At 37.0% G+C, this 72,089-nt stretch overlaps 1 long non-coding RNA gene across 1 annotated transcript; it reads right to left on the bottom strand.

The window, feature by feature from the left end:
• Positions 1-13,348: 13,348 nt before the first annotated feature.
• LOC131519766 (uncharacterized) lies at positions 13,349-54,867 on the bottom strand. Its single transcript, XR_009265783.1, has 4 exons — positions 54,832-54,867; positions 15,757-15,908; positions 13,956-14,086; positions 13,349-13,627 (listed from the first exon to the last, which is right to left on the bottom strand). It is a non-coding gene; the product is annotated as an uncharacterized LOC131519766 (long non-coding RNA).
• Between the last annotated feature and the right edge of the window lie 17,222 nt (positions 54,868-72,089).

The raw sequence follows: 72,089 nt of genomic DNA on the forward strand, positions 1-72,089 counted from the left end.
TCCCTCCCTGATGTCACCGTTTGTTGGAAGAATAGAATAATGTGCAGCTGTGGCTCCATCAGGTTGACTGGCAAGTGATTTCAGAGCTTCATCCTAATTAGATCAATAAAAGCTAATCCCTATGAGAGTATAAATAAGGCTTGCCAATTACACACTTAATTTAGAGAGAAGTAGTACTATTTTCAGTAAGTGGGACTGTTGCGACTGTTCCACTGCTCTCCTCCAACATTTATTCCCCTGGATCATTGAGCCGCAGATGTAACCTTAGAAATGTGATGGGGGCAGGGTGTGGTGGGTGTAGAAGGAGGAATCACTGGTTGAAACTTAGGGCTGCTTTGAGGCTTATGCATTGATTCAAGTAGAGAAAAAAAAATAGCTTTGCAAAAGGTCATATGATCGTAAAATGATCGCTCTACAAGCTCCTGTAAATGGTAGAAACTGTAAGACAATTTAAGTATCTATGTTGAAGTGGCTTAAGATCATTTCGCTTGACCATGTGTCTAAAAGGTCAAGAAGTAGCCCAGCACAGCAATCTGAGAGCTGCGACCCTGTTACATAGATAGCACTCCAGTCAATCCTCCATCATCGGTAATAATGAAACAGCCTTTGCCCTGAACCACTTTAACTGTCTGCAAGGGGAATGTGTGTCCAGCACCAACAGAGCCAACAAAGTCACTTTCTATCGACCGGGAATTGATTTGGTCCTTTGTTTTATCCTCCATGCAGAATCACCAATTACAACATGGCTAGGTCATTGCCATCAGGGATGGATGCACATTACCTACTCTTCCACAGTAGATGAAAACCAATGAAGAAACCTGTGTTTTTTGTTCTGACAAAATACACCAATCGGGGGTTTTAATACTTGATTTGCCGCTTTGCAGACGTGCAATTATTTTAAAATTGATCTTGGTTTTCCGGTCCACTGAATCTTGCTTTCAATATTTATTTTAAAGTAAAATGATAGAAATATATCTAAGTCCTTAACATTGTATTTGTGCACGGTACGTGTGTACATTGGGCTTACAAAGGTGCATGCGTCCGAGACACTATGGAGTGAAATGTCATTTAAAAAGCTGTCTGTGAGCCTATATTTTAATTACAGTTAGGTACGATAACATTTACATGTACTCAACAAAATGGAAGCCTACATTTTCACTGTACACAAGGCAATGATCACAATCTGTATTATATAGGTCTCGGGTTAGTTTTCCGTCTGAGGTTTAAAATCACAGTGATGACTCATCACTACCTACGGTTGCGCTCATTTCTGTATCCGTTCGGGCCCTCAGAACATCTCTCTCTGTTCCTGCTCAACACAGTGTAGCTTCACAGCAGACCTCGTCAGTGTACTGTCGGAGAAACGTAATCAGTTTCTTTCTATTTAGGACAATAGGCAGCCAAGGAGCACTCCTTCAATTTCACAGAAAAAAGTTAATAGGACATTCATCTTGGATTCACATTTTATATAACTTTCATACCCAAGATCGTACATGCACTTTAAGGAAATCCGTCAAACTCAAACATATTACCTGTCCTTGGAGAAATAAAAAAGTAATTATATTATATTATATTATATTATATTATATTATATTATATTAATTATTGGATATATTTCCTAGGTAACCTGGAGCAAAAAATGCCCAGATAACATTTGGAATTCTATTTACCTTGCAGAGTTATGCAGAGAAATCATGACACGGGTGCTGTGCATATCTTACTAGTTTCACGAAAGTCATACTCTCCTTCAGACTGAAGAGAACCCAGAACCGGGGAGGAGAGTAGCGAAATATTCTCCCGCTCACGCAAGAGCAGGACTAAGCATGAGATCAAGTCTTCAGCCTCCTAGTCATGATCTCTGGGGAATCCCTTCACCTCCCTGAGCTCTCTGTGTGATTCAGAGGGTTCCTGATCTCAAAATGAACGGCCCTTTTCTCTTTTGGTGGGGACCAGAGGCTAACGTCCAAGCAGGAAGAACAATGAAGAAAAAGGAAAGACAAGATCATGTAAAGTCTCTGAAGTGATGTTGAATAGCTAGGGTTGAAGAAGAAAAAAGCCGTAAAAACTAAACCCTTCTTTCCAAATAGATTTCCAGAGCAGCATTATCATTTTTGGAATCTGACGATTACTCACTTATGACACTAGATTTTCTCCCATTTCATGCATTCACGTTTACAATAGGTGGGTGATGATGGATCGTCCAGCTGGGGTCTGGGGGTTTGGCATGCTTAAACCCTCAGAGGACACTTAACTGTCCTGAAGAAATGGTCATTTCATCATTTAATCAGATACTTGCATGTAATTGCATTTTTGGAGACACATGCATTCACACACTTACACAACTGCATTTAAACTTCAAAAGAAAACTTTCTAAAGGGCATTTGTTTCTTATGGAAATAAAATAAGAATGAGCTGTATTCAAAGAGTGAGGAAAGCTATACACAGGAGACCTCTGTTTTATTGTGGTTTAGCTCATGGAGCAAATATGTTTAGTGGTTTCGGTCTACTTCCTTAGAAAAATGTCCACATTAAAAATGACCACCCAGGTTAGCAGAGTCTGGCATAACGCTAACATCCTAGAAAACAGAAGCCTCTACCTAGGGCCAATGTCCACTTCCAACTCTTACTAAATTTCTTTTCCTCTGGGAAGAGACTTAAGTAGAATCAAGAGAAGTTATTCTATGGGTCTAAAAAAATACAATAAATCACACACTTTAAACCAATAATGACTGAGTCAAAATAATTGATTTTTAACCATAAATGGACACCATCTACTATGGGATCAACCAAGGCTGAACTATTCCCAAGTTGGCTACAAAATTTATTCGGATATCACAGAACTGGGACCTGGTAAGGGGCCCGGTCTTAAAGAGATTGAACATTACAAATGAGAAGGCTGTCGGGCTGTAGGAAATTCTTTCCTAAAACAGTATCACATTGTCAAAAAGTTTTACAGTTATCCAGTCCTTGCCACATCCTACAAAATGGATCGCAAGCCTCACTCTTTGCGGCTCACCATACTCTCTTCTGAGCAAATGCCTGATTCCTGGATAAATGGGCCACTACAATTTAGAGAGAAGGTTTGTACAGTCCTCACTAGACACTGAGTCCTGTGAAGAGTACAGGCCTGGGCCTTCAGTGTCAAAGGCCTGATGTCTTGCAGGATCAAAACAAGTGAAAATACAGCTTCCTTGAAACATTTCCAGTAGCAATGTGGACTGGAAGAAGAATCCTATGCAATGGGCATAAAAATAAATACGATGCCCTAAAGAAAGTGTATGTGATTGCCTTGCACTAGAATAAGTTTGTTTTGCGTGTGTTGAGTTGAAATTCTGAAAATATGAAACAAGCATATATATATAAATATATTATGTATATTTAGCAAATTTATGTATGGAATATATTTATGTATTTAATATATTTATATTTCCCACAATATATATTTCAGACTATGTATTATATATTTCAGAATATATTTATAATTTTATATATATAGAGAGAGAGAGAGAAAGAGAGAGAGAGAGACATATATATAATTTAACTTGTATGGTATCTGACCTCTATGACTGAGATTTCTTTGGAATGTTCCATGTAACATAAGTTAAGGGTTCATTTTGCCTATGAAGTGAAATGGATTAGAACCATTTTGTGGGGAAGGGTGTACGTGCCTGGGTGGCTCAGTCAGTTCAGCATCCGACTTTGGCCCAGGTCATGATCTTGCAGTTTATGAATGAGAGCCCTGCACTGGGGTCTGTACTGACCGCTCAGAGCCTGAAGCCTGCTTCGGATTCTGTGTCTCCCTCTCTCTCTGCCCCTCCTCCATTCACAGTCTGTCTCTCTCCCCCGCCGACCAAAAAAACCCAAAATACATTGTAAGTATAGGCAATATCAGCATATTTGTGGTTTCTTCCTATTGCACCTTAATATTTAATTCAACCTCATCTAGCCAACCATTCACTGATTTCCAATTAAATATTAGAAAAGTGTCATTTTCTAAAAATGTTCAATCTTCAGCAATTCTTGAAAGATTCTTTTCCAAGCATGTTTCCAGAAATGCAGAAATCATATAATTTTCCATGCTGTGACAGCAAGACAGCAAAGCCTACATTCCACCTGGACACAATGTAAATGATATTTTTGTGATAAATGTGGAACTTCATTACCCAAAGCATAGTTACTTGTAGGAAAATACGGGCAAGAATGATGCCTTAATGCAAGGCAGCGTGGAAAGCAATTTCATGACAATTCTCCATTTTATATTAGTTTTCATTTGAAGTAAAGGATCCATTTTCTACTGTTGGGACATCACCGAGTGGAGAAAGATACATTTCATGATTTGCTTCTGTAAACACTTCCTGTAAGATGACATATGAAAAAAAGGTACATACACATGTACACATTTATAGATACATACACATACACATAGGTACATAGGTACATACACATAAAAGGTTTGCCTGTGTTAGTAGAGAGCACTCTTTATGAACTCCAGTAAAACACTGGGGAGGCAAAGTATCAAATCAAAATAATTCACTAAAAACCAACCTGAAAAAAATCTAAAAACCATAACTGAAAAGGGCACCATATATTGTACAGCTCCCCTTACTATCTCTGAGTCTTGTCCAACCAATTTGAAGGATTTCTGTTCCTCCTAATTGATTGATTAAATATCCTCCCTCCATAGTCATTCACCTTGGCACCGATTATGGGCTCCTGAGTTTACATCTTCAGTAGATTAACTCGAATAAAATTTACTTAAAAGCAATACTGGTGGTAAGAAATCTGTTGTTGAGGCACAGAATGTCATGACCAATTGGTGAGGGACTGTGAATTCCTTCAAGTAGATCCTGACTAATCTTTCAGACCCAGTACTTACTCCGCTGCTTGACATCAAAAGTAAATCAATAATTGTTTTTGAATAGTTGAATTAACTGTGTTCATCTTGTGCTTAGTTCAGTTACAGATCTGTCTTGTCAACTAAAACCGCTGGATGGTTGAGGTTTCCTTTAATCATCTAGTCAATAACCTAATTGTTGCCGTATTTGACTCTCACGTAATCTATACACAAGTGGCAAATGGTGTTTGTATATGCTTGCCATTAATCAATTATAGTAACTTGGAAAAAAAAATCACATCACGTTACAACGCAAATTGTTCTATAATTCAGTGATTACCATGAAACATAAACTGTGATTTATTTTAGTAAAGACATTTTACTATTATTCCAGTTTGACTAACAACAATTGGAAGGAAACACATCTTCCCTGCGAGTGATATTTTCAGTGTCATTATCATCGCTATTTTCTCCTAATTTTAGTTTTTGTTTCTTTTTGAGTTGAATAGAACAACTTCTGTCTCATTATGGTCTTTCCAATTGAAATGAACTCATGTGGATGGGCAAGTATTTGCATTGTTATAATATTGGATTAAAAACACTCACAGCGACAGCAATTAAATCTTTCCTCACCAACGCTGAATATGCCCACTTTATCGTGTCTGTGGGAAATACAATAAAAATAAGTCTACGTTTTTTCTTTGTATTTGCTATGACTAGACTTCTCTTTTTTCTTATGTATCTAACTGGTCTAATATTAGTTTCCATCAGAAATACAAAAAAAATTAACAACGGTTTCATATTGCATTCCATTTCTCTAAGGCAAAAATGAGAAGCCATAAACTTCGTAAATCTTATTAACAAATGTGGTAATTTTCTTTGATGAAGAAAATGACAAGTTTGTGTTACTCATGGCTTGAACAATCGTTATTTGTATCGTTTAGGAATCTATTATGGAAAAAAGACGAGTTGCATGCATTATTCGAATAGTGGAACGGTATATGCTTGCCACATGTACACGGGCCTCTATGTGCATACACTCAATTCTGTGCTAGTTTCCAGGACGTGTGTAACACGGAACCATTTAAACGCCATTTGGTTCAACTAGATGATAACAAAATCGTTCTTCTCCACAAAGAGTCACCAGGGTAATCATATCAAACTGCAGATTCTGGTTTAGGAGTTTCAGGGTACAGCCAGAAGGACTATGTTTCTATGAAGCTGCAAGTGATGATGACTCTGTTGTCCTGAGACCACAATTTGAGTAGCAAAAACCTAGAAGTGATGCTTTTGGTCATTCCCAGCGTTTGAACTTAACGATTTTTCTCCAGCAAGGACCAAGATTCTAAAGTCACGTAGGGATGGTGGGAAAATGATGCTCGAATCTTATTTATCTGTTCTCTTGCCATGTTGCCCTGCTTCCTTCGGAGCTACTGTATTTTTTATGAGGTTCCATTAGTCTGAGCTGCAAGATTATTTTACTGATCTTTGTTCTAGGAGGAGAAACCTGATAGTAATGCATTAACACTAATGAAGAGAAAGTACCCACCATATGTCTTATGTAATATTTGGTGCTCGTTGGGTCCATGCACCCGTGCTGGAATTATTACCTTATATCTTTAGTTTTAATTTTCTAGTACCTTTATATTTGATGATATTCCAAATTCTACAATGAATGATTCACGTGATCTTCAATAAAACCCAACGATGTACCCCAAAGGACTCTATCTGGAACATGAGAATTATGAAAACAGCAGAATTTTATTTTCCATAAACCTCATTTACACATCAATTACATGACTATTTAAAATGAACATACCGGGGCTCCTGGGTGGCGCAGTCGGTTAAGCGTCTGACTTCAGCCAGGTCACGATCTCGCGGTCTGTGAGTTCGAGCCCCGCGTCAGGCTCTGGGCTGATGGCTCGGAGCCTGGAGCCTGTTTCCAATTCTGTGTGTCTCCCTCTCTCTCTGCCCCTTCCCCGTTCATGCTCTGTCTCTCTCTGTCCCAAAAAAAATAAATAAAAAACGTTGAAAAAAAAAAAAAAAATTTTAAAATGAACATACCGGGGCTCCTGGGTGGCGCAGTCGGTTAAGCGTCCGACTTCAGCCAGGTCACGATCTCGCGGTCTGTGAGTTCGAGCCCCGCGTCAGGCTCTGGGCTGATGGCTCGGAGCCTGGAGCCTGTTTCCAATTCTGTGTCTCCCTCTCTCTCTGCCCCTCCCCCGTTCATGCTCTATCTCTCTTTGTCCCCCCAAAAAAAAATAAATAAAAAATAAAAAACGTTGAAAAAAATTTAAAAAAAAAATAAATAAAATGAACATACCATAATGAAATTGTTTTCTTATCTATGTAGGGATATTGCATCATTGTTCTGTTTTTTTTTTTTTTTTTTTTTTTTTTTTTTATCTACCACTGGACATTTTTGGTGCTTTCAAAAATCAAACATAAGAAGTTAGCAGTCTTTCCTGTCAAAACCATTCATGGAGCACAATTTCAGTTTGCTCTTCCATTAAAAAAAATTAAAAAGTTAAAAACAATTTAAAAAAAAAGCAAAAACAAAAGCAAGCAAACAAACTAAGCGAGATCAACTGCACTCCTCAGATACACCCTTTAACAAAGTGAGAGTCAGACTGACCTGTGTTTGTTTAACATTTTTGTATTTTGTTCATAGTGGATATTTTTCATTAATTTTGAATTTTTAAATAGAATTTTTAATGTTTTTTATTTATTTTTGAGAGAGAGAGAGAGAGAGAGAGAGAGAGCATGAGAGGGGGAGGTGCAGAGAGAGAGGGAGACACAGAATCCAAAGCAGGCTTCAAGCTCTGAGCTGTCCTACATGGGGCTCGAACTCATGAACTGCTAGATTATGACCTGAGTCGAAGTCAGACGCTTAACTGACTGAGCCACCCAGTTGCCCAAGTAGAACTTTTTTTTAAGTTTATTTATTTTGAGAAAGAGAGGGGGGAGAGAGAGAGAGAGAGAGAGAGAGAGAGAGAGAGAACGGGTGGGGGAGGGGCAGAGAGAGGAGGAGAGAGAAGGAGAGAGAATCCCAGACCGGCTCCGCACTGTCAGCCCAGAGCTGGGCTTGCGGCTGGAACTCATGAAACCATAAGACCATGACCTGAGCTGAAACCAAGAGTCACGTAACTGCCTGAGCCATCCAGGCGCCCCTAATTTTGAGTTTTTAAAATGTTTATTAAAATATTATTTATCTTGATTGCTCAGGGTTTTTTCGTGCCCATCTTAAATTTTATACCTGTTCCTGAGCCAATGGAGTCATGAACATGAACACAACCCTCCCCACCCCCCGCCCCCACCAACTGGAGAGCAGTTCAATAAATTACAGCACAGCTGTATTGTGGAAATGTGTTAAATTTTGTATCGAGTGAAGCCTTTCATTTAGCTTCCAGAAAATTCCCCACGGATGTATCCCACTTATGACGAGAACTTGTTTTCAGATCTGAATCACCTTAAGTCATTGCGTTTTGTAATGTGCTTTCTTTTGATGCTACTTTTCCTCTCACGATTGGGGCTCCTGGTGGCTCAGTTGGTTAAGTGTCCTACCTGCTCAGGTCATGATCTCATGGGTTCCTGAGTTCGCACCCTGCGTTGGGCTCTGGGCTTTGGGCTGGTGGTGCGGAGCCCGCGTGGAGTTCCCTCTCTCTCTCTCTCTCTCTCCCTCTGACCCTACCCAACTTGGACATGTTCCCTCTTTCTCACTCCCTCTCTAAGTGAAAAAAAAATAAGTAAAAGCTTCAAAATGTTTCATTCTTTACTAATCTCTTATGTTTATTTATCTAGCCAGTTATCTCCCCAATATTATTTTATTTAAACAAAATTAAAAAATTGTTATGGTTTAGTGTTTCCTCCACGCTTAGACTTTACTTTCAAGATCGTGTGATCTGCCCAGGATTCTAAGAGTTTTCCACGTGCTGAATCTTATCCTGGAATTTCTGATCGCAGCAGAGCCGGGGGCATTTCTGAAACCGATTTCTCCAAAATGAAACTCTCAAGAGACTAGAGCACACGATTATCTTCCAAGTTGTTTATCTCTTTAATGCACGGTGTTATTTCATCAATTCCACTTAATTTATGATGGAGTATGCTTCACAGTTTTGCCCTAATCCTCCCGTTTCCAGCAGTCTTTTAAAATTATGTTTTAATGCCCACAATCCAACGCACGAACATCTGCCTGAATATCTCTGTGTAAAGTGTTTCTTTACCCCGTGCTGCCATCTTTCTTTGCTTTTCCATTTGCTTCTTAACTCTTTCCCTTTTCTTTTTCCCCTTTCAATTGTGTGGCCTCTCTGAGAGACCAACTTTGGGACCCAGTATCCTTTAGAAGGAAAGTAAGGAAGAGAAAAATGAAACCCCGTAAAATCATAAACCTTTCTCTACCTAGTCTGTGGCTGCCTGACTTCCTCTTACAGCCAAGGCAAAGCAAAACCGTTTTCTTTGGTGTTTCTGTAACACTTGGGCTCCACCCTTCCTTGTTCATTAAGGCTCTGCTGGGGCTTCCTGTGTTCTACTTCACTGAATCAAAATTCGTAAAGCTTCAGGTTTATGATTTTCCACGAATTACCGGTCTTTACATAATTTTCATTTGCCACTCGATGACTTCTCAAACTGCGGTGTTACATTTCTGCCGCGATCCTGAATATTTCTGTACTTTTGTTGCCCTTGGAAGTTTTGCACTTTAAAATGAAAACATCATGTCACCTCTGTTCACAAGACGCGTCTCTTACTACATCTATCACCTACAAAACATGGATGGAAAATTCTTAACCCATCTCATAGACTCTGTGTGCCAAAAGAGGAAGGTAGAGGAGGAGGAGGGGGGAGGAAGAGGGAGAAGAGGAGGAGGGGGAGGATAATAAGAGAACACAAATAGAAGTACTTCTAGGCCATTTGGGAGAAAAGTCGTCAGAATTCAAAGACGTAAGACTGAGCCATTCACACAAATTTGTCATAGCTGATGGTACTCAGTAAACCTGTGCTTAAATGTAAACTGCTGCTCAAAGCCCAGTCCATGAGGGTTCAATAGTTGAACTTGGCCAAATTCCTGTCATACAATATAAAAAATAAAGTAGTCCTTTTGTAGTCACTTGACGTTTTCCTCTATGTTTGTAAGGAATTAAGAGGAGGTATATGAAAAACCAGTAGTAAATACCAAATTCTTCATGACTATACAAGCAGATTAATGGTCAGAGGGAATGACACGTGCCAGAACCCTTTTATCCCATCTTTAGTACGTGCCTAAGTCTGTGAACTGTAGAAAGTGCTGGAGATGATCGCAGCTACAGACCTCTCCTCTCAGGCTCCTGTGGCTCTGTTAGTGATGCAGAAGGGGTTCACGTACGTTCTCTCCTGGTGCATCGCTCTCATTCAGTCTAATAAAAAAGACGTCCAATATCCAAACACTATGCACATCACTAATTCTGATGTTGTTTTTACACACACTACACATTCCAAGGTATTCTAGTTTCCTTCTCTGTATTTTATTAATTGTTATGTATTCTGATTCAGAAAGTGAGGGTAAAAGGATTCCTTCACATCAATGTGAGTTTTATTTTCCCTCCAATAATTGCATTGTGTGCACATGTGTGCATGGTGAGAACCTAGTTGAATACATTGTGAGATATAATCAACCCATTTATTAAAAATTTGTAAATGTAATTGTAGTAAATAATAATAACAAAGGAAGTATCTGGTACCCATTGAAGCCGATTACAATCTTTGGCAGGTTCCTATTTACAGCATGAAATAATTTAATGATCAACAGATATAAAGTAAAGACTGCCTATAGTTTTCACATGTTCTTTGTTTTTGAAAGAACACTAAGAAGTATGCCTACCAGGCAGAGCATTTCCATCACATTTAACAACTTTTGATTTCCTTAACTTTTGGGTAGGATTTTGAATGCTTTAAAGATGGTAAAAAGAAGTCTATGGTGGTATCCAATGAGAGTTTGCTTCTGTATGTTAGCCATTATGAATAAATTATTGAAAGATTTTATTTTGTTATAAATCTCTCTCATGGCCTCAGTTAAGCTAAACCTTCTTCCCTAAAATGAATGTTTTTCCCATTGAATGTTCCCATTAGGTTCAAATGAATGAAAGACCTCTGTAATTCAAGATCCACTATCAACTTATTGTGAAAGAACACATAAACACAATATCAGATCTAATAACTCACTGGAGAAATATTTGGGGAAATAACCTTTCCAGTTTAATAATTGGTAAGATAGAATAAAACCACAATGTCTATTTAATGATGTTTTTACTCTGTCAATTTGCCATAACCCCTCATAAACACCAACATAGCAACGGTGATGTGAATACAACTTAAATTATCAATCATCTCACATACAGTAATTCAAGATTCAGAAATAGTAGCAGGGATATGTTTTTTCTCTCATTTTTTTCAAAATTTTTATTAATTTTTGAGAGAGAGAGAGAGAGAGAGCACAAACAGGGGAGGGGCAGAGAGAGAAGGAGACACAGAATCCAAGGCAGACTCCAGGCTCTGAGCTGTCAGCACAGAGCCCGACACGGGGCTCGAACCCACGAGCTGTGAGGTTATCACCTGGGCTAAGGTCAGACCCTTAACCGACTGAGCCACCTGAGCACCCCTCTCATTTTTTCAACAGAGGAAAAATTCATCTTCTGTCCAGATGAAAAGGTCGCTGGAATGGTGTTTGTGATACAAACTCAGGCCATTAGGTTCCTAGTGACCCAGTAGGAAGCTGGAGCCAAACACGGCTGACTCGTCAGCTCCTCGGAGCGGGGGCACAACACTTAAAGATGCTGGTCTTGTCATTGCTGCTGTTGTTATCTTACATTCGCTCTGTACTGAAGACCTGGGATCAGGGAAGAAACTAAGCGTTTTGGTGGATGCATAAGTCAGGGAGGAAGTATGGGCAATTCTGAGAAAGTCTTTGGCCACGGCTGAAAGCCCCTTTCCAAGCAATTGCCCTGGAACTGTGCTTTGTGCTGGAGAAGAGTATGTGTGTGTGTGAGGTGAGAAAAGTGTGTGCTGCAGCCCGAGAATGAGTGCCGATGCACCATAGAACTGCCCAGGGGCCACGGAGGGTCCCTTCGAAGAGGAAAGTCAGGGACTCAAGGGGACAAGGCAGCCGTCCAGTCGTCAGTATAACTAAAGTTCCCAGCTGGCTCTCTGCCCATCATTACAAGCAAGCCCCTTTTGCCTGAATAAATTTTGGGGATTTAAGGATAACTGTGAAAAAGAGAAGCTTCAAAAGGGTAATAATGCATTGGGGCGTTCTAACACCTTGCTACTAAAAATAATTCTGTGAGCGCGGGGCTCCAGCAGCCCCAAAGAGCTTGTTAGAAATGAGAATCCCCGTCCTTCACCCTCAAACCTGCTGAAACAGCATCTGCGTGTTACCCAGAACCCAAGGTTATTCATATACAAATAAAAGTTTTTTTTTTCTTTTTTAAAAAGCATGACGCTAGCCGTTAATTAGAAAAATAAGATATACATTTCCCGTACGTGGAATCGAATACAATATATGTAAATTATTTTTCCGTAAAGGTGTGCTTATGATTAGATAAAATTGAAGTGAGTATGGTCTCTGCCCTTTATTAAGCTAATATTTTGTTAAGAAGTGACAGCAGTGATTTATTAGCTTTTTGGTTATACTTGCGGAAGGTGATATTTTTCAAGTCTACTTCATTAAACAAATGCTACAAGTATATGCAAATATATTTCCGCCCAAATGATAAAAGCGCTCTTTCAAGGATGAAGGTAAGCGTCATTCCGGATTCTGAGTTTGCCAAAGGAGGAATTAATGACAGATGTGAAAGCGACCGGTTCAGAAGCCTTCGTCACAACGGGACTGAGTAGCAAAGAGGAACACAGTGTGGGGGTGAACACAGGCCATTCTTCCAAAGGCCCCAGAGGCTGCCTGAGGGCAAATCCTCACTATAGAAACTTAGTCGTATTTTCTTTCTATGGGAATTGAAACGTTAGACTCAAGAATCCGTCTACGGGTCAAAAAAACAAGATGATGATAAGAATTATGATCCCACTTCAGACATCCAACTGATAAAAATAATGTACAGAATGATCAGCATTGCTCTGAGGCATTCATTAGGGTATGTGCATCACACTTCTATGGAGTGACAGATGGTTGTGAATTAATGAAAGGAAGACACCAAAAAACACTGAAATTATTTCAGAATGAGTTTCCCCAAATATGGCATATGGCTAGAAACAAATTCTATGTTATGCTTGTTAAATCCATTAGGTGAATTCTTGCCTCAACCTGTTGTTTTCTTCTAGTCTTCCTCTCTCCCTCTCCTCCCTCCCCTACATCTCCCCTCCCTTCCCCTTCCTCCTCCCCATCCCCTTCCTTGCCGGCCCCTCCCCTCCTTTTCTTTCATTCATTAGGAGGTTTCTTAATCCGGGATATAAAATGTCTTTAGTCAAGAGGTACCAAAAAGTGTTTAATGATCAATCTGTGCCCCAAAATACAGAGGCAAGGATGGCCTGTTGCCCTTTACACTCTAATAGCAACATTTTTTTCCCTTTTCTTTACACTCCCAGCCTTTTCTGATTCCATTCCAAACATCATAATTAGTATAAAAAGTATTGTGGTTCTCAGAAAAGGAGTAATTCATCTGATATCTGTCATTTTGGTCAACAACAGCCACAACATGAAATACGTGTGCCCGGGGAACACTTAAAGAGGAAGTTGACTTTCACTCAGAGATTTTCTGAGTTTCAGGAATCTTGGATTTTTAAGTTTGAAGCTTGGAGCCAGAGCACCCACTATCACAGTTATATAAAAAAAAAAAAAAAAAAAAAAAAAAAAAAAAAGCCTATTAGTTCCCAACACAATGCTATGTTATATAAACTAAATCTCTCTCGTAATTGTTTTTAAAATTGGACCCTCCCCCAGTCCCAAGTTTAGGAAAAAACAAAACCTCTTAAAATATGTATTTGCTTCAGACTCTCTAGCAATCCTTTAATAAAGAGGATATGAGTGTTAAGAACAGTCCAGGCTAGAGTTAAGCAATATGTTAACTATTACTTCAGCTCTGAACCGTACTGTTCCGTGTTAAATGAATTAGTCTTTGAAGGAAGCCGTGCGAATTACCCCAGGACTTGACTTGAAAGGAGCGATTTGAGTTCTCCGGCCATATAATCCGCAGCAATGCTGGCTACTTTAAACTGTTGATTTTCACTGAGTCTTGAATTTCCTTCTCTTGTCCTGTTGCACGTGCATACCTGAAAGCATATTCGTGCTTTTTCTGTAAACCGTATTTAATTCTCTCCAATTTCCCTTGAACTGTACTAAGTCTAAAGAACGCTGAGAACTACAACCCATGAACTGAGTTACGAGTTTAGAGAGATAACATTTGGATGTATCTCTTGTTTTTCAGACAATATAAGTAAGGAGCTTAGAAGAGTCTATGGCTTATAGTAATTGCTATATAAGTGTTAGCATTTTTTTTGATATGACTGTTGCTGGGGCGCCTGGGTGGCTCAGTCGGTTGAGGAGCGTCCGACTTCGGCCCAGGTCATGATCTCGCAGTTCATGAATTCGAGCCCCGCGTTGGGCTCTGTGCTGACAGCTCAGAGCCTGGAGCCTGCTTCGGATTCTGTGTCTCCCTCTCTCTCTGCCCCATCCCCACTCATACTCTGTCTCTGTGTTAAAAATAAATAAAACGTTTTAAAAAATTTAAAAATATGACTATTGCTATCTTATTCTTAGAAAGGTAGAATATAATTTCCATAATTACAAATATTCTAAACATTTAATGCAAAGTTGATATAATGTCTACCAACATGTAATCAAGATACTCTTTGTGTGTCCAACACCAATTTGCCCCAATTCATATTTAAGATTATTTGTTGTTTGTTCTAGTGTAGATATGGAGAAAAGAAACTACTACCTTGATCATATATTATACTCATGAAAAAAGAATCACCTTATTTTAATGAATGGTTTCAGACTTAAATATTTGCAATTCTTCAATATAAACTCACAGTGTAAGTTTTCTTAAGTCTAATCCTATTTACCGTGTTTCCGAAAAGCCGTTGTTTCCATAATCAATGTCTTCCCACATGTTCTCAAAATGGTAAAAATTATGCATTGAACATGGTCACAAGGCTACACATTTTTCTTATTGGGGATAAATCATAAATATTTCATTTTGATGATGTATCATAAGTGATAATGTAGTTCTACTGTCTATAAGGGAAAACTGAGGCATAGAAATTGTAAACAGAGCCAAGATGACATAATTAAGGGTTGGAGCTGGGGTTCGAGGGAAGGACACGGCCTCAGAGCCTCCCCACCCCTCAGTGACCCTCTGCAATGTCTCTCTAATAAAGACAGAAAATTCCCTACCCAAGCAGAGAATAATAAGTATCATTGGTTACTTTCATCCCATATGCCATTTTCTATTATTGCTATTATTTGCGTTTGTTTAGTTTCCATAGATGGAGTAGTTTAGCGATTCAGAAAACTGTATGACATAAGGTCCTTATATTTCTTGCTGACCATTTTCTCTGTTAGACTGTCGGCAGGGACATCTTTTGCCATTCTCAATGTAGCACATTTCCTTTTTTTCTAATGTTTTCTAGTACTGTCTTTAATTCTTCAAGAGAATATTTCTAATTTCTAAAGGTCTTTTGAAGTATTGTGTTTATAGATTTATTTTTCTCAGGTGTCAGACAATAATACCGTTATTTTTCTGACCAACTATCAACTATTTCTTAAAAGTCATTGGTAAGAATATTAATTAGACTATTTCTGAAGACATATTTTGATCTTATTGATCAACATAACAACAGATACATTGATAATTTCTTATTTTGTTAATCTGATCTGTATGGCACGGAATACAAGTTGAATGACCCAAAGGGAAATTGTCCTGTTCCATACCTCTTACCTATGAAGCCATCCCAGCTCTGGTAAAATCTTTCCCACAGAATGTTCCTCGTGTCTGTCTCTTTTCATGTCTTATGCAGCAGAATATTCATTTCCAGGATTGGATCCACACAGAAGGACAGATTTCTTCGTGTATTCATTCATTCCTTCATCCTATATGAATTTATTGAATACCTGTTCAATCACTTTGAAATATATTTATCTAACCTTAATCCTGAGCGGGACACCGTGCCAGGCACAGAGAAGGATGGGGTGAGAATATAAGATTAGAAAGGAGTACAGTCTGATCTTTCCCACATTTCATCTTTACTGCCAAAGCCTCTATTTACTGTTGATTTGTTCTGGATGTGGCTTGATGATCTTGGCCATTTCAATATGCTATAGCCTCATGTGAAAAACAAATATCTCCCTGAGTGTCTGACTTACTACCAAGAGGAGAAATAATCAGCCAGGAAAATCGGAATCAATGTATGCAGCTTGCATGTGATGTCTGCAGAGAGTGTTGAAACATAAAATATATTATTCAAAAAATATATACGACAAGAACATATGCATTGGCTTTAGGAATCTCGGTTGTTTGGGATCTCATTTAGATCAAGGCTGACTGCACTTCCTGATGACAACATTGTGCTCTCAGGTGGAATTCTCCCCCAGCCTAACAGCAAGTAATACCCTTCTAAAAGCCATGAATATACCTACTCCCTTGAATATCAATTACGTTAACACGGAAATCTTCCTAGTCTCCAGTTGCCCATGAAACAGAGCCTTGAAATTCCTCCAGAACCTAGGTCACCTTCATGCCAGCAGCCTGCTCTGTCACCCTGGTGCCTAGGTTTTGAAAGGCGGGGCTTGCCAAAGGAAGAGTCACGTGGAAATAAAATGATGTCACTATCAGGATTCTGTTCTTTCCCCATTGCACTAGCACAACAGAAAAGAGACATCTTCCCCCAGAATTTATATCCTTAGATGCCTGTCTCTCTCAGCAAACGAAGAAATGTCATGCATTATGCTTCATCGGATGTATTTTCCGTCTCTTTTGAAACATGTATTTTTTTTTCTTTTCAATAAAAATGTGAGATGATTTGTTTAAAAAGAAAAGAAAGGAAAAAGATAATCTATTTTATCTATCTATCTATCCCCCTTCCTTGCTAACGGTATTCACCAGACATCTGTTTGCATTCATCCACTAAACATACACACACCCACACATACAACTTGTCTGAAATTTAGTAAAAATCTCCACATTCTCTCTGACTCTCCACACTTAAGGTCACGTCTTCTCTGTGTGAGGTGCCTTCAAATCTTAATAGTCAATGACAAAAGATCATTGCTAGGAAAGTTCTGAAAATATCAAGTTCTTGACACACTGCCTGCACCAGGGACAGGCTAACAAGGATATACTAACGAAGAATCCAAACCCCTCTTCTTTCAATTCATTCAGTTTTTACATCTGTAGAAATAAACACCATAGTGTCTTAAAGTTACTTAATGAAAAAGACTGTCTGTCCTCTGCTTTATCCGCCAACCTGAATTGCGGGCATGGGTTCCGAAAGAATAACCGCTTGGGCTCGAAAAAATACTTTTTAAAGTTACTTTGGAGAGAAATATGAGAAAAATAACCTAGAATACAAACAGAAACTTGAAGGGTTCAAGGGAAAAAAACCAATATATTTTTCCTTGTTTAGTGAAATCAATACAATTGACTAGAATAAACTATTCAAAATGCAGGAGATTACGCAATTGTTAAGTGTTTCCTAAAACATGAAAGTGTTACTTTAGTGTTTGAAGGACTTTAGTTTTGATTCCATTGCCATCATTTAAGAGCTGTGCTACGTGGGACAAGGGAGTAGCCTATGTATAAACAATATAAACATATATATTATTTTTATATTTATATGTGTAATTATAAATGTATTTAAATATTTATATTGTATGTATATGTCTTCATGTCCCCATTTTTAAATTGAATATACAAAGGATTACTATACATATCACTCTGAGAAAATCATAGACTCATAGGTATTTTGAACCATGCAGAGTAGAGTGCCATTGAATACTTTACCATTTCAGGAAATATTAAGAAATATTAGGGGCGTCTGAGTGGCTCAGTTAAGCGCCTGACTTCAGCTCAGGTCATGATCTCTCTGTTAGTGAGTTCGAACCCCAAGTCGGACTCTGTTCTGACAGCTGGGAGCCTGGAACCTGCTTCGGGTTCTGTGTCTTCCTCTCTTTCTGCCCCTCCCCAACTCTCTCAAAAATAAACATTAAAACAATAAAGAAATATTACATATTAACCCCAGCCTGTTGCTTAAAACATGACTCAACGATTTATGTCCCTCTTATGATTGCAACTTCTTTGAGGATACAACTTAAGGCACTATGCATTGTGGCCTGTAAATGAAAATTGTAAATCAATGATCAAGTTACTTAATGAGAGGTTATTATAGAACTTATCAAAAATTTTAATAGACAGTGTGGAAAATTGAGAGGAGAATTTCTCATTGTAAAATCCTGATTGGGTTAATGTTGTAATGACATTGTCCTAATGAATCTCAAGGCTAGAGAGTTAATGCTGTGGGGTTTCATGAGCAAATACAAAGATGTTTCCACTCAGCTTGTTCTAAAATAAGGAAAAAAAAAAAAAAACCTAAAAAGATCTGAAGCCAAACTTTTAGTTCATGAAAAGACATACTGGCATTTGAAATGTATTAAGCCTTTCCCCTCATAATTTTCAAATTGTAAATAAAAATAATGAATCTCAACAAATACTGATTACATTTATGAGCCTTAAAATCCAATTGTATTAAATTTTAGCCTGATGCATTTCTTTTAAAAAAATACTGTTGGGAAATAGCCTCAGATAAGTATTCAAGGGCCTACCACACTATTCAAAATCTAAACTTGCATTGATTACTAGCAAAGACTATGCCTATAGACACAGCTTAACTCTGCCGATATGTCATTCTTTTCTGTTCAGATTTTTATTTAAATTCTGGTTAGTTAATATATAGTATCATATTTGTTTCCTGAGTAGTATTTAGCGATTCATCACTTACATAGAACACCCAGTGCTCATCATAACAAGTGCCCTCCTTAATGCCCATCCCCCATCTAGCCCAGATACAGAACTCTTATTTTCCTCCTTTTTACTTGATTATTCCTACATTTCTATTAATATTTTTTAAAGTCCTCTTATTCTCTTTTCATCTGATATATAAATAATTATTGAGGCTGCATCCAGAAGACACTACATACATAAACAACAGTTTCTTAAACATATCACGTTATTAGATTTATAACAGTGTTTAGTGATATGCCACTAATACAGAGCAGTTAATTTGGAAAGAACTGGATATATATGAAGATTAGTACGAACTAAGTATAGCACACAAAGCTACTCTTTGCTTACTAATTAGATTTCTTGCTGAATTCTTTAGTCTGGAAGCAATAGCTAAGAGAGATCAGTAGGAGAATGTATCCCATGGAACCATTTAGCTGGTATCTTATATCAGAACAAAGGTCACCATAGCTGATTTGTTACTGAAAACCCCAAGTTTTATCTTAGCCAGTCCCTTCTGGAAGAACAAAAGGCCCATAGAATCACGCTTCCCAGCAGTGGTACCGTTTTTTAAAATAATTTAGATATTTTGCATTTAAGCCTTGTTTGGGAAAAAAATATGTATAATTCCTCTTTATTCTAGGTTCAAATTTGGTTGATAGTACAGAAACAGTGTTAAATACCACAGACTTCGAATATGAGAATCACAAGCTTACTGCTTCCCTGAGATAATTTTTCCCAAACGAGTAAACAAAAAATGGTAACTTCCCCCAAAAAGGAGATAACCCCCACCAGTACAGGGCTTTGAAAACAAGAAAACTCTCATTTTATCTTCTTATCTCTCAAAAGTACATTAAATGTGGGACAGAAAAAAAAAAGGAGTGAAAATCAAGTAAAAGGTTGTTAAAAAGAGAGAGAGCATTTGCTTTTGGCTTTATGTGGTCTGACAAGCCACGTCTTTGATGACGTAGACCTTTTAAATGGAAACCCAGGCTGGATTTCTAAGCGGCACTGTTGTTTTAACAGATTTGCTTATATATTTATTTATATACTATCAGTCAACGTTAAAAATTTCTCCGAAATAAAAATTCTATAAAAGAGAACTAGCATGGCAGTTATATATATTTAATAAACCCCTCTAAAATTATGTACCTTATGAAGCACTCAAAGCGATTTCTAATCATCACATATTTAAGCTATGTATTTATTTAATTGTGACAAGCAAAATAACATTACATAAATTATATTCTATCTTCAGGCAAAACTCATTCCAATTAAGGGTAAGCATTTTGTAAGTGCTTAATATTTGTTATTACATTAAAAACAGCTCTTGGAACACCATGAAGTTTCACCGCAATGGCCCTTGTGGAACTATAACTCTTGTTGAAACCATGTTGTATTTTGCCTTGGGCAAAATCTTCTGCATTTGCTTTAGCTGTAATAATTTATTATCTCGAGCTAATATCACCAATGCACACAATGCCTAAAAATGTTTGCTACAAGCAAAGATTACAGGGAAGATTCTTTCAACGTATCAGCCATTTTTCTTTCTTCTGATACCCAAAGGGATTAAATCCTTACGTTAGAACATCAGATTCAGTCCTTTGAACATGACAAAAATATTTTAACTTGTTGGTTTGTAATAAGTAATTTATGAATCTGATGATTGTTAAACTTCTATTTTCTGCATTATCAGATTACTTAAAATATGTGTTTTGGCTGTTAGCCACTGTTATCCTAATTGCGTTGTATCTTTGTTTCTAATTGAGCATGCTGTTCTATTAAAGAAACAAAATTTTATCAAGAAAAAAGTCACATATATCAATATGTGAAAAAACAATATGTACTTGTAAATTGTCTTTTATTTTAACAAAAACGATCTTATCTTTGCAACTAACATTTTTTTTTTTTTTACCACTATAGTAGGGCTAACTACTCAAGTTTCTCATTAAGTAGTTAGCTATTCACCTCATTTGTTTAACTCTTTACTAATATCAGTAACACTCCAGTTTCAAGCATCTCCATGTTTCACTTTATTGGTTATTAAAAATAATACTGCATAATAATTCTTTTGTATACTCATAAAATTGTGCCGATTTCTATAAGGCACATTTATAAACTAAGCTTTCTGATTCAAAGCGTATGTGTATTTTAATTTCTGATGAATCATGTCAGTTTATCACCCACAAAAATCATACATTTTAGTGTTCTCGAAATCGACGTATGAGAACACCCATGCCCCTTTACACTCCCTCATACGTAATACTCTACAGAAAGGAAGGAAGGAGGGACAGAGAAAGAGAAAGGATGTTGCGATCATGACCTCTCCAAGTTTTAGAAAAGGGTAATTTTCTTGGGAGTTTTTGGGGGGATGGGGAGAAAACAGGCGGGGGCTGGAGGTGGTGCATAAAATGAGAGCAGGATTTAAAGAGATCCGAATGAAGAAAGCAGTGTGATTAAATCAAAATTGCCCACTTTGAGTCCAAAAAAGATGAGGCAATTTATATCATATCACTATCTTGTTATTTAACTTATTATTTTATATATTCTGTCGTATAAAAGCGTGGTTCCCCACGACTTATAGAATCTAACCCCAATCTTTTCACACCAACATTGTAAAAGTCACCCACTTTGCAGAGAGAACTTTACTTATTATTCTTGCTCTGGTCCATCACTCACTCCCTTCGTGCTATCATTTACACGTCCCACGTTTCTTGCCATTCTATGGTTCTCTGCTTTGAATGCATCCCTGAGTTTTCTCCTTCTTTCACTTGTGATCCATGAGCAAATCCGGCGTGTTCCACGTCTGTTACATATCCGGTAATCTGAGCCCTCACTTCTCTCATTAGAAACAACAGGGCCGCATTGTCATTGGGCGATCACAGTGGAAACACCGCAGAAGCTTTCTCATTGGCTGCTGCCATGGAAACACCAGGACAGCATCTTCATTGGCTGCTACCTGTGGAAGCATCCGGATGGTTTCCTCACTGGCTCTTCAGCTTCCACTGTTGTTGCTCTGGACTGAGCATTTATTTATGAACCGGATCACATCGTGTCATTTCTCTGCTCAGGGAAACTTCAAGAACTTTCCTACTTGGAGACAAAGCCAAAGTCCATGCCACAGACTAAGACTTACCTGATTGAAGCATTCACTCTTTTCCTTCCTGCACCCACCCACCCCCCACCCCCCCTCGCTCCCATCCTACTCGGTTCTCTCTTCATCCCACGTGTCTCCTGCTCTCAAACTCTTGCTTGAGCTTTGCTCTCTGGTTGGACATTCTTCTCCAGAGAGTTCCATGACTTCTTTTCCTTCAAATACTCAAGTGCTACCTTACCTATGATCATTTTATATCACCCATCATTCTGAATCTTCCTTCACTTTCTTATGCTTTGTAAAACACGTTACATTTTTTACCCGTATCAATTATTGGTTTCTTGTTATTGTTGTTGTTATTTTGGTCCCTTCTCCTTATTTAAGCTTTAGGAGGATACGGCTTTCTCCTTCATCTCCTTCCTTTTCTCCTCCGTTTTCCTAGAAGCAATTTTCCCAGTCCCAAGAATAGAGAATTTTAGTCGCTATGTAATCAGTAAGCATTTTGTGTGAATTTATGTAATTTGTCCGCATTGTTGATACAACCTGAAATACCTATCTCTCAATTTTCATTCCTTCTCCTTTCCTTTAGAAACCCAGTACCCATGCCATTTATTCCATTAAAGCCTTTTTAATTCCTTCAGTTCTTTTTTTTTAAAAATCTTTTTTAATGTTTATTTTTGAGGCAGAGAAAGACAGAACCTGAGCGGGGGAGGGGCAGAGAGAGGGAGTCACAGGCTCCTTAGGAGCAGGCTCTAGGCTCTGAGCTGTCAGCACAGACCCTGATGAGGGGCTCGAACCCACAAACCGTGAGACCATGACGGGAACCAAAGATGGACGCTTAACGGACTGAGCTATCCGGGCACCCTTAATTCCTTCGGTTCCAATTAAAGGTTCTCTCTGAATGGTTTCAGAGTATTTTAAGTTCTTACCTTGGAATCTTTGACATTGCCTCATGCTTTCAAGTTACTAAGTGCATAGCTGTGTCTCCCAGTAGAAGGTAAAGTACTTTCAGTTACGACTGTAGAGACAGGCAACCTGCCACCAGTCCCCAGGGTCCCCTCCGTGTAGGTTTGCCAGGTAAAATAAAGGATCCCCCGTTAAATTTAAATTTCAGATCAAGACCAAATGCAATATTTGGAACACACTCATACTAAAATCTTCATGTTGCTGAAATTCAATGTAAATTCTAGTTTACCTCTGGGTTTTATCTCTAACCTTGCTTATAACATAAAGTTACGCATTTTTGTCCAGCAACAAATATAGCCAAATCCTCACAATCGGTAGCCATCCATTTTAATTTCCTTCTAATATCTCGTGCTGTGTCTCCTACAATCATTTATCTTGGCAAACTGGCAAGACTCTGCTGCTGCTGAATTCGTTTAAGAATTTCCATAACCATACAGTACACTTTCTCCTTTCCCAGCATGCAGTTCCGTTAAAATAAACCTTTGGGCACCTGCTTGGTTCATTTGGCTTGAGCTCTTGGGTTCAGCTCAGGCCATGACCCCACAGTTCCTGAGGTCAAGGCCCACAGTGGGCTCTGTGCTGATCAGTCGGAGCCTTCTTGAGATGCTCTCTCTCCCTTTCTCTCTCTGCTCCTCCCCGATTTGTGCACCTGTGCTCCCCCTCCCCCAAATAAATAAAATAAAATAAAATAAAATAAAATAAAATAAACCTGTATATTTATTCTTGTTAGGATCAATTGCAGAAGATGGCAATGACATTTTATAGTGTGGCCATGGCATTAATGGCTCATATTTTAAAAATAGCTTCTGGGGCACCTGAATGGTTTGGTCAGTTAATAATCCAACCCTTGATTTCTGCTCAGTTCATGATCTCACGGTTTGTGACATCAAGCCCTGTGATGGGCTCTGTGCTGACAGCATGGATCCTGCTTGGGATTCTCTCTTTGCCTCCCTCTCTGCCCCTCCCCACTCATGTGCACACATTCTCTGTCTCTCTCTGTCTCTCTCTGTCTCTCTCTCTCTCTCTCAACATAAATAAAATAACCTTAAAAATTATAAAAATAGTTCTCATTTTAGAACAGTTTTAGATTCACAGAAAGTTGCAAATATAATTCATGGAATTCTCAGATATAAGCTACCAACTCCCCTTAATGTTATCATCCTACGTTACTATGATACGTTAGTCAAAACAAGAAATTAACATTGATCCAATATTACTGAATGCTAATTTTCAGATTTCTCCAGTTTGCCCACACATGTCTATTTTCTGTTGCAGGATCCCATATGACATTCAATTGTTATGTCACCTTGAGCTACTCTGGTCTGTGACAGACAGTTTCTTAGTCTTGTTTTTGATGACCCCAAAGTTCTGAAAGATACTGTCCAGGTAGTCTAGAGAATGTGTTTCAATTTGTTTTGATTTTTATTTTTTTCTGGAAGAACACTGGTAATTTTAGTTATTCTGATTAGGTTGGAGATTTTTTTTTTAAAGGAAAATCACAAGGGCGAAGTGCCTTTTTCATTATATTTTATCAGAGTGCTTGTAACATCAACGTGACTTACGGCCTAATTAACCTTGAACACATGATTAAAGCAGTATTTGCTGGTTTTCTCCACTATAAATATACAGTTTTCCCTTTCCTAACTCACTTTTATTACATGAACTACTCGTTTATGAGCTATTTTTTGATTATATGTTTGGATAGATTGAATTTTTCTTCAAAATATATATTGACAGTAACATCAATTCTTCTCAAGATTGCTTAAGCTCAAAAGTTCCTCTAGAATAGAGAAATGAGACTAGCATTTACATCAATTAGATTTTTAAAGTATGTAAGTAAAAAAAAAAAAAAAAACAAAAACAAAAACAAACCCTCCAAAGTACAAATGCAGATGTTTTATTTACCTCTTAAGGGGCACCTAGGTGACTCAGCTGGCTAAGCGTCTGATTCTTAACGTCAGCTCAGGTCATGATCTCATGGTTCGTGAGCTCAAGCCCTGCATCGAATCCTCCTTGGAATTCTCTCTCTCCCTCTCTCTCTCTTCCCTCCCCTGCCCATGCTCTTTCTCTCTCTCTAAAAATACATGAACTAAAAAAAAATATGTTTATTTACTTCTTTAAGACTGACTGCAAAGAGACCAAAACTAAGGTATTTTCAAGCTGTTCACATATGACTCTATAATGTTATCAGATTGAAAGATCAGAATGATAATTTAGAGCTAATGAATTGAATATAAAGAGGATTAATGTTAATTTTATTACTTGATTTGTATCAACTCAAGGTGTAATTCACATGCAGCCATAAGATCCAACTGATCAGTAACCGTTTTACGTTGTGTTTCCCAGAAATACACTCCGAGGGAAATGATTTCTGTGTATAAGATTTAATCAGAAGTGTTCCAAGAAAAACTAATAAGGGAGAGGGGAAATGGGAGTGGAAAAGGAAGGGGGCCAAGAAGGTTCATCAAGGAAAGTACCACAGTGGGTAAATCTGGTCTAGAAGACCCTGCTGGCTCTGCTTGGGAGCTGGAGGGAGTTGCAGTCCTCAATCCTACTGCTGCCACTCCCTGGCAAAGAGGTGTCCCAGGGGACAATGTAAAATCCTCAGCAGCCTGCACAAGGGCAAAGAGGTTCCAGGAGTCTGAGAGCTGAACTCCAGCAAAGACACACAGGAACCAGAGGCAAAAGGTGGCCACACGCAGTAAAGGAATCTGTAGGACGTAGGGACACCTACCGGACTGAGCCACCCAGGCACCCCCCACTTTTACTTTTAAAGGTCCCTACTTAGTGAAGCTTCAGATATAGAAATCCTAATGGAGACACGGTGTCTTTTCCAGATGCGTGAAAAACAAAAACAAAAAGCTAATATCACCTTCAATTGAATTAGTTTAGAGTGCAGTGTTGTTGATTTCATTTTAATTACAAAAGTAAATTTGAGCCGGAGTGTGTTGGGCTTTGTATTGTGACATTGCAGTGGTTAAGCTGCCTGTTAGTTATGGTACAATTGTTTGCTTCATGTGAGGGAAAGCATCTAAAGAAAAGCAAAAAACAAACAAACAAAACAAACAAACAAAAAAAAACAACAAGGTATAAAACTGTTGTCTAAAAACCCACCAACATCCAAACCTCCACGCTCTCAATAGACAACACAAACAAGGAAACACATAGATTCGTTCTCCAGCTCAGAGAAAATTCTTTAACAATGACAGAAACATGTTGCGTACGGACCTTTTCTGGCCATATAGTGTGTGCTCTGGGATCGAGGCTTTCACTGGCAGAAATGGAATCTTGTGTTTATCTAACACTTGTCAGCGTTGTGTTGCCCATGATAGCCCTTCCGTAAATAGTTGTTAAACGAAATGTCTATCAGTTTACTTCAATATGGTATCAGTTACCACTTCATACCTATCACAATGGGCAAATCCCAAACCAGTAACAACACCAGACGCAGGCAAGGATGTGGAGCCACAGGAACTCTCACTCAGTGCAAAATGTTGCTGGTAATATGGGAGACAGTTTGGCCATATTTTACAATATGAAACATACTAAACTAATCACACTCCTTTGATATTCAGGGCACTAGACCTGATGTCCCCTCTGGCATCATTACTAGGTGGACCCTTAGGTATCTCAAATTCAAAATATTCCCAACCCAACAAACCATTCTCTCTGCCCCATGCTCCAAACCTGTGCATTTTCCTATGTTTCCTCTCTCAGTAAATGGCATTTCCACTTACTTGGGTTTCTAAGACTCTTAGGGTTGGCCTAGACACTCATTTTTCTCAGGGATTCTCAATGTGATTGTTCTTTACAATCTCTTAGGGATCTTTTAAATCCTACTTTAGCCAAACTCCCGAATAGAGACTCTGACTTACTGTTTCTGGGTGAGACTAGGGCATCCATATTTCTTCAAAGTTGCCCAGGCGATTAAGTCAAGAACCACTGCTCCATTTCGTCCGACCAACGTCAGTCTACCACATCTACAGATGCCTGGTTCACAACATTCTCTGGGCCTGGAGGGTATCTGGAGAACCTGAAAAGTGTACTCACGTCTGAATCCCGCCTGTTGCCCACCCAAGGCTGAGAATTACCACCATCGGCACTCGCTCCCATATCTGATCTCTGACAATCCTATTCTAACCCACGTGTGCTGCCTTGGTTCCAACGCTTACACGTGTAATTACCACCAACATGTCTCTCCAATCCTATCTTCTTCCTGCTTACAAGGAGATTTTCCTAACTCACAGGTCTGATTGTGGTCCTCCTTGTCCTAAAACGCTCCAGAGTATCTTTTGGCATAATTCACGTCCCAGAAATGTGTTTCTCATAGAACAATTTGGCCAACAAGAAAACTGATACTTACAGATCTTTAATAACTTGCCCCTGATCGTAGGAGCAGAGAATGGGAGCAGTGGGGTTTGAGCACAGGTGTCAATGACGTTAAATCCCACATTCCTTCCATAGTTGATATTGCTAATTAAACACACTATCCCCACAGAGAAAATTTACGTCTCTTGTGGCAAGAGCATTTTCAACAAAATGGGCGGCTGGTAATAACAGAAAAAGGAGAAACAATAACAAAAGTAAAACTCCAACAACTGCAGAAGGACTTAATCGCACACTTCTGTATAATTTAGGTAAGTCACGCAAATATTAAGCATAAATGACTAACAAATGGCTTATACCACCCGGAGTAATTTTCTTCAACAGCACTCCTAGTAGTTAGTTTGCTTAAGTGTTTCAACCAGACCGATTTTGCAAACGGTTCTTAGTGACGTTGAACTGAAACTGTTAAAAAAAAAATCTAGTCAATAAGATTAAGCAGCTCACACTTTAAGTGCACAAAAAAGCAAACAAAGGAGTCAGACATCTGTGTCTCCAGATGATGAGAATTTAGAATCCTTCTCCTGTCTGGATTGCATAATGTTTAGAGTCTCAAATGACTTCAGTATTGCTCTAAAGATTGTTATCATTATGCAGTAACCAAACTAATATACTACTTCTGAGTACAGAGCTCGAAAACACTCTCTGAGGAAACAGAGGTTATAAGGTCCTGTGTCGTATGTAATAAAATTAAGATAACGAATAATCGATCTCTGTCTATCTATCATCTATCTCTCTCTGTCTCTAATATAATACTGTGTAATGCATTTTAAAGTATCGCCTTTGCCTTTAAACCCCCCACAGGGTATGTTTCTTCCATTTAAAACTAACAAAAGAGAGAGAGACAGAGAAGAGAAAGAGAGATGTAATTCTGAATATCCCCAAATACGGCCACGGCAGCACCATAATGTGCTTTCTTCCTTGATCTCTGGGGCTGTGAACGCTCAGAATCCGCGTGGTGAACTTCTTCTGAGAGTCACCAGCACAGACCAGACCCCACTCTTGGGCCAGGTGAAGGGGCCGGTTGTCCGGACTTGACCTCAGTCTTCTGGGCTCAGTTGATTTATCCAGTGGCGTGTGCCAGACAGAAACTAGGCTGTAAAGGTCCTTCTTTTGGACTTTTTAAAGTAGATCTAAGAAAGAACATTCATTTTGCTATGCAGCCGAAGTTTCCCATTGTGAGTTTTGGGAACTGACATTGTCAAGGACCCCACTCGCCGCCCCCCCCCCCCACCCGCCGACCCTGCCCCAGGTAGAGGAAGCCAGTCTGGTATGAAAAAGCATTCTAAAGCTCAAGTCAGAGGTGCAGAGAAAAATCTGGCAGCTTTCTGATCTCTGTATTTTATTTTGTTTGACATACAGCCAAGTGCCTTTCGTTCATAGATTTTGGTTGTTCAACACTCCTTGGACTTAATGGGGCAGTATTCCCTATTTATCTTTGTGAGTTTGACCCATATCTGTTTGAGACCTATGTTCGTTCCATCACCCTGCTTAGTGGTTGCCCTGATTGTTGGGCGTGATTAGTCTCTGTGGCCTAAAATCAAATTGTGTGGGCAGCAGATACAAATAGAAGTAAGAAGCCAAAGGTTTCCTGGCAAAACCATAGATCTATGGTGCTTTTCAAAAATGCTGAAAACCAGATAATAGCCACGCAATCCAATGACAGCTATAGGCTAACTGAATATGGGTTCTGCCTTGGTCCTGAGGCATGCACTCAGAAGCAAGAAAGCTCATGTTTTCCTGGGAGAGGATGGAGTCATGGGGCACGATGTGTCTCTCTCTTCTTTCTCTATCAAAAATTAGAAAGTGGACAGTTACTTTTCGCTACAATCCCCGAGTGCTTTCCAGCTTCCCAGTTCTCTGCCTCTCACTGAAATGCCGTCTCCTTCATCACAGACTCTGCTTGCCCGAAAGGTTTCATACACCCAGACCTGCTGTTCTCCCCAAAACTGTCAAGTCCCCAAGTCTCCCCATCTTCCCTCTCAACCAAAATGCTCCTTCCTTGAGACCAGTTAGGTATACTTTTTATTAAGCACCCACGTGCACACGCATTCCCAAAGCAATGGCCTTTTAACCCAAATTAAAGGACCAATAATAAGGTCAGAAGTGCCGGCAGATTTAGCCTACCTTTGTTCCTTTTTCTCTCATCAAATTCAGATATGACGTGGATGTTTTAAAAGAATGGTAAAATACAGCTTCATTAACATATCCAAATCGTTTGCCTTGACTCATCCAATCCAATGCTTAGTAGGGAACGTGTGAGAATGTAGTCTAGCAATGTCAAGGATTGGAAGAGAGAAACTGTCGCTACTTCTCCAAAATAATTCACACTTGTACAGGATCAAGAAGTAGAAAAATCCTTCACGTAAGCGTTTTGAACAAGTGGAGTGCTGTGTGCTTGAAATTGTGCATACAAACATTTACCATCAGTGCAAACATGTTAAGCCCTTTAGCAACACATTTAGGAAGTTAGAGTTTGCTTATATGTCTGGTGACTTGTAGACTTTTAGGATAGTTCACTGATGCTACTTTTTTGCAGATGTTACTTTTTTAGAGCATTTCTCTATTTCTAGCAAAATTGAACAGACAGCAGGGATTGTCCATATACACCCTGACCTCAAGCCTGCACATCCTCCCTTACTATACATCTCCCGGCAGAATGGCACATTTGTTACAGTTGATGAACTCACAGTAACTCACCATTATCACCCAAATCCATAGATTACATTGGGGTTCACACTTCCTGGTGTGCTTTCTATGGGTTTTGACAAATGTATAATGATATGAGAGCATCATGACAACATTGCACAGCCATAAGTTCACGGCGCAAAGAATCCTCTGTGCCCCACCTACCCATCCCTCCCTCCTGTCTAACCCCTGGAAACCACTGATTTTTACTATGTCCAGTTTTTCTTTCTTACATTTTCTAGAATGTCATATAGTTGGAATCATACAACATACGGCCTGTTCACATTGACTCCTTTCATTTAGTGATATGCATTTCGGGGTCTTCTGTGCCTTGTCATAGCTTGATAGGTCATTTTTTCTTAGCGCTAAATAAAAGAACGATATCACGCGGGTAAGCCTCAGTTCATTCGTTCACGTATGAAAGGACATTCTGGTTGCTTCTACGTTTCGGTGTCTGTGAATAAAGCTGCTGTATTCATCCTCATGCTGCTTTTTGTGGGGACACGAATTTTCAACTCCCTCGGACAGTTGAAAAAGGAGGTGTTACTTAAGGTGTTACTTAAGACCATATGTCAGAATATAAGGGACAGTTGAAGCCATGGACGAGGGGGTGCAGTCTCCAGAAGAATGGGTGGGGCAAAGATAGGAAAAAATAAAGACAGGAGTCTGAGTCTGGGTAACAGCACCACAGGGGGGCGGAGGGGGAAATACATTCTGTCATTCAGATGCGTGGAAAAAAGAGAGACCTACAACCACACTGGTGTATGTTCATGAAGGAATCTCTGTCAGCATTCGTGATCTGATCCAGCCATTTGGATACAGAACTACATACAAAGGAAAATTAGAAATGCAAAGAGTATAGTAGCCCCAAACCAAAAGCAGATGAACTTATTTGAACAGCTCTGCAAAGGCTCTCCTACCCCCCTAAATGAGGATCAGTTTATCATAGAGCAGAAAATTAAACTTAGGAAACAGACACCCCACCAATGTTTTCAGCTTAACCAAAGCTATATGCCTTTGTATTGTTCCAGAATTTATAACATTTTAAATTCCACAAATTAATTAACTTGCTTTGAATAGGTGAAGAGCAATAATTAAAACCTAATGTCTTTTCTATTGGGAAACATATAATCATAGAGTAAAGAGGATTGCTTTTGTGTTTTCCTTACCTGCACCTTGGGAAATAAAGCAAAACTGCATTTCACAGCCAAAACGAATTTTGGCAGAGCCTTTCAGAATTGTAAAGTACAGAAGCTCTTCTGGTCTCTGGAATTTAAATACGGAGTTTCACTAATTAGGAAACAATGACCGAGGTCATACAAAAATTCCTGATATTTGAAGATTAAATCACCCCGAGTGGTCATACTTGACCTTTGTCAAAGAAACACGCTTAGGGAGAACTAGGTTATTGTGACATTTATAAGTAGTATATTCTAATTATGTTTTACTCTTCTTCAAAAAGCCGGTTATTCTGTATTAATCGCATTGTACTCTTGAATCAAATCTGGTAGAACCAACACTTTCATCCACATCTGAGTTCTGAGACATGGAAGGAGCTGCAAGAAAAAGAACCGGGTTCAGGAGAAATGGAGTCTGAATCCCAACCCTGACTTGGGACCTAAGCATAAGCTTGGGCCAGTTGTGTAACGTATCACTTGGCAGGTGGAGAAGATAATAATGATACATTGCCAAAACTGAATGAAGGAATCATGAAAAATGCTTCCCACAGAGCTCCTCACAGAGAAAGGAATAAGAAATTGGGAGCTGGCATTGTTATCATAATCATGAGTATTGTCTGTTCCCTAAAAACCTTGAATCCTTCCTTTCTAATGCTATTAAATGTTAAGGGCAATGCTTGGGATATAAACTAGCCATCTCCTGTGTTTTCCAAAAAGATAATTTTTTCATTGTTAACTTTCAAGAAAGCATCCATTCACTTGTCATGAATTCCTAAATGAATTTCAACCCCAACCTGTTGCTCTAGTCCCTTGTTCTGTCCTTCCAGGGTACATTAAATTCCAGCTGAATTCAGTGCTTCAGAAAAGGTCTTTGCATTACTTACCTCTGTTTCCTGGTTGGCCACTGCAGTCAGCTAAATGGCTGTCCCCCAAATAGGTCGCCATCTGTTTCCCCAGAAACTATGAATTTGATAGTTTACATGGTAAACAGGACCTTGAAGATCTGATTAATGGTTTTAAAGTAGCAAGATCAGGAGCATCTGGGTGGCTCAGTCAGTTAAGTGTCTGACTCTTGATTTCAGCTCAGGTCATGATCTCACAGTTGTGAAATCAAGACCCACATTGGGCTCCACACTGAGTGTGGAGCCTGCTTAAGATTCTCTTTCTCTCTCCCTCTGCCCCTCTCCCTGTCTCATGCTCTCTAAAATAAAATAAAATAAAATAATAAAATAAAATAAAATAAAATAGCAAAACCACCCTGGCTTAATCATGTGGTTCCAGTGTAATCGAAGGCAATCACAAGGTCCCTTTCAGCAAGTGGTTGAGAGAGACTGACATAGAAGAGGAGACGGCCATGGGCCAATGAAAGCAGCATTACAACAACATGGCTACAAATTAGGGGATGCTGGAAACCACCAGAAACTTCAAGAGACCAGGAATGGATTCTCACCTGGAGCCTCCAGGTGGCACCAGCCCTGTTAATGCCTTGATTTCACCCCTGTAAGATTCATTTTAGACTTGTCTTTTCCCGATATGTAAGACAATAAAGTTGGTTGTTTTGGGTTACGAAGTTTGAGTTGATGAGTTACGGTGGCCCTAGGAAACCAATGCAGCCACTTCTCACATCCTCTCGAGAACTAGCTCATCCCTTCTTATTATCCAGGCTGTTGCTCAAATGGCATGTCCACAGAGAGTATTTCCACAGGAAAAAAAAAAGACAATTTACATAAAAGTCTCAAGAATCAAGATGCATTTGGATTTTCAACAGCACCTCTGAAAGCTAGAAGATAAGGAAGCCATGTATAAACGTCCTGAAGGAAAAGAATTTCCAGCCCCCAAATTATATATCCAGCCGAACAATCAGTCAAGTATGTTGGCAGAATAAATATATGTCCAGACCTCCAAAAATTGAAAATATTTACCTCATAATCTCACCTTTTCATAAATCTACTGTATGATGTCCTTCATTCTAGTGATGAAGCATTTCAAAGAAGACAGCAAAGTCGGGGACAGTTGGCACAATCCCAAGAGTGGGAGGAGATGGGCTGTCAGGATGGGACTTATGTGTCAGGTAAGGACAGTCCCTTCAGATCAGAGTATGTCACATTACCAGTGGAGATATTTTTTCTAGTAGGTTAAGAGCTCTCCTATTTAATGCAAAGGATGATCTTGAGAGGAGAGTTGGGCTGAATGACTGATAAACACGAAGAGATCTATAAGAAAGGGGAAAAAAAAAGATTTCCATTGAAAACAAAAAAATCACACAAGGGATAAGCACTCCTGATCCAATCTGCAGATTAACTCTGAAGAGCAGACATAAGAGTATGAATAATGATCAAGTAAGATGTATTTTTCACATGTAAGGGTGCTATGGGGCTGAAAGAAAGGAAGCCAAGTCATCAGTTTAGCAAGTAATTGAACCTGAACTTGAGGAATGATGAAGAGGAATGTGAAGTGTGCAATGCAGAAATTTGGAGGTTAAGACCAAGGACTTGGCCAAAGTCATTGTAAGTGTCCTGAAAAGGGAGGCCGTTGGTTGTCTGTTAAGAGGTCTTGTAAACAAGTTCAAATTTTAAGCTCTTAGAATTACATAATTTTGATAAAAGTAAAAACATAAAAAGACTGTAAGATATGATTTCTAATAGCAAGAAAGAAACAAATTATATAAACCCAAGTACCTCTCAAATGCATAAAAATGACATAACAGAAAGAAGTTTAATGAGACACACAGCAAAATATTTTAAATACATTTCAAACACAAATACACAGAATATAAATTTATTAACAAATAAATCATAGAACTACACAAAAATATACGTGTTGTGTTGGAATGAAATTTATTAAATACACTAAAATGTATGCCACAGAGAGGTCAAGAATATGACTGAGAATGACAGATGAAAAATATTTAGCAAAATTTAAAAAAAGGCCCTAGAACTGATGATGGCAGGTCAGAAATTGAGAATATCAATTTCTTATGCTCATGGATAAAAATATGACAAAATAATAATACAAAGCTTAACATTATTACTGAGTAGCTGAACAAATGAGGTACTCCACTATTTATGGATATGAATTTAGTATAAAGTAGTGATTTCTGTAAAATTACCAACTAACAAGATATGCTGTCTTAGACAAATACAGAGGAGAGAGGGTATAAAGCTTAAATCACTAAATATGTTATTGTTTACATATATGACTACAGCTTAGATATCCACGTATCCACAATGCTGGCCTGGCATTCATATTGAATGTAACAATCTAAATTTCTAGGGGATTGCAAGTAATTGTGCTTTAGTGCATTCTGACAGAATTTTGAAAACCATTTCAGAAACTTGATTTCCAGGTATCATGAGATATCATCAAGGAGAAAAACTGACATTAAAACCAAAATTAAAATATATATATATCTGTGTGTGTGTGTGTGTGTGTGTGTGTGTGTGTGTGTGTATCTTTGGGAGGAGATGCCTATTTGCATAGAGAGAACCCATGGATTTATCTGATCTGAACTGTGGCGTGTGTGGGACGTAGAAAAGCCAAGCGCAGAAGGCATCTTTATAGTATGTGAAAATGGATAATTAACTCCGGGTTATAACCTGATGAATCTGTCTAGGATTGTTTTACTATCAGCCAGTGAGAGAATTGGTCATTGACTTCTCAAAACCCTGGTCCCCTGTAGTTCTCTAGAGATATTTCACATGTTCTCATCAAAGCAATAGAAATCCGACACAAACACTCTAAGTATTTTAAAAGCTAATTTTCAAGTGAAACTCCTTTACACAATCTCTTGAAAGAGGCAAGATTGTCCTTTCCAAATATAAAGACCAATTGTCTTTTCACCCTTGAGCTTTCTTGTTCCGCATAATATTATCTACTTTTGTGGTATTCATTTTGACGGCATGCATCTGCCGTTTCCAAAGATCTCCCATTATTTATGTTTCTTTTTATTCCAGCTATATAGCCAACTATTTTCATCATAAAACTTATTTCAGTATTTTTCTTCTTTTTTCCATAAGATTTAAATTTCACTGTGATTTGCCAATATCATCGACCAAGAAAATATCAACTGTTATAAGTTTGAGACTCACGCTTTAAAAAAGGTTTTAATCTAATGGATACAGAGTTTGTTAAATATTTCATCTAGAGAGTCAATCCATTACTGAACGTCTATAAAATGTAGGTTGATCTGGAGAGTTCACTGAAAGCTGATTGTTTTTTCATGGACAATAACTTACACATTATTATACACTGTATGTTAGCATAGCCAAATAGAGGTAATTAGGTATTAAAATGCACCATTATATTGAAAGGGAAGTGTTAACAATTTCTCGTGATCCTGTACTGGCCAGCGTGGATCTAATTACCAGTGTTACTCCTCTTCTTATAATTCTAAGGGTTTAATATGTTTCCCTTGATCTGAATATAAACTGCAAATACACTTTATTGTCACATTGTTAAATGGTTCAAGGCTGTTGTTCAAATGTCTATTTGGCATGTCAGTGAATTGCTATAAATTTCTGTCGTATTTATCTCACCTTGATTTTATGATCTTGCTTTTGGGCTACATTGGCCGTATTTAGAGATTATTCAGCTTCCTTTACTAGTTAAATGTTGGAAAAATGATTTTTATTCTTTCTGTTCCATGACTGTTAAAAAAAAGACAAAACTGCCTTCCATGTCTGTATTGAGTCTCTTAGTCCTCAGGTTTTCCTTGATGTTAATTTAATTTGATTTGAATTTTAAACCATTCCTGCCTGTTGTCTTAATTCACATTCTTTTAAATGAAAGTGGATTTTTTCTAAGTAATTAAAATGATAATTTGTTTAAAGATTTATTGTCATTTTATGAAGAAATAGAAGTGTTAGAAAACTGATTATCAGAAACAATTCTGTATCAAGATTTATACAGTTCATCTTAAGAATTATAGTGTATTAAGGTAAATAAAATGTAATTGGACCATAATTGGTAAGTAAGACCTCTGTCACTTTTGAAACCTAAGTAATGCAATCTATTGAGGGATTCCAAAAGTTGTATTTCATGAGACTGTTTGTTTTAAATGCTTCTTCATGTGATCTAATTCCAATACTCCCCAAATACAGAACAAATAGGTATATATATACACCTATATGTTGGGTAAATAGTTGTTAGTAAACTTGTTTCATGTTTCACTCTTTCATAACAGTGAAAGTTTTGCTTTTCAATACCAGACGTGAGTTTCAGTGGAAGATGCCATATATATGTATATATGTATATATATATATATATATATATATATATATATATATATATATATCTCAGATTCATGATCCTTGTTAGAAGAGTTGGGGAAGAATGAATGAATGAGTCATTTGTGGGTGACAAAAGCTTACAAGAAATGGTGACATCCATAGATGGGGGCTAACTGGTAAGTATGGGTAATTTTGACATATGGCTCTTTGCAAGGAAATGGCAGTAGTAATTACCTATGCCTCATTCTTTATCAACAGTTTCTTTGAACCCCTTCAGAGATCCTCAATGACCCCATGGCTAGAGTTCCTGACCTTTGGTATGAGAAACATTGAATGCAAACAAGCAAAACAGGGCTCAGAGCTATGTTATCTCTGAACTACAAAATGGCTTACAAAGTTAAAAATAGAAATCTGAATACAAGCGTCAACACTTACATGAATGAAAACACTGAAACACTTCTTTGAGACTCAGCACCCCTACTTAAATAGATAGAGTGATGGAATCAGGGTAAGGTCAAGTAACTGCCAGGGAGGTCCTGGACAAGACATTTCTTCAAACAAGCTTTTTTTTTATTGAAAAGGAAAAAGCACTTCTTACATCTGCCTTATGATGCCTATATATAGAATTACACAAAACAGGAAGGATCACAATTTTATTCAAATGCAAATCTAAACTTTCATTTTAAAATGAATTTAAATGCATACCCCAAGAGAACAAAAGGTTGTTCACTTTTTTTCTGAATGTGACTCCCCCCTCCAAAAATAAAAAATGTTAACAACGAAGGTTTATGAAAACATACCTGGGTATTCAGTTGCAATCTTCGACCAAAAAAATAATAATTTTTCTTGTAATTTCAAAGAATCACCCCCAGAAAAACAAGATTTCTATAAAGTTGTGACTTCAAAATATAGGTACCAAAGTGGATTTGGGAGAGATTGAGATGTTTTTAAGTGGTAGATGAGTTTACATTAAGCAGATAATAACTCTGCACATTCTAAATATATAGATATACTTACTCAGATGAAATTTGAAATATGAAATGAAATAGAAGAACTACTATGAATTGTTTCTGAGATAATTATTTTTGTTGGAAGGATTACCTTTTTCTTAGTTTATATTTTTACATGATGTCTCTAATTATAATAAAACTAAATTACATCAAAGAACCCTGCTGATTAAAACATGTCTGGAGAGCCCTCTGGTGTGCTAGTTCATAAAATGAGCTAGAAAGCCTGAATTACTCTATTTCAAAAATTCATTCATTGATTCGCCAAATAAGCATTTATTGTATGCTTACATGAGGCCATGAGAGGTAGCATATAAAGAGGGTTATAATTTTAGTAAAGCTTATTATACAGAGATGTTAAATTAATACCTCCTGTGCATACAGTCTTTATTTTCCTATCTGCTTCTGAATCCATGATAAAGAACCATGTTTACTCATTATTTTTTAATAACTAACGTGATCACTTATAATAGCAATGATAATTTATTGAATAATAACGTTGGGGGGCGCCAGAGTGGCTCAGTTGGTTGGGCCACCCACTTGGGCTCAGGCCATGATCTTGTGGTTTGTGAGTTCAAGCCCCCACATAGGACTCTGTGTTGACAGCTTGGAGCCTGGAGCCTGCTTCAGATTCTGTGTCTCCCCCTCTCTCTATCCCTCCCCTGCTCATGCTCTGTGTGTCTCTCTGTCTATAATAAATGAACGTTAAAAAAAAATAAAAAATAAATAAATAACAACGTTGGAACTTCTAACAGAGAATATATTTTGTTCTTTAAACCAATCACCTCGGAAGACTATATGCTCATTTGTTTATTACTTCTCTTTAATATTCAGCAGTGGACTATGGAAGGCACCCTGAATATCCTAAAGGAAGCTGTTATCCAAAAGGATTAATCTGATCTTCAGATCATCTCTGTCACTTATGAACAATGCCCTTTCCTTTTGCTTAAAATAACAAAGTAATATTCCGCCTCTGTGTTTCCTTCAAGTCTATCCTTTTCAGGATGACTCTATTTTTTTCCCTTCTTAGAGTCCCTGCTCAGTGATCTTTCTTTTCTGAAAAATATGTAGTATTATATTCACTGCACCACTCATGCAACACAGAAATGTTTCTTGCTTCTCAAGAGTCTGTCTGCCTCTAAATGGAGTGTCTTATCTCTTGCATTAGATTATAAATTTCTAGTACTTTGTTGTTTCTCTGAATACTCCAGGGGATTCAGCATTATACATGAAAATGCTAGGGTGATCAAAAATATTTCCCTGAATATATATACGGCAAACACAAACACGGATCAGACTTGATATTGTAAAAGGGTTCCAGGATCCATTTGAAATGATTACCTAATCTCAGATCCCAGTATGTACTGATTAATAGGTGCAATTTTAAAAAAGGAAGGTAGAATTTGGAGACCTAAAGGAGGCTTAGCATCATTTCTATGGCCTTTCCCGACCCATTTATTTATCGATTTATTCAAGCTACCATTGTTTACTGTAAACTAACTGTATGCTAGGAATTGCGTTGGCCCTGGGAATACAAAAACAAAGAAGGTAAAGCTTTACTCACATCTCTGTGCTCAGAGTCTAGCTAAGACTTTTCTGATTTTGTCAGTTCTCTAAGATTAAAAGGTCAACAGAAACGTAGTCTGTGAGCTACCATTACTCAACACCCAGCTCAAACCTCACTTTCTCTATAAATCCTTTTCTGACTCTCTAGACATCCACAGTTAATGATTTCTCCCAACACAATACCAAGAGGTTCTATTTCTTATTACTTGTACAAATATACCAGTGAGTGAGGGAAAAGTGTAGTTCGTGTAGGATATTATCTACATGATTAATATCTACATACTAATATAAAATATTTGGCTAAAAAAAATTGGACAAAAAATGTTAATTACCTGAAATGAGATATATAGGAGGTATGAAGTCACAACGTAAAGTAAACTGCAATCAAACTGTATTATTCGAGTACGGTGGCCATATAATTTGTTTCCTAACTCAGGAGGATTTTAAAAGTGAAAAAGAGTCCTAGGTATTTATACTGGCATACAGGCAGATAGAGCGACTCTCCACATAACTATCTTATGCGTGGGGGACTAGAAGCACACTGGTGGACAATGGAAAAATGCCTGGAAGCACAGCTTTAGGGAAAGTTACACAGCCAAGCAGTTTTCCTAATCTTATTTCACTCTGCTCCTCCCCTTATATAGAAAATTCCATTCAGATCTGTTCCACCTAAAACAGTGTTTTGTTCCTCTGAACAGTCAACAAGTTTCACCTCAACACCACAAATTGGATATAAACAAATCAACCAACAAAAAAATGAGGATATATGCACATCCAACTTGTGGAACCAATTAAAGATGCTAATTTGAATGGGCACTCATGCATGGTGAATTATATTCTAATCTATAGCATGATTTTTTTTCAGCCTTTTCGCTCACCAGACTCTGGCATAATGCGTTTGGAACAGAAAGAACAGCATTACTGCTGTTTTAATTTCCAAGAATTCCAAACCATAACTACAGAATACGATACCCAATATACGGAGCTTGGTACATTGGTTTGCTCTTCAGTGCTCAACACTTCATTCTGGATGTGATGCAAAGTTGCCTAAAAAGCCCCTTTCATCCTCTTGTTCCGCAGTCCTTGAGTAGTTACTCACTTCCATTCTTAACTACCATTTACGTATACGGATCTTCAACCCATGCATCTCTTAAAAATATATCATTTTCTTAGTGACCATCATAACCTCGCTATTAAACAGGAATTAATAATTATCCTCAGGCATCCAAATCTGTTTCCTCTCCTCTCTTCCTTATTTTGGTGAAGGCCATCAAAATTAACTTTTTTTTTAAAGTTTATTTATTTAGAGAGAGAGAGAGAAAGAGAGAGCATTGTGTGCATGAGCGGGGGAGGGACAGAGAGAAAATCCCAAGCAGGCTCCTCCCTGTCAGTCCTTCAGCCCGGACCTTGACTCGGGGCTCAATCCCAAGGGCCCTGAGATCATGACCTGAGCCTAGGTCAAGAGTCTGGTGCTCAACTGAATGAGCCACCCAGGTGCCCTAAGAGTAACTCTCAAATGATCTTTAAGATTTTCGACACCAATTTTCTAACTGCTTTAAAACCTGTAACTTTTCCAGCTTTAACTCATTTTTAAAATGCTTCACTATTTCCATACGGACTGTAGAATTCAGTTAAAGCCAGTTAACATAGCATACAAAGTCTTTCGCAAGTGTACTCCTGTATTTATCGACTTTATTTTCTTCAAGTTCACTACAAACATGTTATGGGTATAATGGTATCACATTGCCAATCTATTACTCATTTATATGAAACCAACTGAGTTAAAGCATCTTTTTATGTGGTTGGTGAAACATTTTGATTTTCTGTTCTGTGAGTTACTTTTCATAATCTCTTTCAATTTTATTATCAGGTGGGTTACTTTCTCCTTTTAAAACCTTTGTTCCTCGGGGCGCCTGCGTGGCTCAGTCGGTTGGGCGTCCGACTTCGGCTCAGGTCATGATCTCGTGGTCCGTGAGTTCGAGCCCCACGTCGGGCTCTGTGCTGACAGCTCAGAGCCTGGAGCCTGTTTCAGATTCTGTGTCTCCCTCTCTCTCTGACCCTCCCTTGTTCATGCTCTGTCTCTCTCTGTCTCAAAAATAAATAAACGTTAAAAATTTTTTTTTTTTTAAAAAACCTTTGTTCCTCATGAAATTTTACCTCTGGCTGAATTCTACACTAAATTTATTTCTTCCAATCTATTGGCTGTCTATTGATTTTGTCTGTAGGGTGTTTTCTTATGCAAAGCTTTATTTTTTATGGGCTACCATGCCATTCTTTTCACAGCATCCGGATATAAGCCTGGGTTAAGAAACTTTCCCCTTGTCTAATTAGTTTCTGCATGATTTCCTTACGTGAGAACTATGGTTTTATTTTGCTAGTCTTTATTTAGTTTCTTTGAATCCCTCTCCCTTTTTGGTAAGATATACTTCCAATTTTATTTTATTTTTCCTAAACAACAGCAAGTAGTAAGTTATGCTACTTCTGTGCATTAAACCTTTTGTCTGTTTCCTTACTAAACTGAAACATCAACTTCATCATACGTTAAATTCTTATATAGGCTGGGGTCCACTTTCTGTGTTTTCTATTTGATTCCATTGACCCAGATTTGATTTCTTTTTTTTTTTTTTTTTTTTTTTTTTAATTTTTTTTTCAACATTTTTTTTAATTTATTTTTGGGACAGAGAGAGACAGAGCATGAACGGGGGAGGGGCAGAGAGAGAGGGAGACACAGAATCGGAAACAGGCTCCAGGCTCCGAGCCATCAGCCCAGAGCCTGACGCGGGGCTCGAACTCACGGACCGCGAGATCGTGACCTGGCTGAAGTCGGACGCTTAACCGACTGTGCCACCCAGGCGCCCCCCAGATTTGATTTCTAATAGCTCTACAGAACATATACAATTTATAATCCTGGTTCCTGTAACTATTCTTCATACAATTTTTTTCTTATCCTTTCTCTGGATGGATTTCCTTCCCACAGTTGGGCTAAGGCTCTGTAAGGACCTTTCCTCTGGAGAGAAGATCTGTATTATGGAAAAGGCCTTCAGTGTATTTCATCAGGATTCATCTTCCTCTCTCCTTCCCAGAGCTGAGATCTTTTTTATATCCTCACCAAGAGAACGTTCTAGAAGGTAAAGATGAAGAAAATGTGCTCCTGCCATCACTTCAGCCCCCAGGAAGTTCTCATTCTCATGTCAGTCCACATTTGACCTCTGGTAATTCTTCAAAATTACCATTTAATATTCTGGTTTAAGACTTCGGCAGCTTTTGCTTCAGGTGAGCATATCTGTGTCTCTCCTGTCACAGCATTTCAAGTGACCGTTTGCCTTGTGACTTCAGTTCTTCCATGAGTCCAAGAAGTCACTGATTTTCACATCTCCCAGCTTTTGTTGTGCAAAAACAAAGGGATGACTTCTAAATTCTTTGTATCTCAGCATTGAACCTGGCTGCCTCAGGAATATTCTTGGACAGAATTTACCAAGACTTGTTTTCAGTATATTTTTAGATTAATCAAAAATCTAAACTCTACATGTAGAGTTGAACAATTAAATAAATGAATGACAGATGGCCAGAACCAGGTTTCTCACTGTTGAAGCAGGTATTTACAGATAGGCAAGCAGAGGAGGCTACAAGATTCCATGTGGTAACAGATTAGAATTGGACACATCAGCATGAGCTGTTTAGTTTAATGTAGTGACAGGTGATTACATGTAGATATTACATAACATGCAGTTAATATATATACAGATTTTCCTTTGTTCTGTAAGTCGGGAGCTCTAGAAACAATTATACCACCATAGCAACGAGCCCACCTAGCTCCAAAGTTTTTGGATTCTAATATCATTCTCCAATAACAGGGCCCAGGATCCTTAGAGGAACAGCTGATTCTAAGACAGGGACGGCAAATATGTAAGAGGAGCCTGGAGCATCTTGGAGTACCAGAAAGTACCAGAAAGTAGAGAAGCACAACAAATAAGCCAAAGGTCATACATATTGATGAGGTATATCAACAGGACACAGGAGCCTCATCAAAGTACACCCCGAGGCCAACGTTGTAATGATCTGAGCAACAAAATAAAGTAACACTGGATTAAAATCCAAAGTATAAACAAACATCCATGAGTACCACCTCCTATGAATGAATGATTAGATAGATGAATCAATGAGGGAGAAGAAACAAATCTCCTGTGTTGAAGGTCTCCACAGATTTTATGTAGACGTTCCATCCTCAAAGAAGTGCACATGACTCCACATTGTTTAAGTTTTATTTTATTTTTTTTAATCAATCTCTACACCCATTGTGGGGCCTGAACTCAATGACCCCAAGATCAAGGGTTGCACACCTCATTCCTCGATGTTTAAGTGTGGACTATGCAGAGTGACTTCTTTACAGTATGGAAAAGGAGGGAGGGAGTAACTTTACAGGGTCAAGCCCTAACCAACACTACTTCAGCCAAATAGTTAATTTTAACAACTAGAGTGTCAAGTCATTTGATAGTAAAAATAATTGATAGGTTGTGTAGAGAATGTGACTTTACCCTTTGGGCTACCAAGACCACATAATCTCAATCTAACCCTTAAATAAACATCATCAGACACATCTCAATTGAGGGGCATTCTAAAAAATACCAGTTCAGTAGTCCTTAAAACTTTCATAGCAAAAGAAAAAAAAAAAAAAAAAAAAGGAACAAAGGCTAAGAAACTATACTAACCAAGAAAACACTACAATTAAATGGACTATGGTATCCTGTATAAGCTTCTGGAACATAAAAAAAAAAAAGGACATCAGGTAAAAACTAATCAAATCTGAATAAAGAATAGTCTTTACTTAATAATACCGTATCATTTTTGATTTGTTAGTTGCAACAAATAATATACATTAACATTTTATGTTAATAGAAGAATCAGACTGTGGAGTATATGGAAATTGTACTATCTTCCCAGTTTTTGGAATCTAACTTTTTTCTGAAATGTTATTTTTAATTTTTTATGACTATTTTTTTTTCTAATATATATATATATTATAGGAAGGCAGGCATAAATATGTCTATAATAAATGTTAATACTTATTAGCATGTAGACATTCATCAAAATAGATTTAGTTCCTTAGTTCATAATGAACTACAGGAGAAGTAGCTTTTCCTTCACAGCAGATGATTCCATGGAGTTTTCAATTTTCCAGATATAATTCCATTTCTTTCTCATACTCAACTCTGAACTGAAGAATTATTTCCTGCACTAACATGATAACTCAGTAAAAATGATGGTTTGAGAACTTCTAAGTGACTAAAATTTCACTACTACTCAATATCTATCAGAAACTTAGCCAAGTGAAAATGTATTTCATCAATTGCCCCAATGAAATGAAATCCATCTATTCCAGTAAATATTCTGGAATGTTGACTTTAGTATGCTTTTTTAAAATTATGATCTCTTGCTTAGTTTCTGGAGAGTGGTTACCTAAAATATTGTATACTTCTTTCTTGCAAACATTGCACTTATTGATTTTTTTATTCACTTTCTGGATCAAACACAATTTTTTTTTTCCCCAAATAGATCACTAAGATGAAATCCAGCTATTCTATACCCAACCACTGCTGGCTGTGGATCAATTATAACAGCTATCTGGAGCCTTGGTGTTGTTATGAATTTTCTTTCGGCTTGACTTATTTTTAAGGATAATAGAAAAAACAGCAACCTTATGCTCCTATCTGTCTCCACTATAATGGTGTTTCCTTGAGGATATTGTACATCATATCATAGTGTCCACATCCTTAGCACTCCTAGGGGAAAAATCTTTATATTCTTAATGTCAGGAAGTGGGAGCATGAGGAATGTGAATTCATGGTAAATTCCTTACCTTATTTGAGGAAACAGTCAAAAGCTATTATAAATAACTTAAATTTTATTCTGTTTGGAAATGTCCTTAAGGTAACATTTTGAGAAATATAAACAATTTTTTTAAATTCTAATAAAATAGGATGGATTTCTTTCACTCAAGAAAAGTCAATGTAATACACGTGCCAGTGAAAAACTAGAAAAAATCGATAAAGGCGACAAAATTTAAAAATATGGTGACTGAGATAAAACTTTTATACAAATGATGACAAAAGGGTTAAGTTCTTGAGAAGCAAGGGATTTCATAAGGGGGCTGTGCTTCCTGTATGTATGTTAGAAATTTTCTATTGTTCTGACTGATAGCTGCATAGAAATATTTACTGAACCTGCGTGCTTATGATTTGGCTTTTTTTTTTTAATCTATTATTACCTATAGCTACTTTAATAAAACTTTTGTTTTTAAAAAAAGTGAATGCAACATACAGCAGACACACTGAATACAAAAGGCATTTTTAAAATTTTTGTATTTATTACTTTTTTTAGTTTTTGTTTAAATGTTTTATTTATTTTTGAGAGAGAGAGTGAGTGGAGAAGGGACAGAGAGAAAGGGCGAAGGGAAATCTGAAGCAGGCTCTGTGCACAAAGCCGGATGCGGGGCTGGAACTTACCAACCCTGAGATCATGACGCTTAACTGACTGAGCCATCCAGGTGCCTTGAAAAGACATTTTTTAATATTTATTTTTTTTTAATAAAGGGTTGGGATATGTCAAGCCAAAAAGAGAAAAAAAGAAGAAGAAAAAAAAGGAAAATACGTTTGGTTGTATTAATGTTAGAAAATAAGAATTCAACAGAAAAAGCATTAAGTGAAATGTAGAGGAAAATGTCGTAAAATATACAATGGGCAAAGAATAAATACTAAGCACAAACGTATGTTGCATTAAATATATATGAATACAATTTATATAAGAAGAAATTGAAAAAAATATTTACCTTGGTGTCTTTTGCATGCTACTCTGTCTTTTATAAATCAAGAAACAAACAAAAGAAAACAGCGTTTGAGGAACATAACTGATGATATTGAAATAACTTGCGTAGAAGCTGTATATTCTAAGAACAGCGAACACTGCTTCCTCACAACTATTGATGAAACATTCAGCCATTTTGCCATATCCTAGGCAACCTCAAACTCTTCAAAAAAAAAAAAAAGAAAGAAAACACCCAAACCAAACCAAACAAAAAACAAGTTTGTGGAGTAATCCTGGCTTACAAACTTAAAACATAGATATTGTTGTCAAATGTGTTAGTTACAGTTATGTAGGTACATTCATGCTCTGGTGTTGTTTGCATAAGTAATGTGAGTTTTCTAGGAAGATACCTGGTATTTCTTGAAAAATTTTCAACACATTGTATCAAATTTGAATTAGTAACCTTGATCCTACACATGTATTATCATAAAATAATTAAACACAGAAACAAACATTTAAAGACAAATTTGACATAGTGGTTTTATATATTTTTGCAAAAAAATTGAAATAATTTTCAATATTAATACAAGTTTCCTTTAAATTTGTTATATACATACTATGGTATCACCTTTGTTAATATATTTTAATATTACATAAATTGCTTAACCAAAAAAAATACAAAACTATAAATAGATAAGTAGACAGAGAGATAGAAAAGGAGATATATAAGGAAATACCAATTTGGGGATTATATATGACTTCTATCTAGAAAAATAGCTAAAATTACAGGATGGAAAATAACTAAAATTACAGGATTGAAAATTACAGGATTGAATTACAGGACTGAACATATTAACATTGGCTAACAGTGATACTTATTTTCTTACCTATCACCTTATTTCTGAATTTTACATTAGAAAAAATAAATTACTTTCAAAAAGTTAGGAAATAAATACCCATTAAGGAAATGTTTCAAGAAGGATTATTATTCAGGGTACCACAATCATTTGTTAATTATATCACTCAAAATTATTTTCTTTGAGTTATAAGTAACTCCACAACACATTGCAACTTAAATATGATAGAGTTTAACATTTCAATTTTTCCAATGACTTGCCATAATTATTTTCAAACATAAATATTAATGAGGTAGTAGGTAAAGTGAATTTAAGAAACTGACATGTATCATCCGCCATACTTAAAACACATATTATATAGCAGAGTTGCAAAAAAGTGTAGAACTCCATTATTCCAACTGAGTGGTAAAAGCAAGTATTGTGAACATTTGAAAATAAAGATGGATTTAACTGCAAAACAAAACATCCGTTATTCCTCTTTAGGCCATCATGGGCAGAAACCTCATCTTATCTGTTACATCTAGATATTATTTAAAAAAAGATAGTGGGTAAAATTAACTTCTGACTAAAATCATAATTTTGTATATAATAGAGTTTCACTTACGGATTAAAAAAAGGTTCTTTTAATATTTCAAAGATAGTGAATAAGTATATATATCATGATTCTGAATATTAATTACAATTCATATTGGTAAAAGCTAAAATGACTGCTTTGCAATTTCAAAATGCTCCCCATTTGTATGTTACATTTTCATATCAACCCTGTAAGGTGGGTTAGTTTCTTCATTGTGGAGTTTTGTTCATGCATACATATTTATTAGTGCATAATTAGTACACATGTTATTGTATAGACTCAGTAAAATAGTTTACTTATATTATACTCAGGCAATTGGTATTTAAGTATCACATTCAGCAAAACTAACTAAAACTGTGTCACACTTCAATAAAAACTCCAATTTTCATTTTCCAAATGTTTGCAGAGTAAGTGAAAGTATTTGAGAAAAAAATGAAATTGCCTAGACCCATCTGCATTGTGGTCAGCATGCGAAAATCTGTGAAATCGGGCTGACTTCCACCAAAACAACATTTTGGAAACAGAAAAAGACAGTGCACACAAGGATCCAAAGCTGAATGGCGGTATGTGGTTTTAACCAGAAAGAAAAATCAAACGGTAAGAAAGTCAAGGCAACAGGTATTTCAGATTACAACTTTGAATGTAACATGTAGCTCATGGGGAAAAATTAAAACTCTTAAATCATCCCTCTTTAATGTTTTTCCAGACATGGCTCTCCTTGCTTCATTTATCTCCTCATAATGCTCTTTTCTGAAAAGTTTGATCAAATAATCAATGTAATCGGGCTTAATACTGATGTTTCTGTTCTTGGCACATGTTTGAGTTTATTTTGGTTGCTTTGATTAAGCCCCCTAATATTTGCTAGGATTCCTAGAGTTCTTGGTGTATAATATTCACTTGAAGTGTCACCATTTCACCATGATTGGGTCTGTACCTTCAATAAAAGAACAATTTAGTGCTGCTTAGATAACATATATAGTTTGAGTTTTCAGTTGTAAGGATTGATCCTAGGTCAGATAGTATATTTTGCTCTGTCAGTGATCAGGATCAACCATTTCAACTGAAATGACCAACACTTTGACTATATGGACATGATTATTTCACTGTATTGATAAGATGTTGGTAATTAACTTTATCCTTATTATAATCTCCACAGATTATAGACTTTTGGAGGAAGTGGGGGCCTCTATAGAAGGAACTAGGATATGAGGCTCTATGATATGATTCATTGTAACTTTGAAGACACTTGCAAAAACCTAGTGTATCGCATATCTAAAACACTCCCAAGATTTCATAGCTTGAAATAGCATTATAGGTAATTCTTTCAGAGGAAGAGAGCATTTAAAGATGAATTCCTTGGAAGAAAAATGAGAAATCTTAATAAAAATTACACTAATAAATGTTTAATGGTTTAAGTTTAAGCAAGCAATATTTCTCTACTTGCAAGTAAATCCATTGGGTGATTACATAACTACATTAGGGACACAGTGGAATTCAACTTAGTTGTTCTTAGAAGAAATTAACATCTTTGCATCTGCTGGAAACATGAAAGGAAACGATTGTTGCTGCTGAAGGCATCTGATTATCCAGTGAACAGCCATTAATTTATAAGGGAAATGAAAATGGATCAAAAAAGGAAACACTCTGAATAGAGAAAAATATGCATTTTTCAACTGAATAATAATAAACCTATGTTTTAAATTCCCTTCATCAATGTATAAAATAAAGAGCCAATCAATATTCACATTCTTAGCAAAATCACATAAAATATTATCTTTACAGTAATATATTCAACATCTAAGAAGCTAAAACATATTTTACTACTATCATTTCAGTATTATTCATTGGCTACTATATCATTTAGAGTTAATACATTATTTTGACATACTAATAATTTAGCTAGATTACTGTGTTAAATCAGCTCATTGATTCTGTTATGTCTCTAAGCTTAAATGCTTCCTTAATTAAATGTTGTCTAATTATAAATTCAACTTATTGTCAAGAAGTCAATATTCCAAAATTTATATTTTCATCCAGACAGTGAATTTTAGTTACAAGTAACTTACAGGGGCCAGAACATTTTAACTTAAAACGCAGGGCCAGTATAATACAAAGACCAATATAAGTTGATTTGCTATGCTAATGAAGAACAGCAGTAAAATTAGTTAAATGAGACAAAACATTTTTGAATCCCAGTTCAAATTTTAAAATATGAAAAATATTTTATATTGGAAATTCACAGCAGAGTAAATGGTAACATATGTTTAGAACATTCTATTGCCTTTTACATACTGTACTCCTACATCGTGAAATAACTGAATTCTTAACATCACAGTACAGTGGGCTCCCCACCCTTACCCACCAGAGATACATTCCAAGACCCCCACTGGATGTCTGAAAACGCAGACAGCCCCAAATGCTAAAATTCTGTGTTTTCCTATATATACATACCCAGGATAGTTAATTTACAAGCTGGACTCAGTCAGACTGCCAACAACAATAATAAAATAGAACAATTATAACAATTTACTGTAATAAAAATTATGTGTCTTTCTCCCTCAAAATAGCTAATTGTGCTCTATCCACCCTTCTCGTGATGATGTGAGATGATACAATGCCTATGGGACGGGATGAAGTGAGTTGAAACTATTGTTAATTTTTTTTTTCCTTATGAGACATTTAAAAGTAGGATGCAGATATAATACATCATTAACATTTCTCCATGGACATCCTAAACATAAAACATTGTTTTTATAAGGACAATGTCATTATCGTGTTTAAGAAAATCAACACCAATTCAGTAACATAATCTAATTCAGGCTGAATAATCCCCATTTTGTTGTTCTGAAAGTCTGTTAGAGCTTTTTGTTGGTTTGTTTTTCTCTTCAGGATTCCATCCATTCTAACACACTTTTTGCAGGACTTTTGTCTTTAGTTTTTCATAATCTCATTAGTCTCCAACTCTTTCTCCCCATGATGGCGAAGTTTTCATGATTTCAGTTTCAGTTTCCTTTCAAAACAACCCTACTTGCAATCTCCACGCAGGTGGTAACTTTGTTTCCTCGAGATTAGATTATGTTGCCTGTGGCTTTTGGTTTTGGGGTTTTTTTTTTTAGCAATAATATGACACAGGCATTATGACATCTGCCTTTGTATGTTATCAGAAGACACTATGTGCCTATTTTGAATGTAATTAGTTGTCTGAAGGGCATTTGCAGTAGAAAACGTATTTCACTTTGCAATTGATGCTGAGACCAAGTATTTTGAGGCCACTCGAAAACCTTACTCCCCAACCACCTATCACCCAATGGATGATCCTTGCCTAAAATAACTTTACATTGCAAGTTCATTGTAAAATTGAGATATTCTAATTGTAACATTTCTTCTAGGTTTATTACCTGACATGTTCCGTAAAGTTATCTTTCTTTTTATCTTTTTATCTTACACGTTTACAATCTGTGGGTATCACTATGCACTCGTTAGTTTGCATATTAAAAATGTCTATGACAGTGTTATTCATTTTCACGGGCAAATCGGTGGAACTCGCGACAGCAAATGGCAAGCTCAGACCTGGAACCATATTATTTTCTCCATGCAACTCCCTGATTGCATTTAAGAGCCATTGGTTGTAGGACATGAAGATTTGGGCACTGACTGTACTCATTGATAGTGGATCATTGTACACCTATTCAGAGGATATTTAATATAGATAGATATAGATATAGATGATATAGAGAGATAGAGATAGAGATTTAAAGATATAGATACAGATTTACAGATATAGATGATATAGATTGTATAGATATAGATATAATCTCATGAGTTTATACCAATACCTCTAGTTACAGTCTAGTTAAAGGTGAAACATAACTTTCAGTTATATTTGAGATCAAATAAGGGATTAAGTTGCTCGCTCCTCCCTTCCTGCTACTCCAGTAAACATAACATGATCAGTGGACTGTTGTAATGTTTGGTTCAGAATGAAAACAGAGTTCCTCAAGCTTGCGTTATGAGAGTGAACAAAAGAACTGAAATAGCACGACAATAAAATACCAAAGAGGTACTGCCACCCTATAAGAGAGAAGCAAATTGCTTCTATCTATGTGAATTCTGCTGCAAACAGATTTGTTAGGTCAAGAAATGCATATGGAGTTCTAGCAAGCAGTGCAAAGATACGACATTTAAATAACAGCTGTGATTGCTCAGCACCTGTTTGAGGCTTACCAAAATCCAAAGTCAGGGTGAGAGAAATGTCTTTTGCATTGGCCAAAGGAGATAGTAAAATGGCGCTACAGTGGGAATCCCTGGCCTTCAATCTTGCAAGTCTTTGCAAGTGCTCAGGAATGCCACATTGTTTTTGGTTTATTATCTTAGTGAGGGATTAGGGGGCCATTATTGCAACCTCACTCCACGGCCAAGCAACCGTTTGGGTGATCTGTCCCTAATTAGAAATATTTATTTCCTTTACATATACTGAGACTAAGCACGTAACTATAGAATGGAAGCAAGCCAAGACTCCTTCTACAAGCCACAGAGTGACCACTTTGACTCCAATGATGAAGGCTTTTGCCTTTAGGTATTAATGTCAGTTCAAATTCAACATGTGATAACCTCCGGAGGGTCAATTTACCCGACTACACAATTGACACCTTCAGAAATGGCCACAGGATCCTCAAAATTTACTCAGAGGAAGATTCCAAGTACACAGGCATGGCTCTGTTGCAGGATTTTACTTTATTATTTTTTTCTCAAAAGAACTTAGGCTCCCCTTCGGTCCAGGAGCTCCCAGTGTATAACCAGACCTTTTCCAAGACTTAGGTAAGAAGCCATGCCTTCCTGCAGCAGATTCTCCGTTGGGCTTCTCCCAGCAAGGCATGGTAATTTTCTGCTTGTATAGGCAAATGTTACCTTAGTCAGTTGCTCGTGTGTAAATTCCTACACCCAAGGATCAATTCAACACCACCAGTGATCACTAAGGTTTGCAACACATTTTTTTTTTTTTAATCTCTCTGTCTCCATTACTTTCCCCACTGAAGGCCCTCAACTATGCTACTCGCTGCAAGGCATGATGACATAGTTGAGGCACTTGACTTTTTTACTCTGTGTCCACTGAAATCAGGAAACCAAATTCCACAGTGCCTCTCCCACCTTTTGCTGCCTGCAAAAGGGCAGCCGTCACAGAGGAGAGTGTGGCTACTGAGGGGCTGGGCTGGTCCCACAACATTTACTCACTCCCACATCCCATTTCCTGAGTCTTTAGACCCTACCCACCTCTTGAGTGATCCAGGAGAGTTCTGGTATTTCAAACTCACTGTCTTTTGGAAACCATGCAGTGCAGGCTTTGGTTCAGCAGCCCATTGGGCTCTCCGGTACTGGACACAACGTATTAATCCCCGAATCCAGGGTAAGTACATAAATATCTCATATATTTGGCCTATTTTATCTGCTACTAAATGTCTTTTACTCAAACTTCTGACAATACAACTTAGCAAGATCTTGCATCATTAATGCAATCAATGCCTCAGTTTACCCTCTGGCTATAACTACTCACTTCCCCTCCATGAGTCAGTGCTCATCCCAGGAACCTTCAGAATCTCACCCAATCACAACTCCAGGCACAGAATCCAGGTCATCGTGATCTATACCACATCTGGATGTGTCCTTTCAGACACGACTCTCAATCCAGAGACGTGTGGAATGCACACATCATTTGTTGATCCCACCCGGAATATGCAGTGGTGAAACGGGCAAGAAAACCAAAGCAAGGACATGGCCAGGCCCGAGTTCAAGTAGATGGGAAAGTGTAACACTGTCACAGATGGAATTTCATGTACGGCCCCAGTGATTAGCACTGTAGCCCGTTCTCCTCCATTGTTATGTCGTTCACATTTAACAATGATGTTCTTCCTTTTTCTTCCTTTTCTTTTCAGAAGTTTTGAAACTTGGATGAAGAAACATATTTAATTTTTTTTAATCCCTCAAGCCTTCATCTTAGTTTGCATTAGTGACAATTCAGCATAAAAGCTGTTGAGACTGGAGAAGGAAGTAGGGGGTGGGGTCCTTCCAATGTGGAAGGGGGGGGTGGTGGGAGGCTGTTAATGTTTATGGAGAACATTACCCTGCCGTGTGAAGAGCCAATGAAAGCAAATAGCATGGACCTACCTGCAAGATTGGATCCACTTACAAATAGGGAAATAAAATCAGCAACAGTACATTGTTAAGATATAGAAGTATAGAGATTGAGTAAATGGACGAAGAAAGTTCCAAGTTCCTTGATAGGGATTGTCCAATTCAACATCCCAGAAAACTTCTCTTTTGTCGCTGGTAAAATATCTGCACCATCACACATAAAAATTACTGAAATACTTATTTCTAAAGGAACTAAGTATTTTTAGAGGATCCGTGGACTTTGAAAGGCTTAGGGACATTTCAGGGCTGTTTGTTTCAATATTTTGACTTAAAATCTCTCCCCTTGGTGTCCCCCCCACCCCCATCAATTAAGGTCAAAGTAAACAGGTAAGTAAAAGCTTATATGGATATGACATCTTAGATAATTAGCAAAGAGCCAGTGCTAGTAAATGTTATCATTTGTGCTTCCATTTTAATAATATGCCAGTGCTATATTATAGAGACTGTTAAAACTTCCCTAAATTAGCTGACTCCCAAAACTAATCCCGGATAATGTTTAAATCCTTATTCAAAGATACGAGTTTAATTTATTCAAGCATAACTTCTTGCTAATGCTCTTGTTATTGAGAATTTATAAAGTATGGCCAATTATCTGATGAGAGGAACCGAATGTTAGTGTCAAGTGATTATTTTTCTTTATGTCTACCTGCATATTTAATAAATTAGTTTGGGTCACCTTATCCTGGAATTTTGCAAAGGTGAGAAACTGCAGGGGTCTCTATGTTAAATCCCGCACCTTTAAAACCGAAGGTCTTTGGATTGAGCGACTTGTCTGAGATCACACAGAGGGTTACCACAGGTGAAACAAAGCCCTCCATATACAGACTTTCCTACTCCCCATTTAGCTGCAACTTTCTTTTAATAAGCAATGAAGACAGAAAGGTCTTCTTTATATCCTTCTCTAAAATTGAGATTTTTCTGAGAAACAAATTTTAGTGGAAGGCAATCATTGGGCGTGGTCTATAAAATTAAAAAATAAATAAATAAAGGGATGCTGATACGTCTGGAAGAAAAGGCCCTGGAAAAGAAACTAACTGGCATCATTAAAAACAAAATAGAATATGAGTTGTTGACTCAGTACCCAATATCTTAAGGCTATGCTAATTCATTGCAGTATCATTATGGCATTGATGAGTGTGGGAAAAGCCTAAGAAAGGCTCCGGGCGTGACATTGATAAATGTGGGAAGGACATGTGAATTTTTTCAGACTGATCGGTTTTTTTGTAACCCATCTGCGAGGCTCTCTTACAGGAAATGACAATCTTCTCTGCCACTTAAAGAAAATGATTGTATCTGGCCCATAGACAGACTTTTAATAATGAAACCAGTTGTTTGTATCTACTTGCCATTGATTTCTTTTCTGAGAAAATATAATTATACCAGATGAAAAATTCTTTGCCACCCCTTGTCATTAGTTTCTCACAGCCTAAGCCGCTTTGGTATGGCAGATTTCACCCCCTGATTACAGGATAAAGGAAATGGCTCACCTCGTGGAAGCCTGCTGGCTCCTGCTTCTCCCCTCCATCTCCCACAGGCCACATGCTCGGCCTCTCTCCTCCGCACCATGGGTGGCAGGAAGCTGCAAATCAAGGCCAGGACAGCAGGCGCTGGTGGGCCCTCCTAGAGGGCTGGGTCAGATGTAGGCGGGCTTCATGAATTGTCCCTTGACTCTGAACTTCGTGGAATGCCTCCCTACTGTCTTGGGAATGACCTCTATAATTGCACCAAATTCTTGCTCGTGTCCACGGGGGTCCTGGGCTCTGCTTTCTGCGTGTGCCATGGACAGCGAAGGGACGGTTTCTCCACTCTCAAGTGTTCCGGGTCTGCCTTTCCACCCCTGTTTGTCGACTAGCACTGTTCTGTGATTAACCAGAACAACAAGGACACAGACACCCTTCTCTGTGCCACGCTCTCCAACTATTTCCAGCTGGATTCCACCCAAATGACTTCCCCCATCGCTTGGGCTGTTATTTAGGGGAAGGTCTAAACCATGACCAGTTATCTCTGGGGAAGGATCAACAAACCCTTTTAAATCACATGTAACACTGTGCAACCAGCAACAATCGAAATTACTCAGGATCTCTTAGTACGAAATCTAGGATACGTGCCACGCAATCAACACTTTTCTAAGTGATCTGAATTAAAACTCTAAACATCTAGCACAAACGGAACGCATTATAGAGGAACACTATAAGTAATGATAATCAATTATTTCTTGAATATATTTGCTGTGTAAATGGCGTGAATACTTCTGGCACTCTCTAATACGAGAGGTTTCTTGTTTTCTTGTTGTTTTTTTCTTCTTTCTTTCTTTCTTTTTTTTTTTTTTTATAAATCATAGTATTTAAATATTCTAACTCTAGTAATGACACTAACTTGAGAGTGATTTAATAAACAGTGCCCTCTTAGATAGGTAGATCTAATTTTGAATGTTTAGAGACAGCACATGAAAGGTTACGAGGTGATGACAAAGAATATGTATAATCACATTCAGATTTGGGAAACAACTCAGTGCTACTGAGAATAAAAATGTATTACAGATATAAAACTGCAAGTCAGTGTGGTTAGTTTATAAACTCTTAATTATAGTTATTTTTAAGCCCTTCCTTGAATCATTTACATTTCTTCTTCAGATCTGAAACAGTGAGTCTCTGAGGGAATTCTGAGTTCACTCTTTCAAAACCTAATGCCAGTCTTATTTCATGGCTCAGTTAACCTGATTCAGATTAATGATCTTTTTTGTACCCTATAACATAAAAATCGGTCACAAGTGACAAGATATTTATTTTGGGAGCAGTGTACCAACATTCCAAACACAGCGAGTTTGAAGTATATAGATAGAAATAGATACATCAAAATAGACATCAGTATCTGTGCCTCTATAGATGACTTCGGGTCTCCGAAACATCTTCTAATTGGATATTTCAGAGTAAAATTGATTTATTTCTTATAAGTCTGATCGCAACAATTTCCAGGAAAATGATTGATTATGATGATAGAGATACAATGGCAGGTCAATAACACTGATCAATGAGAGTACCCAGTGGACATATGGTATGTTCTATACTTTGGAATGGCCTCCAGGCATTGGCTACTTCAAAACCATTCTCAAAAGTCCCTGAGTGTGAAATAGTATTTGTGGGTATAAATGTCAATCTGGTTGTCCATTATTCACTTTAGAAGGCAACCTTGCTCTGATATAAATGGTTCGATAAGTCAAATTCTGTGTTAGAATCTGTGGAGCACAGAGTGCTTTTCTTGGAATGGGTGGATATTTGTTTTTGTTTAAGGCCCTCTTCCAACTAGAAAGTTATCTTCCATAAAATCACCTCTGTCACACATTTTTCTTCTCCATATGCCCCCGCCTTCAAATTGGGCAGGGAATGCTAACTTCTATGAGAATAATCTCAAAATCTCAGTGAGTTGACAAACACAGTGTGCTCTTAATTTGCTTTTAACTCTGATAAGGATCAGTGGTGGCATGGGAAGGAGCTCTGGCAGGTATTGGGACTCCTTCAATCTAGTAACTGCACACAGATTTCAGCACTTTGGAGTTTTCCTCTGGATTCTCTATGTGAAGCCCAGCAGAAAAGAGAGAGAGTGTGTGAGGCCATAAGTGGAGGTTTGAAGGACCGACCCAAGTAACTGACAGACCTCCCTTCCTTTGTCAGGACAGCCATTTAGCCCCATTGGTCCACAAGGGAGCCTGGTGAATGCAATCGTCCCAGGAGCCCTGGAAAAATGCAAAAATAGGGGGAAAAAAAGCATCGTACCCAAATAGCATTATCTTTGACATCCACACACACACACGATACATAATTTCAAAAGCTCTATTTTTACTGCTGTTACTAAATCTCCACTAAAGTTACGTTACCAATACCACAGTCTTACTAATTCCATACTAATTCCTTTCAGATTTTTACTTCCTATTCTTCTCTTTCAGTTTCAAAGGTAAAAATAGAATTACCTTTTTTCCCCTCGCCAAGAGCAACCTTAATTAGACTCCCTTTGATGCAGTAAATCTTGTCAGGTTTGCGTCACTGACACCCAATATATCTCCCTTAGAAAACTTGCATGTAAACAAATAATTATCACAAGATGATGAAGAACCACCGAATGCTTGTTTCCTATTAATTTCTTTAACATGTAGACATGGAGTGATTTAATTTTTTTACAGAATTGTATCCAGTAACCAAGGAATCAAATTTTGCCTAACGGGTATTGGGAAATCTGGTATTATGAGTCCCCTGATATGGTGCGGTATGAAATTCCCCCTTTTTAACCAAAGTATTCAACATGACTTTCAGCAGGCCTTGGGGTCTGACTTCCTGTTTGTAAAAAATAAAAGGAATAAAAATTAAGTGAAATGACACAACGCAGTAACAATTCAACTGTCTTATTCTGAAGCCTTTCCAAAAGCAGAACTTGAAGGAAAATTTGTGTGCCTCTAGTTTCTATAGAAGGTGATAACAAGAAGCATAAACAAGAAACAGAGGAAATGGAGAAAGGCCAATAGAATTTATGTTAATTCTAAATTTATTCCTGTGGGCAACAAAGGAATAGTCCTATTGGGGAAGTCCTGAGAAACCATGTTAAACATGGCTCCAAATTTCCCTCCAAGGGACAGTGAAGCTGGGGTATTTTTCTATCTATTCACACTCACAGTCCATCTCCTGTGTTTCAGAGAGTACCAACTGCCCTACCCAAGCCTATTTCTGGTGACACTATAAGTCTTTAGGAAGTGGGCAAGGGAGAGACATACAGACAGAAAGAAGAGATAGTAACAAATATTGAATCTGAGGAGAGGGTTTATGAATGCCTCTTGAACTGTTCCCTAATCTTTCCTGCATCTAAGGAAAACCTCATAAGGAAGGAAAGGAAATACTTCATCCCCAACAAGTGCCAATGATGTGCTCACGTGTTTAATAATATTTAACCAATTAGGGCACCCGGGGGGCTCAGCCGTTTAAGCATCCAACTTTGGCTCAGGTCGTGGTCTCATGGTTCATGGGTTTGAGTCCTGCATGGGGCTCTGTGCTCACAGGTCAGAGCCTGGAGCCTGCTTCGGAGTCTGCGTCTCCCTCTTTCTCTCTGCCCCTCCCCCACTCATGCTCTGTTCTCTCTGTCAAAAATGAATAAGCGTTAAAAAGTTTAAAAAAAAAGATTCAGTGATATCAAGAGACATTAAGTAGCATCAACAGGCATAGCTCTATCACCCAAACACTGTCTCTCTCTCTCTCTCTCTCTCTCTCAAAAATAAATCAACATTAAAAAATAATTTTAAAATGGTGTTAATCAATTAGAACCATAATATTAGAAAGTTTGTACATAAGTATCACATTAGAAAGGTTTTTGAACAGTTCTAAATATGTAGGTAATTAATGTCAAATAGATAACCTAAGCATCCCAATCTCTTTCAATATATTCATTCTTTCTAGTATAACATTGTATTTATGGCATTTCAACTGCCATTATAAGATCTACTCAATGCAAAGAGAGATACAGACAAACTGTCAACATTGAAAAATTGTACTAATTATGTCATAAACTTCAGTCATTATTTTTAAGTCCATAGTAACAATAAGTTAAAATAGAAGCATAATGACAGTTATGTTTGATGAGCCTTTCCTAATAGTCACAGTAGATGAAATTCTGTCTCCCAAGAAGCAAAACTGATCACTAATGGTATTTTCCAAAGAATATTTAGGAAAAGTCAAATGTAACCGACAGACATAGCTTCTATGTTAATAAGAACTTCCCTTATCTAAAGACCTGCTGTAAGTTATAGACTTTATATAATTCTATCTATTTGTCTATCATCTTCTCATTATACTTACAGAAATATAAAAATAAATACAAATAGAATACAGTATACAATACACAATATATATACAATATGGTACAATATTGCATTAGTAAATACAAATACAATAATATAGTATTATTAATACATACATATACATATACATGCGAAGGGTGAGTTTAATTTATATATATATATACATATACATATATATATATATACATATACACGTATGTATATGTATATATATAAATTAAACTCAACCTTCGCATAGGAATTTCATTGTTACATAATGTATGGTAGTGAACTGGAGGTTGAAATAAACCACAATGTAAATAAAGGAGAAATAAAGGAGAAAAAACTTCTCCTAGACATTTTCCCATATTTTTGAACAAACAGTCATTTGTCATGTGTTTTCATTTTTAAGCTCTAAGTATTCAGACCTTGGTCACAATCCAAGGACTAAGTGAAGACTATTCCCTTATTTTATTAACAATAAAATCTGAACTCCAAGGAATCAATAGAATCCAACAGTAGTTACGGAATGGCCTGAATTTGAAGATGGACTTTGAGCCTCCACTTAATGCTGAAAGAATCAGTAAGTTACATAACTCCTTAAAATGAGGCTTTCACCCAAAATATAGTGACAATATATGCCATCACTGTTTCAAAGTTATTTGGTAGACAAGTATGTACATTTCGTTTTCTTCTAGAAGGAAGAAGGTAAATACTTGTTTTTTTTTCTTTTCTTTTCTTTTTTCTTTTCTTCTTTTCTTTTCTTTTTATTCCTTTCCTTTTCTTTTTGTTCCTTTCCTTTTCTTTTCTTTTTTCTTTTCTTTTCTATTTTTTCTTTCTTTTCCTTTCCTTTCCTTTGCTTTTCTTCCTTTCCTTCCCATTCTTTTTACATTAAGAGATTGTTTACTTCAATCCAAAGAAGAGAGCACTAGTTAAGGAGAGTTACTCTTCCAAATGCTCAGTACTTTGACTTCCTGCTAATTTTCAAGTTAATACTAATATATATGATTTATTTTTGCCTTCCAGCTACAGGTTCATGACAGGAAAGTGTCTGGATAGCCACCAAAGATAGAAGGTATGGTTCTCTCTTTCTCTCTCTGTCTCTGTCTCTGTCTCTCTCTCTCTCTCACCTCTCCTCTTTCTTTCTCCCTGTCTCCTTTTCTCATTTGTCACCTGGATTAAGGGCTAACTCTCTGACCTGGTAAAGGCTGGCACAGTAATCTAGACTGCTCTGCCTTATGAAGAGAAACCTTTCCCTCTCTTCATTGCACTTATTTTTTTGGCATTAATAGATGTAACTCTTTACTTCTTTGAAATTCAGATATTGAAAACTCTGTGTGTGTGTGTGTGTGTGTGTGTGTGTGTGTGTATCTAGGAAGAGTAGAGACAGGGAGGGCTTATACACTTTTTTTTAATAGTTCACTTAGGAAAGAAGCCCTATACTCATTTCCAGCTAATTTATTCGATTATTAAGTTAGATCAGGTTATGAGGCTCAAGTCTTGATATCAAATCAATGTTTAGATTGTCTTGCATTGTTAGTTCTCCCATGTATGACTTCGGACTCCTGGAAGGAGAATAACCTGGAAGAGAAATGCCAGTTCCTTCTCAATCCTCTGGAATCACACCGTCACTTCAGTCTAGCCAGAATGTAGACCATCGTGTAAACACTTGGCACAATTCTGCCCTACTACCTCTCACAAAGTACTCTCAGTTTACATTTCTCAAAACTGTCAATAAAATTTGTATATGATTAGTTAGAAAGAAGAAAGAAATGGCATAGACGGCGTTTCAAAGGAAAAGAACATCGTGGAATGTCTCATTTTTAACATTTCTGAATATGAAATTATCTGAAGTCAGTGGGTTTGACATTGAAAGTGGCCTACGTTTTTGGAAGTATATAAAATAATGATATCCTTTATAATCAATGGTGTTTGAATTCATTGAGACTTCCATAGCATGAATGGTCATTTAATCAATCCCATAAATAATTTGTTGAGGTGAAGTCCAACTTGAATCTCAGAAAACAAAACAAAACAAAACAAAACAAAACAAAACAAAAAAACTAACAACTCAGACATTTTAGTAACCATAGAATAGATAGAAAATCCTTGATAGAATTATTTCAAGAAAATCAATTGGATACATAGAGTATACAAAGTAGATTTGATGAACATTAACAAACATATCAATAACTTTTGTTTAGATGTTGTCAAGGTGTGATTGATTTTATCACTTAGGGACGTTTCAGAAATAAATGGCAGAAAACTCACACGCACAGGTTTCCCTTATTAGTTTATGTAACTGAAAAAACCAGGATGTATCTGGCTTCTAACTCAATAGACATCATCAAATGGGGCTCTTCTCACTCCAGTTAACTGAGTTCTCAGGCTCTCTGTGGGCTCAAAATGGCTATGTGTTTCCTGCTTTAGGCTGAGTAGAAAATGAATATTTATCTGATGTAGAATGCAACAGAGTTTATTTCAATTGTACCAACCTAGAACATGTGCCAAACCTTGAACTAGAGGCTAAAGGCATGTTATGTTCTAACTGGCCTGTTTTGAGTCACACATTCATGCTTGGGATGAATGTCACCCAAAATGTAGACAATGGAGAGTGTGCAGATATTTCAAGAGCTGCTTATAAACAGAAATACACACACACACACACACACACACACACAATACACACATTACATGTACATTATGCATATGCAGTTAAAACACTATGTAAATGTGTATAAATGTTTAAGTATATTGCAAATAATATATATTATACATAAATTACACATCTAATTGGAAATAGTCATATTTTTAATATAAAAAATCTTAAACACATGAAAAATATAAAGCAATGTGAACTAGAAATTGAAAATATTAGAAATATGTGAAGTATAAACTCAGAATAAAAATGTTATTAAAATCAGGAACAGAAGACAAGCCACACTCACTCTCAGTAGAAGTAAGACAAAAGTGAACATTACTGTTTATGAGAAGAAATGTTTTTAATTTAAGTCAACCAAACCCATTATTATCTCTTTTCCAATCTTCTCGAACAGGTAAAGCCATCCAGACAAAAATGCCCATTAATTTCTTTTGTGCATTATCTAGATAAAATGATTTCTCTGATCAACGTGGAGAGAGCTGAAAGGCTGGAGGCATAATGTTTCGAAGTCACGATGTCAGACCTTGCTTACCTGGGGAAAGATGTGAATGTTCTTTATGTCTAGCTTAAAGAAAGGAAATGATATGGACTCCATCGGTTTGTCCACAACCACAGCTTTATCATCTTCTTCAAATAACTATCATTGGTTGCTTTTCCCATGACCTTCAATTACCACAAGGGCGAATGAAACAAAACTGCTATCCTTAAAGACAGATGAAACTCCCCCGACCTAGACATCGGTCCAAAAAATGTGATCATTTCAAAGGTTGAAGAGGCAAACGATTATTTAACATGAAACCAAGAACTACTTGTTAATGTGTTAATATATCTAAATTTTTAAAATCTTCCCCTAATAATGTGGGGACACCTCCCCTAATAACATGGGGCTCAGTCTGTTAAGCATCTGACTCTTGGTTTGGGCTCAGGTCATGATCTCATGGTTTGTGAGTTCCAGCCCCACATCGGGCTCTGCACTGACAGTTACTCATGGGGCAAAAACAACAACAGTAACAACAAGCAAACAAAACAAAATGTAGCTAACATGTACCTTAATGTCTTTGACTCTAGAGTAGTAACGGGGTATATGATTCACTTTTTAAGGTACCTGACACCACACAGATCCCATTCTGAGACTCGACACTCAGTCCTATGCATGCATAATACCCCTCATAAAATCAAGTTGCAAGACGTGCACTGCCCGGGCCCATGCCACTCTGGAGTTGATCTCGAAACCTAAATAATACAGAATTCATGGCATCTGCAGCTTCATTTTGCCACTGCTCTTTCCTAGTGCTTAAAACAGAAGTTGGCATGTAGAAGGCAAACAAACAAACAAACAAACAAACAAACAAAATAGCACCAGCATGAACGATTCATCAAATGAATGACAGGGTATATGAATATCCTGGGTTTAGAAAGTGTCTCCATCAGGCAGGTAGGATTCTTTCTCACTGGAATTTGCGTTTAGGTCACAAACATCACAGTGGCTTTTGCTAACAGTTACATTGGAAGTCATATGGACTTAGAGTCGGGACACCATGAGTGTGGTAAAGGAGAGAATGCCAGCCTTATACAGGAAAACAATGCAGCAATAAACTGGCACGAGGCTCATCAATTCCTGGATCCAATTTCTTTCTAGGCTGACCTGCATTTTCCTTCCTTCCTCTCTTCAAAGTTCTCACAAAACCTTCCAATTAATTCCTTTTCTCTTGTAAAATATTGAATAGATTCAGTTCCTTGCCACAATACGTTCCTAACACATATGACAAAGTACTTCTTATATTTATTAGGGTCCACGGTGGCTTTGGCCACCTGAGGTAGCATGATTAATTTTCAGCTTCTATGTCCTATATTTGAAATTTGAATTTTAACCAGCGTGCCTCTTCTGGAGAAGTCTCCATTCTTATATCACAGACAAAAGAGACAAAAAGAAAGGAGAATGCCCACCAGTAGGTAGAGGAATAAAAAAAAAAATGAATCTAAGAGAAATGGGCATGCAAAGTACCTTCGTAGCAGCCATTTGTCCCTGTGCCTGTGGAGAAGCAGAGTCACAATCAAGGCATGGGTAATTGGCCTTAAATAGCAGGAAGAGGTGGGACAGTTTTTATTCAATGAGAGGAAGACAACTTCCATACTGGGACTCACTTCATTATTGTTCCATGTCTCAGACATTGATTAGTAGGTATCAGAGAAGGAAGTTCATCTAGCCCTGGGCGTTTGCTAGATAGGTGCTTTTACAATCACGAGGGATAGCTTAGTGGTTAGGTAGGAATGGCAAGAAAATAATGGCTCATGGATTTTAAACCCAACAAGGAAGGAAGTAAACAACGGGGTAGTAATGGATGGAAAGCGTTGAATTGGAGTGACAGAAGACACCCCTCCACAGAAGCATCAAAAAAAAAAAAAGGCAAAACAATATCTAAATCAACTTTTTTCAGAACTCTGGAAATGGTTCACCTTGCAGAGAGAGCTTATTGGGAAAAAGGTGATTTATTCACAGTGAAAACAGTGAACTTTGTGCCATTTTCACTTACAGAAGTCCCATCCCACATTCCCCAACTCAGCAGTACGTGTGAAAAGAGCAGAGTGCAAAGGATACCAAAGGGAGCAAGCAGACCTCGTTCCCAAAAAACCTGTGACCTGTCTTGTTCTGACCTGTCAGATAGTTACATGGAAGAAAGGCAGAAATTGTCTCTGACTGTCTACTTCACCCAACTCAAGACTGGCTGAGTGCTAAAACTGCTTCCCGGGGAAGTTTGTCAAAAAATATTTACCGGCTAATTTATTAGGTTGCTTCTGCCTAAGGCAATAGACAACAATTGTTACAAACAGCAGACTAACAACAATGACAAAAAAAAATCATAGAGGAAAGGCTGGGGAACGATACATACATAGATCTCAACACACACACACACACACACACACACACACACACACACACTATTTCTGGGGATCTAAAAGACCACACACATGTTCAAGGCTTTGAACATGGTCAAGGAAAACTTCCAGCTGACCTCGACACTGTGTGGCTAAAGGAAATAAAGACAAAGGAAGAATTGGCAACTGCCTGGCTGAATATGGAAGCCAGGCTTCAATACATACACAGAACCATAGGCAAAGACTGGAAGATTTTTATTTTTTATTTATTTTTTATTTTTTGGTTCTAGGCATTTAAGAAACTCACTATCCAATGTGTGACTAACTTCTAAGCCAATGGAAGAGAAACTTCTGCGACTACAATGACAAAGAATACAGACAGTACAGAGTCAGCTTAGAAAAATCACTAACTAAACAAACAACATCTAAAATAATCATCAACAACAATAAATCTTGGGGAGGGGAGAGAGTCTGATTTCCAAGGTTGCCATATTATAATATTCAAAAAGGCTATTTTAAACAAGAATTTTCAAGACATAAAAACAAACAAGATAATATGGCCCTTATACAGGAAAACATAAATCAATAAGAACAGTGCTAGAGAAAGCCCAGGCATTGTACTTTTGTGACAGACTTCAAATCAGCTATCTTAAATATTAGAATGAGCTAGTTTTAGTCCAAACTAAAAGAAGTATGAGAATGATATTTCATCAAACTGAGAATTTCAATCAAAATAGATACTATTGAGAAAAGGCACAAAATAGAAATCTTGGAGGTGAAAGTACGATAGCTGAAACAAAAAATCCACTAGAAAATCTCAAGAGCAGAAGTGAACAGATAAAAGAAACAATCAGCAAGCATGAAGACAGGTCAATTGATATTATCCAGTCTGAGGAACAGAGTAAAAAATAAATGAAGAGAAATGAACAGAGGGCTTAGAGTCTAGTGGAACATCAACAAGATTTCCAACACGTGTCATGGGAGTCCCCAAAAGAAAGAAGAGAACAGTGAAAGAAAGGAGAAATAATACCTAACTAAATAATTCCAAAGTTGATGAAAAATTCTAATCTACAAATCCAATAATCTAAATGAACTCCAAACAGGATACAATCAAACATATCCACTTATGGAAACACTTAAAAAAAGCTCAGGGAGCTTAGATAGCTCAGTTTGTTGGGCATCCAACTCTTGGTTTTGGCTCAGGTCATGATCTCATGGTTCATGGGATCGAGCCCATATTGGACTCCACGATGTCAGTGTGGAACCTACTTAGGATTCTCTCTCTCTCTCTCTCTCTCTCTCTCTCTCTCTCTCTCTCCACACACACACACACACACACACACATACATATATGTGTGTATATTTATAGACATATATGTAGTAATTTTTTAAAAAATACCCTCAAATCCAAATTCACAGAATTCCAAAAGTAGCAATGCAGAAGTGACTCATCAATTACAAGGGATCCTTAAGAAGATTAACAATGGATTTCTCATCAGAAAATATGATGCCAGGAGGAAGTGAGATGACATATTCAAGTTCTGAAAAAATAAATAGCTTTCAACCAAGAATTCTTTATCCTATAAAATATTCTTCAATACTGAAAGAGAAAATAAGACATTCCTATGCAGACAAAAACTGAAAAAGTTCATGGACACCATACCTGCACTACAGTACAAGGACTACAGGGCGTCAGTCATTCTAAAATTAAATGATTGTATATGGTGGCTCAATTCCGCACAAAGAGATAAAAATACTGGGAAAAGGTAAATACATAGGGAAAAATAAGAGACAACACAAATGTATTTTTTGTTTGTGACACCTTTTATTCCTATCTTATTTAACAGACAACTACGTAAAATAGTAATTACAAATCTGGGCTGATGCACACATAATATGTAAAGATTTAATCGACGGCAATAAAAAATAATGATGAGAGAGATGATCGGTAGGTAGGTAGGTAGGTCGATAGATAAATAGATATGACCTTAAGATGGCATATATGTTATTAACTTGATATTAGTCGACACTAGATAGTTTTAAATTTAGATGCTAATTAGATGTTAACTAAGATGTCAGTTCCCAGAGAAACCACTAAAAAATGTAGTAAAAGAAATTGCAAAGGAATTCAAATAGTACACTAGAAAATATGTCTTTCGTACAAAAGAAAGCACTAATGAAGGAAATGAGGAACATAAGACATAAGATATATAGAAAATAAATGGCAAATTTGCAAAAGTAAGTGCTTACTTATAAGTAAAGTAAATATAAGTAGATGTCACTCCAATTAAAAGGCAGGGAGTGACAAAATGAATACAAAACTATGATTCAACTGTACTGTCTATAAAAGACTTACTTTATATTCAAAGATACAAATAGGTTTCATAAAAAGGCATATCAATCCAAAGCAAAACATAGGTTTCATAAAGGCAGTAGTTGAAAGAGCTGAAGTTGCTCCACTAATGTTGGACAAATAGCAAACTTTTTCTAGGTAGCCACAGGGAAAACAATGAATTTAAAGCCTTATCTCACACGATATGCAACAAAATAATTCAGAAAAGAGCAAAGACGTAGATATAAGTGCTAAAGCTATAAGACCCTTAGTAAGATAAGTAGATAAAAATCAGAGTGACCTTGTTTTAAATATGATACCGAAAGCACAAGAAATCACAAAAGAAAATAGGTGAATTGGATTTCATCAAAATTAATATATTTTTTCCTTAAGAGAACGAAAAAGTGAAAATACAGACCACAGATTATGATAAAATAGTTGCAAATCATCTACTTAATAATGGTGTCGTATCCAGAAAATACAAAGAATACTTATAAGCCAACAACTAAAAGACAAAGAACCCATGTAAAACTGGCCCAGGCATTGGAATACATATTTCTCCAAATGAAGGTCTACAAATGGCCAATAAGCAAGCAAAAAGATGTTCATTAGTACTAGCATTAGTCATTAAGGAAGTACAAACCTAAACCACAATGAAATGATGGAAAGAGTTGTTTCAGAGCAAATCAATACTCAGTCTCTACTGACAGTAAATTAGATGCAATTGAATAAAATGCCTAAATTATTAAAAATAGGAACTACACCCAGGACCTAAGTGCAAATTTTACCTGTATCTCCTTGAAATCATATCTATGTTGCTCCATTTCTTGTAATCCGAAGGGTGGGATTTTATATTTGATTTGCCATTATTCTAAAATAAGAGAGACGTTAAAATCATCCACTCTACTCTCTGGGATCTCTGGAAACTCAAGTTCTCTAAATAGATGGCAGAGAGAGAAAATTGGCTGAAGTTCTAGGAGGCACCAATAATGGTAGATTTCTTTTAGGAAGAGAAAGGGAAATGAATCAGTTTGGTCAGAAGAGGCCTCTCAGTTTATAATAGCAGGTCATTCTGCTGTAAGATATATATAAATGTTGAAATATAAATATATATTCCCCAAACTTCTAAACATAGCCTCATACACACAGAAGAGTACAAATAATTAATCTGGACCCTGGTGTACTGTAGGACTTTCAGTTCCAGCTCCATAAATGACTGCTGAATTTTCAGTGTTATAAAGAGATTTTCATTTGGTTCATTTTGACCTATTTTCTGATATATTAGAAAGGTGTCCATTAAAACGTCCCTAAAGGGGACTGAGGCTTGGGTGTAGTTATTACCACTATTTATTGGATATCTGTGGCTCCACTTAATACTGTTAATTACTTTAATCTTTAGAGGAAATATTGAAATTGTCTATTACTGCCATTTCATGGGTGAGAAAACTGAATCCCATTGGGGTCCTGGGTGGCTCAGTCAGTTAAGTGTCCAACTCTTGATTTTGGCTCAGATCATTTCAGCATGGCTCCTGGGATTGAACCCTACATCGGGCTCTGTGCTGACAGCATGGAGACTGCTTGGGATTCTCTCTTTCCTTCTATTTCTTCCCCTCCCTCCCTCTCTTTCAAAATAAATAAACTTTAAAAAAAAGAGAGAAAGAAAACTGAATCCCAGAAAGATTCGGTAAGTACCCCCAAATCAAGAGAAAACTATGAATTAAACACAGTATTGTCAGACTTTAAATCCAGTGTGCTCTTTGCTCCTTAAATATATCCTCATAATCAAAATAAGAGAGGCCCTTCATGCTATGTTTATTCCATCCTTAACCCGTGGAATTTAATATAAGGAATTATTTAGATCATATGCCATATACTATTATGCAATGGTTAATAACTAAGTGGCTATTGAATAAGCATTATTAAAAATTAGAATGGGGGCGCCTGGGTGGCGCAGTCGGTTAAGTGTCCGACTTCAGCCAGGTCACGATCTCGCGGTCCGTGAGTTCGAGCCCCGCGTCAGGCTCTGGGCTGATGGCTCGGAGCCTGGAGCCTGTTTCCGATTCTGTGTCTCCCTCTCTCTCTGCCCCTCCCCCGTTCATGCTCTGTCTCTCTCTGTCCCAAAAATAAATAAAAAACGTTGAAAAAAAAATTAAAAAAAAAAAAAAATAAATAAATAAATAAATAAATAAAAATTAGAATGTGTGGGGTGCCTGGGTGGCTCAGTTGGTCAAGTGTCAGACTCTTGATTTCTTCTGAGGTCACGATCTCAGGGTTTGTGGGTTCTAGCCCGTCATGGCCCATAGTGTAAGAGAATCTTGGGATTCTCTCCCTCTCCTGCTCTCCCTCTCTCTTAATCTCTCTCTCAAAATAAATAAACTTAAAAAAACATTTTTTTTAAGTTAGAATGGGTAGCTTTTCAACCTTCAAAATGTTTGTTACTCAAGAAAAATTTGTAAACAATCCATAAATAAAAGATATTTTAGGAAAAGTATATTTACTAAAACACATTTTAACAAAGAAAAACTGAGTCTGCATGATTCAAGGAATTCGTCAGAAATTCTGCTTGTTTTTAGCTGTCTGTATGGTTTTTATCATGAAGGCATGATTAATTATAAAAAGAAAATTTCCACATAACATGTTCTATGAAAAGTTGAAAAGAAAGCATTAAAAGACTGTCATACTGGAGGTCTATTTTAAGACCATTTATATAAGACATCTCAGATAATTATACTGTAGAAGGTATCTTTTCTATATTTAGGAAGCATTTTAAGTAATAAATGCAGAAGAAAACCATCAAAGCCAGTAGAAATATAAAATGATCACTTTTCAAAATGATCCTGAGAGAAAACCACATAATGGTCAAAGAAAAATGATTTGGGTTACGATAATAAAATAAACATGGCTTGTTATATTGCCACTGAATTAATAATCCAGTTTTATAGAAAAAAAAAACCTGTCATCATGTTAACAGAATGACCTCACCTCTTTACTTCTGATCATAATTTATTGAATGTGCTAAATTTTAACCCTTCAACTGTTAATAATCTTGTCTGGGAAGCTAGTGGGTTTGGTTATTGTATCTACCAATCCATACAGTTAGGGGTTCAGTCTCCACACAGAATATTTAGCTTTGATCCTCTTGCCATATTGATCAAAATGGCTTCTGTCTAATGCTGTTCTGCTTCCTTGAAAACTGAATGAAATGGAAAGGCATTGGAAATATTTATAACTTAGCATAAAACATTTTTTTTTCACATGTACAAATTAGAGCCTCTTTGTCTACGAAGGACAGCCCTTCTAAAATTGCTGAATTTTAAATGTTCTATCTGTTGAAAACTCTTGTTCTGTGGATTCTCTCATGGGTCTTTCCAAAGAATCTCCATGAGAGGAACCCAGTAAATTTTAACAATCCAGTTAGGGAGTCTAGGCATGCATAATTGAAGAACTACTTCTTTACTCTCAGAAACACTTCTGATGGTCTGAAAAGAAGAATGTAATATGGGCTGGATAGGTCAGATTTAGCAAAACAAAACAAGATATTTAATTCAATATGACTTTCAAATAAACAACAAAAAATGCTTTTGTGTAAATATGACCTAAATCTTACATAGTATATACTTACAGTAAAACATTATTTGGGATGCCTGTGTGGCTCAGTCGGTTAAGCGTCTGACTCTAGATTTTGGCTCAGGTCATGATCTCATGGTTCATGGGATGGAGCCACATGTTGGTCCCCGTTCTGACAGCGCAGGACCTGCTTGGGATTCTCTCTTTCCCTCTCCCTGCCCCTCCCCAGCTCTCTCTCTCTACCAAAATTAATATATAAACATAAATATAAAAAAAACATAAATATAAAAAGAAAAGAATGATCTTTGTTTGTAGATTCAACTAGAGAGAAATTAGAGGGAGAAACAGACTGAATGAATTTTGCTTGTTACCAAACTCACTCTTCAAAATAAACCCCCCAGAAAGCAGCTCTATTCTTCTGGTAAAATATATATATTTTTTTAATTCTTATATGGATACCATGGGATGTTTTATGTTAATTCCATCTTTGATCTTCAGTGCTCTGCAGATAACTCAGCTAACAGGTTCTTCAATGTTTTAATCTTTGTTTTAGCCCCTTTTCAATCACGTATCATTTAACTATTTCAGAATTCATTACTATCTACATTTAGAAAGGAAATGAAAAATGGTAAAATTCAGTGAACTAGTTTTCCTATTTGATGAAAAACGAGTCTAAATACTTTAAAGATTGAAGCCAGGTTTTAGATTACCTATTGGTTTCATTCTCCTAATAAAATGAATAGATGACATTTGGCTGCCTCTAATTTAGAAAAATGATCTGAAAAACTATCTGTCAAAATCTAAATTGCATGTTTGTTTCAAGAATATTCATAAACCTGAAATTTAAACTATTTTAGATATGTCTAAAATATATATTTTGTAATTATATCATGTATTATAAAGTGTCTTTCCTAATTAGGAAATGTTTGATTTAAAATGTTGATGTTAAACTATATATATATATATATATATATACACACACACATATATATATATGTGTGTGTGTGTGTATATATACACACACATATATATATATATACACACACACAAATGAATGTATCATATTAGTTATACTTTCATATGTTTATATAACCATATATAATCTTTTAGATGTATATGAGTATAATGCTAGTTCTAGTATTTAGAGAAAGGAAAATAGAAAAATTTAAATCCATCAGTAATTAATGATTTTAAAAGCTTGTCCAGGATTTGTGAAATATATAATCAAAATCTACTTCTGAAACCAATATAGCACTGTATATTAACTAACTAAAATTTAAATAGTAATAAAGAATATGTAAAAATCACTGTAACTCTTGGTTAAATCAATATAAACAAAAGATCTTTCTTTCTTTCTTTCTTTCTTTCTTTCTTTCTTTCTTTCTTTCTTTAATTTTTCCCTTATTACTATATCTAGAACTATACTGAAAAATACTTAATCCTAAATATAACACATATATGGAACTTTTACTAATCATTAGTAATAGTT

Source organism: Neofelis nebulosa, chromosome 1 (genome assembly GCF_028018385.1).
Source record: "Neofelis nebulosa isolate mNeoNeb1 chromosome 1, mNeoNeb1.pri, whole genome shotgun sequence".
Classification (NCBI taxonomy): domain Eukaryota; kingdom Metazoa; phylum Chordata; class Mammalia; order Carnivora; family Felidae; genus Neofelis; species Neofelis nebulosa.